The sequence below is a fragment of the Galendromus occidentalis genome, unplaced genomic scaffold (assembly GCF_000255335.2).
Source record: "Galendromus occidentalis unplaced genomic scaffold, Mocc_1.1 scf7180000077494, whole genome shotgun sequence".
Classification (NCBI taxonomy): Eukaryota; Metazoa; Arthropoda; class Arachnida; order Mesostigmata; family Phytoseiidae; genus Galendromus; species Galendromus occidentalis.
In genome coordinates this window covers 1-65,439 of record NW_003805482.1, presented here as the reverse complement: position 1 = coordinate 65,439, position 65,439 = coordinate 1, and the positions used below count along the sequence as shown (strand labels likewise).

Genomic DNA, 65,439 nt, shown 5'->3' with positions numbered 1-65,439 from the left:
GTAGGTCCGGGCCGTCAGGGTTTGTCAATTCCAAGGGAAGGTTCCGAAACGGATCGACTTCATCTGCCACGGTTGCCGGATTTGAGCTGCGAATGGTCCTTTTAGGGGAAAAAGAAGGGAGAGTAGGTAGGAGCCGCGGGAGCCGCGTTGGCACTGGGTATCCTGGGAGCCGCGGGAGCCGCGTGGGCACTGGGTATCCTGGGAGCCGCGGGGGAATTCTGGGTTCGCTAGGGAGCCGCGGAGCCAAAAAGGTTGGGAACCGCTGTTATAGACTGAGGCCGCAGTCTCCGGGGGGCGGCAGTTTTCGGGGGGCGGCGGAATCCTGGTTGGAGCTTCTGTGATCCTAAACAAGCCACTCAGTGAAATCATTCGAGACCGAGACGAGGACGTCGACTCTGTCCATGATTTCGAAGCTGCCAGATTTACGGCGGGGAGTCGTCTCAGAAATGAACAGCGTGACATAATTCCTTGAATACCCGATCAACTATTTTGGAAAGGAACACTTCTTTTTCCTCTACTGGGGTCGACTGAATAAGTGTAGACTATTCCCAAGAGTTCGGATAAGCGCGCAAAGTGTGCGACCAGCTATGGTTAGAGCGGGATTTGAAGGCGGTGACCGCTCGAATGCGAGTATGCTATCCAACCATTTCCCGGGCGAGGATACGATCACGTTCAGACTCCGCGTCAATCGCTTGAGAGTTAGTCGAACAAACAAAATCCCAGCAATGAGTAGGACGAATGAATATGTGTACCCCCCTAAGCCATCGGACTTGCCGGACAAAGATGCCATAACTAAAAGAGTGATCTCCCCGCGAGCCCCTTCCATGCAGATCCGTCGCCTTCGTCGAGAGGGTTCTCATGGTGTCATTGGCCAGGTGATAAATGTGCCCGTGGAAGTTGACACTATGGAGCGATTCTTGCCGCGTGGTTTAGATTTCGACTCCGCATTCAATGTCAAGACGAAGAAAAAAATCATTCATAAATCATCATCATCATACATCAGCGGGTTTGTGAAAAAATCACCAGTGCGAAGATGGCTACAACAATTGGTCGAGCGAACACTCTACAAGCTTTACAATATCGAGGTGGATTGGTCTGTCTTCAAGGATTCCCTCATTGGAGCTTATTCCATGGATGATGACGCCATAGAACACCTGGATCTTAGCGATGCGCTAGAGTCCGAATCGATTAATTGACGGCAACATAATATGACGTAGACTGAAGAGCACAGCCTGAATAATTCTCGCTCCCTGTTCGATCATACTCTCCTGAATACCTCCATACACCCTTCAAAAGAGGTCAGGAAGACGCTTTCACGCCTCCATTACGGTAGTGTCCATGAGACAACTACTGTGACTTCTTTCGTATCGCATAGGATGCGACTCCTTTGAGCTCGTCGTTCAGCCATGTTCGAGGGATTTTCCCGAGCATCCGATCCGCTTCGCATCAGCACGAATCGACAGGCAGACAAGAAGTTTTTTGTGAACGGTAGCATCCCACTTTGAGGTTCACGAGCCTAGGAATCATAGCCGACGCCAACGTCCTTGCGATCTCCCCACGCAGAGACCACGACGATCCGTCCGGACCCTTTCCATAATGATCGATTGGCAAGACGATGACCTATACGATGATTGAGCAGAATGGTTTCCCGGGACCCGCAGTGATGAATCCAATGAGTGGAACCATTCACTTGAATGATCGCGCCGGTCATCCGTTTCTCGTTGACTATGAATGATCTTAACTATAATGCTTAGTAGAGCGAGGAAGAATTTGCATAGCGCCGTATCCGCTTCATGGGCCGGCTGCCGCTGCGTCGCGTAGAGTAGAGAATACTCCGAAGCGCCGGGCTACAGAGTACCACTATCGTCTGGCGGTGTCTGTCGATGTTCTCAAGCAAAAAAGGAATCGACCCCATATTCAGCTCTTCTGGAGGAATCTCGTCCGAGAAAGCATCGGACACCTTCGAACATTTCGGATGACTAATAAGATGATTTTCCGCTACCTTGCGCTACAACGATCGATGGCATGGTCACTGAGGCGGTTGTTGCCAATGTTCCTGTTTCGTGGAAACCTTTCAGGTCCTGCCCCCATACGTGGGACCCCGCGTGAGACCGTCGTAAACCGTCGCGAATCGCTTAGCGGGGCACCCCGCAAAATCGTCGCTGGTACTTCACACGGTTCCCCACGAATCCGAGCGCGGAACCCCGAGGAGTTGTTGATTGAATCCTAGGGTCCCATGAAACCCATTATGGGAACCACTACACCAAGGCATCAGAGCTGAGCAAATGTTCAAATTGTCGTTTCGAGCGACGAAGATATTAGTCCTCTTTTTATAAAAGCAGCCTTTCCGCGTCGTTGAGTTCGGAAGCGACCGCGATCGGAAGCTTGGTAAAGATCCCCGAGCAAAAACATTGCATGCGAAGCTTACGAAAGGGACTATTATGAGAGTTAGAGCTTGTGCCTCCGGAAGATGCCCGATCTTAATCCCATATGCTCGAGACACCTCACTGCGTAAACATCGCCTACAGCGAGCATTGTAAGAACGATGCTTTTACAGCTGCCAATGTGCTTTACAGATCATCGCGACTTTATGAGGGAGGAGGCTAATACCGTGTATCAAGTCAGCAAGTTCTCTCAAGACGGATCTGCATGAATAAGAAATCCTTTCCCCTTCCTCCCAACAGTGCGACGTATATTTTCCTCGAATTCCGATTACCGTAAAATACCCAATAAAAGCCCACTACCTATTAGTAGCCCCTCTCCAATACAAGCCCCACCCCTCCGACGATTCAAAAATATAGAAGCCCCTTTCCAATACAAGCCCTCTTCCCAATACAAGCCCCCCGAAATCGGAGTATGCGAAACGCAGATGATACTGAGAGCGATTAGTCGATCGCATGGAACGATGAAACCATTACATTCCGAATAAAGGGGATGCGTTTCGCGCTCAAGAAATCTGCGCGTCGATTCCGCTGTTGTGCCCGGAGGTTGCACTAAATTCGTTCAAGCCCCGGACGTCAATTGGAACAAACCTTTCGAACAGAAAATCGAAGAAGAGTACGAAGACTGGTTGCTCTAGGGAGAAAAATCGTACACTCCCAAAGGTAATATGCGAGCTCCACCGATGGACGTGTGCCTAAAATGGATCGTCGACTCCTGGTCGCGACTGACTCCAGAGATCATCGAGAAAGCCTTCAAGGCTTGCGGGATATCGAACGCTATCGACGGTACCGAGGACCCCCTTATACACGTATTCAAGCCTGATGCAGCTTGTCCAAATGGTCTGGCCGAGCTGATCGAATGCACGAGGAATTTGAAAGTCCGCGAAGAGTCCGATTCCAGCCTCGAAAGAGAAGAGGAAGAAGAGCCGATTCTCCTGACAGACAACTTACTTCTCCCCGAACCCGAAGAAACACACGAGAGCGAAAGTGATAAATCGATTTGTGAGATATGACGTACCTTTGTGATATTGTAAATACCTAAGAGTTTTTAGACCATAATCTATGGGATAAAATAAATGTCTTCACATGGGAAAATGCAGTTAAGCAGTTCTCCCACCTTTTGTTTTGATCATCGGCGTTCCTCAGTCGAAAACTAGGGTATTAGAAGCCCCTCTCCAATAGAAGCCCCCCTCCAATATAAGCCCTCCCCAAGAGGCTCTCGAAAAAAATAGACGCCCGGGCTTGTATTGGGTCTTTTACGGTATCTCTCCGAATCCCCAGCTCGAAGAACCCGGATTAGTCCATATCCGAGAGACGACTGGGAGCCCAGCGGAGAATCATCAGATCACTGAAGATGGCTACGGAAATGTTTTCCGCGAGTATACTGCACTGGAGGATACGCCGCGCCTGGCCGGCTCCTCCGGGCGGCCTTTTTTGACGTATTTCGGAGTGCTTCCAGCAAGATCAACGCGTCCCTCCCAGAATTGAATTGCGATACGTACCGACCTGACATGACACAGGCGCGCACTAGCGACATCTCGCAAGAGAGCTGGCATGCTTCGTCACACTTTATTCATCAACTTTCTCGGCGCGATGTCTGATCACTGCTTTTTTCCGACCATGGAAAGATTCTGTCGGTCCTGGAAAACATTTCGATGCTCCGCAAAATCTGAACTCTGAACCATCCAAAAGGATGGAGAAGAAATCTTCGGAGCTCGACACGAGTTCACCGCAATCGAAGCACCATCGGATGATTCTCATCCCACCGTTGCGTGATGATGGAACGAGGTGCTTGGAAACGCGATTCGAACCCACTCCTGATTCCGCGATGGGCTCTGAGCCGCAAAGATCTGGGAGAAGTCTAGTCCACTCGCCAGAAATGCTTTCTGAAGGTGACCCAAGATCACGATTCCCACGGATTTCTCTATCCCGTCCAGACATTGAAATTCACGTGAGAGAAACCGGAAATGGAAACTAACGCGGAGTGGCCGGCGACGGTCCTCTGTGTCAACGCGGGGAAACTGCACCAGGAGGATTTTGGCGGTCGCTTCCGAAAACATCGTTCCTAACGAAGAAACGTGGGCAATCCCAGCAACGAGCGACAGAGGCAAAAATGTGAGCAGTTTTTTTCTATGAAGGAAAGCGTGCGCTGCCTCATTTTTCAATGCGGAAGCTCGTTCGTGGGACATCGCGCAACCCCGACCGCGACCACGACTCGCCGTCTCCTGTCATCAGATGACCCTCCGTTGACATCTCTGGGAGAAGGTCCGCAGTGATATTAGATAATTAGTAAATCACGCTTCCTGTGCCGTGTGCCCGATCCGAGCCTGACTTTCCGAGAAAAACGAACCGTAGCTCGGCTCTCGATGAGCGCGATATGAATTGATGCACACGTTCCGATAAAATTCACACAAGAACCCGCACGACTTCGTCGCTATTCGCGAGAGCACAAACCACACTCCCAGGCGAAATTGACGAGATCAAAATTTGCCATGTGTCTCTCAGTCGCAATTCTCCAATCGCACCCGACCGAGCGCCTAATACGAAGTGTTGAGTTTGCGATGGCTTGGCTATTATAGCATAGCAGAGTTGCAGTCTCAGTAGCTCGAGCGACGACGACGTCGGAACTTTCTATTACATGCCGCAGGTGGGCATGCTCGGTCGCTCGTTCTGATTTCCCGGAAGGCAGTCAGGGGTGGAACTTCGCTTGTCGTTGACAAGGTGAGTCTTCAGCTCGCTGGGGGAAAGCTTCGATCGACCGCTTAGTCGGTCCAATGACACCAGAGGCGGGCTCGGAAGAATGTTTTCTGTTCGCCCACCGACCCAACAGGTTCGTGTCTAGCCATCGATTCGTTTGCTCGTTCGTTCGGAGCAACTGTTCAACTACAACGAGGAATCTAGGTTAGCCCATGGGCGGGTCGAGCTCCCAGTCAAAGCGGCGGAAGAGGCACGTCCTAGGCAACGCGACGCTCGACTTTCGGATGGAACGGTCACTTGGGAAAATCCGGATGTCGCCGCCATGGACAGTTCCTGAGCAGTACGGCTTCCTTGATTCAGCCTGGCTCTGGAATATACCTGTCCGTTCTTGATTTTCTGAATATCGACGTTCATTCTATAGGGCACGCGGCCACAAAATGAGCGGCGTACCGGTGATCGAGATAATCGCCTCACCTAGCGGTTTCGGAGCTGGGTTTTCGATTTTCCTCCAAATTGGTTCATGCATCATTTCGGTCGCTTTTCATGGAAATCTGCAGTCGCGGTAGATGAATGGGAGACGCTGCCGATCGCGAGTCGGAACATTGTTCGATTCGCCGCATTCATACGTAGCTGCGGCGCTATATCGGAACTTGGAGCTCGCTCATTGAAAAAGTCATTATCAGGACAACCCGATGTGAGCTGAGCTTTGAGGAGCGGATTACTTCTGCTCCCTTGCTTTGTCTCTACTTCGAGTGGGAGCGACGCGCTACTTTCGAAGCTTCGCCGAAAGATCGTCATCTCAGATGAACGTTGGTCGACCTACAAGAACCTACGATCCGGCTGTAGTAATAACTCTTGACTCAAGCACGGATTACAAGTCCGAGCGATCTTCCATCCGTGGATCTCTCAATCGTTCACTGAATCGTTATTGGAATGTTTTTACCGATGCAAGCAGCAACATCGGGAAACACAGATCTATCGACGAGGAACTCTTTTTTCTTCACGTTACACTGAACATCCAACAGAAGACCTAGCCGTTTATCTGGATTGTGGCATCGCTAAAGAAATCCGAGGAAAAACGTCGATCTGGCCAAACGAGCGCTGTGTCGTTCATAATCCACTGGTTTTCACTGCAACGAAGCAAGTGATCCGGCCGTCCGTCGCTGCCGCACAATCAGCAGCGGCTCTTGCCCGCTTCTGCGCGGGCACATTTTTGTCGGAAACGTTTCCTCCCTTTTTGTGAAAGTTCCCGAAAGCCTTTTGAGACATCTCTTACGAAGGGAATATGGGTAGTAATAGTCCGTCGTAGTGATAATCTTGAACTCTCAAGGAAGAAAAAAAACGAACTGAAGCGAAAGGGCTTTTGCCATTGGTTGCGAAGCCCCGGAGTCGATGGAGCTGAACGAATCGATGACCGAGAATGCTGAGTCGAACCGGGAACTAATTCTTTCGCCGGAATCTGCAAGAATCAATGGAGGAAGTTGTGACTCCTTTCGAAGAGCGTCAGTTTGCCGTGTCGGCAATAAACTATTGGGATATTCAGGAGAATAATGAGACTCGACCCTGCTGGGAACCGGATCCGAAAGAGATATTGCGCGGGGGTTCATTTGCGCTCGGGCGGAGCTCCCGCTCCGATCGGGTCACCGGGGAACAATCGATCGCTTTCAGCTTCACGGTCTTTGGGTATTTTGAGCGCCAATCGTTCAAGCACGATTGATTTGAGCGCAATTAATTAAAATGTTCCGACACAAAATACACCCAGATAATAATTGTTCGCGTGTTTATAGCCGATTGACTAAACTTCAAGGTGGACGCGTGACAGCGCTCGATAGATGGCGATGGAAGAGGCGCCGTTAGCGCCACTCTGGGTGCAGCCCGTGCTTTCGTCCCGTTGAATTCCAACAACGTGAATGGCTCGGATCGATTGTATGGGACCAGAAGCGAAGGAGACAATATGTGCCCCGGGAAGATCGGGATGAACCGTAGGCCTCAATCCTATCTCCAGCGGAGCATTGAAAATTATTCAGTGACGCGGGTCTGTCCAGATGGCCGCTCGTTGAGCCGGAGGCAACTCGAGATACCGAAGAGTACATCGGGACGGGAAATGTGGACCGTGTTTCGCAAAGAAGTCAAAGCGAGGGTGCGGAAACAGCTGGATGACTCATGGCGAGGAGACATGGTCACCGAAACCTCCTTACGTATTAATCGGCAAGCTAAGGACAAAAGGGGTCTTGAGAGGAATATTTACGAAACACGCGAGGCACCCGTGTCTTGGCGCTTGCAAGGGCAGGAATGCTCAACACCAGGAGTCGGCAACACGCCCGAGTCCCTTCGATCGACGAGCGCTGTCCCAAGTGCGGAGCCCCAGAGACGGACACCCACATCGTTCTGGAATGCGAGGAAAGAGGATTCGACTCACGAGAGTTCTCGTACCGACTCGAACTTCACCCTGGTATCAGCGCGAAAGATCTGAGGAGGACGAAGAATATCTCGAGGAAGTGGGCGGATAAATGATCTGTGAATACGGAACAAACTCACCCCTAAAATTAAATAAACTTGCATATGGAAGATCGGAATAAATTAAAACATGAATCTCGCGAGTGAGTCCATTAAATTTCTCCTCGGCGTCTCTCCCGATCCCCATCGGGGTTGTCATCGAGAATTCCGTGCATCAAGAGATCCGGGAATGAACGCTCGTCGGGAGAATCGTGATTTTCCCCGTAAAGACGTCCCTCAATTCGATCGATCGAGGATAGAAACCAGCGATCACAATCAATCGCCCATAGTAGTCCATCGACTTCGTGGCAAGCTGGATGTTCGCCCCTTTCGTGTCGCGTGAATGGCCGTGTCCATGCAGCGCTGATCCGACCATGGTCAAGCGGAAATGAGCACACCAATGAGGGTTTGAGCTACCGACGAACCTGTGAAATTCCGCGGATCGCGCAATATCGATCCGATTGCCATGAGCCAGTCATAGTGGAGAACCGACGCTCCGCGACAATAGATCCTGGAAAGCAGCGGAGTTCGATTGAGCTTCTTAACGAGGATTCTCTGTTTCGATCCCGCTACGGATATCCTCATGTGACCGCCGTCGCAGATGAGTCGACTTCCAGACATCGGAATCCCCGTATAGGTAAATCGGAGCTTCACTTGGAGGAAGCGATGCTCTTATCTTCTGAGGAATGTTCCATAATCCCGCGCCTATCGAAGAAGGACTAGTCAAGGATGAAGACTGAGTATCGAAATCGCGATAAGCTCGAACGCAGAATCTTACCCGAGCCAAGTCTCTTCGAGATTTCTGATTCGAGTAGAATCCGTGTAATGGCACAGAAAATGCGAGGAGATACCCGAGGAGTCGACTTAGCTCGGGGTACAGATGTCGAGAACCCGAGATCTCACCTATGTCAGATCCCAATGCCTATGAAAGGGGTCAACGAGGTTGAAGCCGATTTGCCAGCCTCGCAATTTTTCCCACCGGTGTCTCAGATCGCATCCGAGCGCACGCGCCCCTGGCCTTTGGTGGGAACGATGATTGAAAGTTTTCCGCGTGGTAGTGACGCTGGAGCTTTTGAAGGTCGGAGTCCGAGTTCAGAAAGCGCCCCTTCGGTAGCTAGCAGGCGAGCAATTTTCGTCATGATATTTCTCAGACGACGACGAGAATCTGTCAAGGTCAACCGCTCGATACAGCCGCGGCGGCGACGGCGGCGGCTTCGGGATCCATACGTGAGTTCTTTTGGGTGAGAAACAGAGATTGAAGAATCTTAACTTCAGATTTCTGAATCGACGCCCTTGCGCTAGAGCGCTCTAGCGGACCTAGTCGGGCCGTTGGTCCGAACTCTGATTCATGCTGTTAACACATCTCCGGGACAAACGTCGCCAATACAGGTGCTACGCCTTGTGAACATTCACCTAGAATCACCCTTCTTCGCAATTCTCCTTCGCTTCCTTAGTTGTTCGTCAGTCTGCTTGGTCCGCAGTCTAATCTCCCGCCGAAGGAGATCAACGCGTGCATTATGGAACCCCGAGCCTACGCGCTCAGACTCCTTCCGAGAAGATGTATCACGTCTCGACGAGAAAAATGGTGCCACGGAACTCGAGCAGGAAGCCAATATGTCGCTCCTGGACCCGCTGGGCCTCTCACTAGGATCGGAACAGACATCCGGACGGACGAAAACACGGGTGTGCGCAAGACTTCGAGTGAGTCAGATTCTTGGTTGAAAGCCGCTGATCACGCGGCAGCCATTCGGACAAGATAATTGACCATCCTCCAGCCGATCGCGTGAAGCCCAGAATCCTTGCATTCCATCAAGGGAAAGACTTCTGAAGCGAATGACTTCTCTCGATGCAATTTCAAACGATATATCATATTGATCATTAGGTTTCGCACTCCATGCTGCGCGAGTTGAAACATTACATCATTGACAGCCATCGACGAACTGCACTCTCCGTATTCTCCCGTCGAGCAACTGTTCGGCTTTCAAGGGTTTCCGACTTCACGGCTGATTCTCCAAAAATCTGCGATTCGACGCTGGACTCTTCGCTATGTATGTACCCATGCATCGAATGTAGTTTGTTGAGCAACATATCGGCTTCTAGCGGATGTGTGGACTGGAGACCTAGCCGTGATATTCTTAAATTCTCGAGAATTCCAGGAATCCGATGATGGCCATGACTTATCGAGAGGACCTGATTCCCGCATAGTGAGGGCGCGCATGAAATCCACAAGGAATGGACTCGACATCTGAACATGGGACGGACTCGATGCGGTCGATAGAGACGAAGTGGGCGACTCCGCCATGAGGGTTTCGATCAAAAGAAGTCGGCGTCAACGCTCATTCGACGTTCTACAACACGCATCGAGAGCAGGTCATAGTGTAGCTGCCATAAAATACCGAGCACGACGTCAGCCGTGCTCCTAGCCGCATGGTGAAGACCGGAATATTTTCCAGGCGAAAAACCATGTTGCACCCGAATGTTGCTTTTCAGTGGTTGACTACGTCTGCGCGCTGTCGAATATCAAACATCCCGAAGAGAGCATCATATATAGACGATCGCCGAGACGGCGTCAGCTATTGTCTTGGGAGAGGACCGGCGGTAGTTTTCCGCTCCAGGGTCCTTCGCCGTATGAGTGAGTCCGATATGACGCGAAGCCTGGCGGACTGGAAGCATAGGATATCGAGCCAGCGGCCTCGATACCAAAGGGATCCGATGATCAATGCGAAAGCAAACATCTTATCGGTCCGTGTGTTGACAGCCTCGCAATCGGTAACACCCTACGGAGATTCCATCGGTAGCGACGGCTGCGGTGTTGTCGGCAACCCCGTCAACAATGCGACTTTTGAAAAGCCGCTCCGTTGCTGTGGGTCAAGGACTGTAGTACACAGAAAAAGGGTTCCGCCGCAGGTGACAGATGATCCAGCGCATCGTTGATCGTCGGTGGACTGAAGTTCGGTGAAAAACTTCAATGCCTGCTCATCGAAGAGCTCAAGGAATTAGACTCAGCTGTGGAGAAAGCCAATTCCACTGTTCATATATGACTGCTGAAATGAGCGGGAAGTTGCGAATTACTTGCTGATTTCCGAGAAGTCCGGAGTGAAGCGCACAGCTGACTAATGACAGATGCACTGGAAGCTGCCCCCGGAATCAGACCCTGATGCAGACTCAAATGCGAGGGGGGTGTAGGGAGATCGTGCCAATTCTGCCGGGAATCAGGATCGAATCCCTCAAATCCGACGAGCTCGTTGAAATTATCACGGGAACTGCGACAGGGAAGCGAGCTCCGCTGGCGGCCTCTTCGGGGTGGAGCAACACACGCTATCAGATGACTCTGAGCAGGAGTAGAGTTACGATACAGGAGAAGCTGTCTCTTTTCGTCGGTTTTGACCGCTTCGTTGAGTGTCCCCGGAAGATGTGCGCTTTTCGAAATATTAGAAGGAGATAGCACCTTTATTGAGAATTGATTTTCCGCGCCGTTTATTCGTTCCTGGCATCGAGGGCACGCACTTGAGCCGAGGGAGGGATCAGAAACTTCCTCCTTAGCGAACCGTCTCTGAACGATTGTTTGTGGATATTGGAGTTCGCTCTGGTGTCGTTGTTGGGAAAGAGTTGCAGAGTTTATTAATTGATACTTTGGAACGGGACACAAGCATGGGAGGAAGCGTCCGCTCCTCGTGCGAACGTCTGTGCGTTGTCCTGCTTTAAGAGGAAGAAGTACTCTCATATCGCAACCCAAGGCGTCGTTGTGCCTCAAATCTCACAGAAATTGCGGGCACCTGCAGCGACTCCTGATTGCTGTCAGGCGGGAGCTGTGATACGGAGAGAGAAAACGGAGTCTTGAGTCGGACAATCCGAGCTTTCATTTTGGATGCATTGGACGCGGCTTCAAGCTCTCCAGGAAGTCTTTCGCAAATGATTGGGCCCATTAGACGTTGGCATGGGACTTGTCGTAAGCGATGTTGTCATATGACTTCATTTTGGGAGTGCTGTAGTGTATTTCGGGTATTTCACGGATTGTTGGGATACAATGATGTCCGCGTGAGTAATTCCAGAACCGTGGGAAGGCAGAGCGAGGGTCGCAAAGTCAAACAAAAGCGTAGGAAGCTCTCTAACACAGTTTTGGATAACGGACCGACAACACCGCTGACCACGGCTTTACGCAATAGTCCTTAGAAGTTTGTTCCTTCGTCCCCCTACCACGTGCACAGGTAGAAGTCCGCTCGGCAGGAATTCAGACGCCGCGCTTCCCAAAAAGTCTGAGACTTCACGAGCGAATCCCGAAACAGATATGGTACCTGATATTCGCGGATATCCGCCTGGCCGAAGAATCGGAAACATGTCGCGCCGGTACCTCGGTCTTCGATCCCACGGTTTTTCGAGGAAGGACAGGATTCTGTCGTTTCCGGAGTTTTTCTCTATGTCTGACGTCTTGTCTCACTCGGGCGCTCCGCAAATGTATACGATTCGATGCGGAGCTTGTGACCGTAAGAACGATATATGTATCACATGATTCCCTCGCTCGGGTGGATGATCAGAATGCGCTTATTAGATGACGTTTCAAACAGCTGTCAATTTTCAGTCTATTAGACAGGGAAAAGAAGCCGACGCCTCCCTGGCTCGGAAAGTATCACGGCGCATGGCTGGTTCCGAGCAGTGCAATGATCCCGAGATACTAATCCTATGCGCACTGTTCCGCTGAGGGCATTGATTTGTCGAGATGGATACTGAAGATCGCAGTATCCAGACTGCTAGCAGAATTTCCCGATCGAAGTCGTTCCGAATCAATATTCCTTATCTCGATGATGACATTCTTCCGCCGAGGCTTCGAAGAGTCCATCTCGTGGAATACTCTCGCGTCACATCTTTCAGGCCTTATCAGCCTGTTGAGTCTCCTGCGTTTGATCGTCGGGCCAATTCCTGATCCGATCCCGTGCAGAGCGAGGAGAGTTCAGATTTGCGCAGGTCGCTCACCAACATCACTGTGCAAGCGCCGACTATTCTTCTCCTCACGCTGTACTCGTCAGCTGATCGGGTTGGCGGCGAGATTATGAGGAACTTAAAGGTCCTGAATTACTGAGCCGAGAATTTCCAAGAACCCTCTTTCTCGTTTCTCGAGAACGCTCCCAGCTCGCCTTTCCGCGAGTTTTCGCGGGCTTTCCCTCCTCTTTTGATATGAAGAGAAAAAAACAGAAGTTCGGGCCTTGGACACATATTATGAAAAAATGCTGGGCTTTGACAATGCCGCTAATTGTGAGATCGAACTGAAGTCTCTCGTTGTTATTGTTGTTGTCCTTGATGGTTGAATGAGCGAATCGCCGACAGAGCGGCCGGTCGACGACGGACCAACAGGCCCGTCAGCTCCGTTTACTTGATCGCCGAAGCGTCGGAGCCACCGCAATAATCTGTTGTTACTGCTATTGCTGCCGCCGCGACTGCAGCAGTTACGCGGAGGAGAATCGCCACCACTACCACCAACACAACTGACGTCTCAGAGTTGAAGGTTGCCCACCGACCGGCTATTGCGTAATACACTCTGAATGATAACATATATCTTTCCCGCAGGGTCTGTAATAATTCTGTTGAGCGATCGACGAGTGGCCGAGAACCCATAGATGACGCCGAAGAAGATGCCCCGAGCCTGGAAGTCAGATGTTGGCGGACGGAAGAATTTCGGACATCTCTCCAGTACGCATTTCAGAAAGCTCCGCACGGGAAGAGATGAAGACCGAGTCGGAGTGAAGCCGGATGACACCGACAGATCGATTGCCGGACACTCCACACCAAAAGACAGGAGCCGCTCACGGGAAATCGGTGCAGAAAAGGAGATTGGCCGAGATGGCAACACTCTATCTCACTGACCCGATCCGACATCGATTCCAATGGCCGAAATAAATCAGAGAAAGCGCAATGTCCACGGAGCTGAGCTTTTGGACTCCAGCCAAAGCGAGAGGGTTTCGATCGATCGGCCGTAGCACATCGGATGACCTTTTCTCTCTCTTCCGTGCTTCGAGGAAAAAACAACTTCTATTCAGCTCTGTCATTCATCCTTCAGGTCTTCTGTTCCGATATACTCCAGAGCCGAACGAAGGGAGAACTTGAAGACAAGTCTTTCGCTTCCACAGCGATATTTTGTTGGGGTACATTGCACGTCTTGATTCCGCCGTCGACTGTCGATGAGACAAGCGCGCCCTGTTGGGCGGCATCTTAAAATAGTCCATCGAATAAATAGAATAGCCAACAGCGTAGGAATACTATAATCTTTGAGAGCTCTTCTGACTTGCGGTCAGCGTGGGCCGCGCCGCTGGTCTTCGATTTGCGACTCTCATTGACGCATCCGGAGCGCAACGACGACATCTATCTAGACGGAAGGGATTCGCCGGATAGGGAAAAAAAGCGGTAGCGTCGTGTTTTGCTACCTTCGACGGCTAACCGAGGATGAGCGAAACCCGAGAGGTGTCCGTAGCTTTGTCTGGTCGCAAGGACCGGTGTATGAGATACGCAGTTCATTCAAGAGCGCTCCGCATGGACCATCACAAAAACTACGAGGACGAATGAGTGAGTAAGAGATTAAGGTTTGTCGGTTTCATTTCAAAATGAGACTTGCCCTTAATATGGGAAGCCTCACCAGGTCATAGAAACGGAAACTATCTCGACTGTCTAAGCTCGGGCGGGCAGACGGCGGAACGAAGGAAAGGTAGATGAAAGAGCGACGAGAGAACTGTAGGGATGACGGATACTATCTTCGGGCCTGTGTCACTCTCAATGCTCGCCGGCTCTCTGCCACTCACTTTTTGTGACATCCGCGAATATAGTGAGCGGAAGTCGTCGAAGCGAGCCAAAGGATCTCGTACTTATCGGCGTCGATGAGCCACGATGCTCCGTCAGCTTGGAAGTGGAAGGAAACTTATTTTGGGGTAATAATAGAGCAATATCAATTGGAAGAGAATTCGAAGCGCACCTTACACTTCTGGGCAGATGCGAAAGAGGAGCACAACCGCCAGATCTAGCTGATTATGCTGCAATGATCTGTTTTATCACAATTGTTATTAGCGCCATCATAACCAACATGCTTGTCCCACAGAATTCGGCAGTCCAGGAAACTAAGGCTCGTTATTATGGGTTTAGTCTCTCAGGGAGCCTGAAAATCCATTCGTGGGATTATCTGGAAATCAAGAAGCAGCACTGTGTCTTGGAGCGTTCAGTCGACGGTGGATCTGTTTGATGCTGCTTCCATTGCTCGATGAAAAACTGCGATCCCTGCCTCTACGCTGCGCAGCCAGAAGGACAGAAGATGCCAAGCAGCGGAGACGCTTCGGAATTTGACCGAAATCTCACGTAGGCATGCGAGTAAGCGAGCCAAGTAACGAAAGTCACCGTCGACGTTCTTGTCGATTCTCTTTTTTTATTTATTTTGGAAGGCGTAAGAAGCTCTGTGCCGAATGACATCGCTTTTCACTCTTAGTATGGGCACATTCGTTTCCCATGGTAATCCTTTGCCGTTTCCTCTTCTTCTACTTCCTGATTGTACTCTCTGAATTTCAAATTTTCTGACATATCACGAGATCGCTGACGAAACTATCCAATGGGACACTTCAGAGGAATTATTGTTGACGCTCACCTGATCTCATCGCGGTGTGCGAAAAGACTACTGAGAAAAATGGAATGGAATCTTTGAAAACTCTCGAGCGACCGCTTGCTCTGGGCCGCGCAGGGCTGGGAAGTAGTTTCTTTCTTGGCAGCATCGAGCATCTGTCTCTGACGGCTTGCAGACAACACATTTCGGCTGTAACATCGGATCCCACGCTATTATGGCATCGAGAACATGTTTCAATAGGATCTGATTGATGCTAAGTGAGTGTGAATTGATGGATTGCTGACACACTGCACAGGCGAGGAACCACTGGGAGATGACGACAATCTTTTTATTGATCTTGGCATGCGACGTTGGACGAACATCCTTCTCGCGAATTATCTTTATTATATCAGAGCCGTCATTGTCTGACTATTCAGACTCGGGACTTTTTCGTCTTGATCTACGGAAAGTATCCCGCCCGGATTCCGAATGGTCCGCGATTCGTCGCACATCGCTCTCCGCATTCTATCCGTGGCCCCATCCATTGGCTGCGGTGAGCAGCTTTTTTTTGTCCGAACTGAACTGAAATCTCTCCTCGACGGCACTCGAGTCATCTTCATCGACCGGCAGCACACCCTTCGGACTGGCAGTTGAACTTTGAATTTGATCATACCTCGGTAGAATATGGTGCGGTCAGATCAAGTTCCCAGAGACCACGTCCATCTGGGGAGAGCTTCGGGGAGAGATGCTGATGTGGAGGAATAGAATTATGCTCTTAAAGAAAACGGGATCTCATGCGGTAGTGAGAACGATTCGCAGAAAATACATTCGTTTTTATTGGCTCTTATATGCATCTAGGATTCTTTTCCAGGATTGGCTCCACCACATCGCGAGCGCTCCATCTCCTGCGGGCTTTCTCCCGCTCTCAACTTTTCCTATCTACACCTTTTTACAAAATTCTTCGATTCCGTGTAAAGTTCAACATCGAAGAAATTGCTACATCATCCACTATATACAAGAGCCTCGATTTGTGCGACTGACCGGCTGAGCCTAGAGAACACGTTTGCGTGAATGGAACACTTGCTATCTCGATGCGGGGCTCAATCAATTTCTGTGTTGCGCTGCGTATCGGATGTTCAGGAGAATGACATAGCCTCATTTTTGTTACGCAGCGCTTATCGACACCCCGGCTATTCTATACACCGTCAACACAAATTCATGAGCTGCCGAAGTTACAGAACGCTCAAGAAAATTCAGTCTCGTCCTCGTTGCACCGAATGGAGAAAATGATAACAGAATGAGCACGGGTGGACAGATGGCTAGATGAGCAGACGTTTCTAGTCATTCTCCGGAAGAACGTCGGAACATCGTCTAGCGGGCTCGGCGGCATCTTTCCAAGAACAAAATGAGTCACCTTTTGCGTCTCTACAGGTCTGTCTTAGCAACATCCCGGCTGTGGAAAAAAAGAACGACGATGATTCGAAGTGACAAGAAAGTTATTTCGTCCATCGATGCCAATTTCAGTCACGAACTCTCTTCACCGATCATTCACTCATTCTCCATTCAACTCGTACAGCTGGGACCTTATGAGCGAGTTCCAGCGCACGGTATCAACCGAGCCCACACTTTGTCCAAAATCGAGCGTTCTCGCTCAGCTGATTTCTCACTGAGGCGTCCATCCACGGGCGATGCATTGATCAGGGTGAGCCTCGCTCATCGAGACCTCAGCGTCACCACGTTGAGGACCAACGCAAGGGTCTTAGGAACTCCATACGCCTAGGAATACCACTGATGGTTGCCGAAGGCAGCAGCGAGGACCGCTGCGGAACTTCTTTCACAATAGTCAGTCGTCCATCTCGTACCCATTGTTTGAAAGATGCGATGCTAGTCTCCGTTTATGCGGCTGGAATTCTGGCTCGTCATGCTTGCTTGCCCGTCTGCCTGCCCGCTTGCCTACCCCTCTGTCTGACCGTTTTTCGTCTGCCTGTGCGCGGTCTGTATGTTTCGTTTTCTCTTTCGCCACCAGCGACGCAAACGATGAGATCGCATCACTTTTCCATGGTTATATGTCTGTACCTCCTGAGTACATATCCCCCCGATCCCACCGTTGGGATGGCTCTCTTCTGCCCAGAGGGACCCATTTGAGATCCGCAACCCTCTCACCCCTGCTAATTGGACACCGATTGAGCGACGCGATTCGGAATTCACTTAATTGCTGCCTGGATGTTGTCAACAGCGTCGGTCGGAGACGTTCGGAGAGGGAAAGCAATTTTGCATATCCATTCTTCCGACTAACGAGCTGATAGAGGGAGTGAGGGAAGGCAAATATCCTCGGCCAAGCAGAGGAGAGGTAGGAGTAACAGAAGAAGGTTTCTCGAGCAAGCAAAACCCTCCCAGGATAGGTCAAGGAACCGGATGTCCATATTCGAAATCAAGGTGCCGCAACTTATTGGTGCCCTGCATGATTTGGCAAATTTCATATCGGCCAAACACTGTCCGGAAATGCGGAACACAATAAATTTCCAGAGCGGGTTGGGTTCATTGGAATTCTTCCGACTCCTCCTCCCGACTAGCCCAGGATCGAGCTAGGCAAGGAGATCATTCCAAAGGGAACGTGAAAAACAAATCCCGCAGCCTCCGCTTCACGACCACACGACAGCGGCTGCTGTGAAAGTAGCGGAGAATCTCGCTCGAGCCATCGTCACCACGAAGGTGCCTCGCACGGAGGAGCGCAACTTTTAGCGACGACTTGCTGAAAAGCGACGTATTGCATCACCGTGTGAAGCTGGGCATATCTGTTTCATGTTCTCCTCCCAGCGAATGTCACGAATAAATCAGTCGCATACGTCAGTTCCGCAGGCAGCGGCCGCGACACGAGTGCGCGGCGAAGCGCTGCTTTTTCGACCTTGCTGAATAGTCTCGCGAGAGACCTGCATGCGGGGGCGCCTGACACGGGAGGCTTCGACATGAGCCCATGTGGACAATTCAAGCGGCAGAGATGGGACGATGCTCCACGGAAAACGATTGAGCAGGCTCGAGCGTTCGATGCCTGGGAGCCCCGACGGGATTGGGATCGATTGCACGGAGGTCACGAAGCTCTTGCGTACCATTGCTCTGTTGCAAGGGCAGCAAGCGACGTGATTCCCACGTCGATCGAGGGCCGCCGCCAGGACTTCGACGCCCGGCGTATTCGTTCCTCGGCGTGCGTAGATGCGTATGATATTGCCAAGATTAAAGTAGGGAACGTCCAGCGAGTAAAATCCGATACCGTGAAAACATGGCAGCTCGGTAATGGCGGGAGCCAACGCTCACTGCCCGCAATTCGGCGGATGCCACCGCTCGTCGGAAAGCTAGAATGGACGTGGTCGGAGAAAGTGTCCTTGACTCGACATCGCCCCGATCGTCCCATATCGTAGATTAGCTCGCGCGAGCAAATTTCAGGAGGCGTCTTCTTCGACGGACCTAATTCCTGAAGTTCCGACGAAGGAGGATCAGGCTCGTACGGAGGGAGAATTCACGGATATAGTCGAATCTACGGAACTCACTGCGACGGTGGTAGCGACCGTGCTCGAATAAAATCATAACTTCCCATAATGCCCTAGATTTCCGTCTTAGAGGATGTGTCCGAGACCGACGAGACCGTTCCCAGACGAGTTCTCATCGAGGCCCTCGTGAATTATTTGTAGAGTGATAGAAATTGGAGGAAGTCGCTAGAGTTCCATATGAAACTTTGAGCGGTAGTGACGTCGTTCAATTACGGCGTACCCGGCGTCTGGAGCTGCCCCCCCCCCTCCCCCCACCCTCAGCATACATTTTCCTCCCGATGGAGAAGTCGTTTTCCATCGTGGTCGTCGATTCTATGTATCTACATTTGGCCCCGGGGCAGATGTGATGAAGTTCAGAACGTGCGAACGGAATGAATCAGCTCAGAGGAGAAGCGTCCGGGGAGAAGTTCTCGACGGATGATCGACATTTCCTCTTTCATGAGCTTTCTGAGATCGGAGCTCTTAATCTCTTTCCTGCATCGATGCTTGCATCAGAGATCAGAACGAAAGCAAGACGACACGATGAACGAAGTCATCAGATGCTCACCGAGGCGTAGCCACTTTCCTGGGAAACGTTGTCGTTGTCGTCTTCTGGTGTGGCTTCGATCGTTTCTTCGATCGAATCCAGTTTGAGGACGCGTGGTCTCCGGTAATTCGACGTTCCCGTAGACAGCATCTGCCTGCGTGCGTTCGTGTGACCGGTCAATAGACGAGCTCTCTGCGCGGCGATTTTCTCCCGACGGAACTCTTGCAGAGCCTCGCACAGTCTCTGCTGCAATTGGTCCTCCATCTGCGAGGCTTTCGAGCAGAGAACGGCGTGACAGCGGAGTTCTTGCTTGAGGTTCCGGGTGGTTTCGTGTCGGTACACCCAACAGAACATGCTTGGCTGTTGCGGTGACACGGCACAGAAGGTTATGCGTGACGCCCAGTACTCAGTGAGTCCGTGTTGCTCGGTCCAGGCTTTGATTCCCTGTCGAGTCAGGCTGACTTTCATCTGAGTGCTAACCTGCCGTCGGACGTGGTTGTTCCAGAGAGTATTGGCGGCGGATTCGATGTTTTTCGCCCAAGGCGTGATCACGTTTCCTAGGTAGATGCATTTGTACGATGGGTCGGCTTCGTTTATCGTCACCGACTTACTCCGGCCGAAAATCAGGTTCAGCATGCCGAAAGAAAGCTTCGGCAGGGCCACGTCGTCGTTTTGTGCGAGTAACATCTGAGAATGTGATCCGATCAAATTCGAAGGGAGCTTGTCACAAGACGCCTCGGTCTCTCACTCACTGAATTCCTCAGACGCTTCGGGTCTGTCTTCGCACCACAAAACTTCCCCCGAACGAAATCCGGGGCCGTTACGGGGGGTTGAAAATTATACCAGGGAATAGTAAGTTGGGTCGATATTGTCGCTGCTAAACTTGGGTATCCGGGAAATAATGTATTGGGAAGCCTTCGGAGTCCCTCTCGCGATGCTTCGGGAATAACGAGCTTCTGAGCTAATTCAAGCTCGGACTCCTTGACTCTCGTGTCCGTAGAATCCTTCCGTAGGTTCAAGTGTGTTGCGCTCCCTATTCCTCTCGGAAGTCTCGTCGGTTCTCTCGACGAACAAAGACTTTGACAACGAACTGTCACGCGCGCCTCATCGCAAACAAGCCACTCTGAAGCACTGACAATGTATTATGTGATCGTCGGCAGCAGGTAGACGGCATTCACATCTCGAGCTGTCGAGGGCACGCACGTACTAGTTTTTGCACTTGTCGCAGTATTCCGTGGACGCGGTGTTTAAGGCATTGAACGGTATCGATAAGAAACTGTCGCGTTCCTCAATTGGAGTATCTGAGTGGGACTTTCTTTTCAATCCTCAACATGGGTTTCGAGTTGTCTTCAACCTGCTGTCAGCAGATATCCTTGGGTCTGTCGTGATTTTGTCTCTGTCTCTCCTGAGCCTCCGATATCCTTTCGTCTGGGAAGTCTCTCGAATTGATTGCACACAGAATCAGATCGAGAAACATTCGATTCGATCGAAGAACGCAACGGCAGGTAAGCACACAACAATAACACCACCGAACGACGGCAGCAGCAGCGACTACACCACCACCACCACCAAGCAGCAGCATCGGCAACACTGGCACAGTCGGAGCAACGAGGTCCAGCTCAACCTCCTCTCCAGCTTCATGGCTTGGCGGCGGCTGCGGCGACGATCACTGCGGCGACGGCGCTTGTGGTAGCGGAGGGAGAGCGAGCGAGCATTTCTTGAGAGAAAGACTCCATGGATCTATCCGAGCAATCCCGCCGGCCGGCCGGCCAACCAGCAAGCGAGAGAAAGCGCAGAAGCCAACAAAATAAAGAGAAGAAGGTATCGTCGATCGCTGCGACCGCGTCATTTGATCGCGAAGCAACACGACTGCCGGTTCGCTCGCTGCATCAACGCCTTGACTGTGGCGATTTAGTCAATGATGACATTGATCCGCTCTGGCAGTGTCAAACGACGAATCTGGCATCGGGCGTTTCTTGGGCTCTTCTCTGATCTCCGACTGAGAGTCTGACCGGTCCAGGACAACTGGGCGAAGACCAAGTGGGCAAATCTGCCAATTTGGCAATCCGACCATCTGGGCGAACGCCAACTGGCCAAATCGACCATCTGGGCAAGAATATCGACCGGAGATTGAGGAGACGGAGGGTAGTCCTGAACTTCCTAGGTGCCATCTGGGCTAGGAGCTCGATTTCCTTAGCTTGCTGTTTGAAACTTCGAGGCACTTCCCACCGCATCAAACGGGACGTGTCGTCCGATATCTATCGTGGTCAAACTTAGAGCACTTGGCTTTCGACCCATCTGCTCTCTGTGATGATCGCCGTTCTTTGACTTCTGGGCCATGACTTCTTGCTTGACTTATCTTCGCGCGACCTATCGTCATTAATTACGGAAGGGATGTGATGCGAGTGACATGTGTGTTTGAGGACTCTCGTTGGTATCGCATTTCTCCGTTTTCGAGACGCTGGGTTAGAAGTTCACAGATGATCACGCGTCCATGAGGGAGTTATGAGCGATGCCTCGAAGATACTCGACATGCGTCAAGTGAGCAGCGTATCGAACGACTTCGAGAAGCTTTCCATCAGCCCTGACGTCTTCACTCGGTTTGTTCGGAGCCTCCTTATCCGCGATGAAGGACTCGACTTGGGAGCCACGATCTGTCTGGACTCTTTTCGATCGGTCAACAATTTTCCAGATCGTATGTGCTGCACCCCTGATCCGGTTTGCATTCGGTCGGCGGTGGGCTGCTTCCGCAGACTCGTTTGTGCGAGCTTCCCCGTCGAGCTCCCTCCGATACACCGACCACATCCCGATCGGAAACTGCGGACTCCTCCGGACCAGAGTTCCATCTGGCCGAATTCCGTTGAGGTGTCCGATATACACGTCTCCGAGTAATTCAGGACAGGGATCAGATGGGCGGGCAGCACGGGTGCGACTTCAGAGACCACGTTATCGATTCCAGTTGGCACGACGAAGGCTAAGGCGGGGATCATTCGGGCCTTCAGCGAGAAAGAGTCGTCGCTCGTGTACCGGCTCCATCATCCTTCTCGGGCCTCGCGGAGCTTGACGTTTTTCACTAGGAGAAAAAAACCCCACAATCATCTCCCCGAATACGGGGGCCTCAGTCACATGGTTCGAAACTCGGAACTCGAGGGAGAAATGGCTCACTCGTATACGTAATAACTAGAGTTCCCATTTACCCGGACATTTATCCGGGAAAAACCGGACATTTTTCGGACGGACATCGAGGCCTGAACCGGACAAAAAACCGGACGCTTGAAGTTTGACGACCAGAACGGAATCAGGAGCGTTAGATAATTGAAGAAATCCAACTCGTCACTTTATTCATCTAGGAGGATATCGCAGTTGAATTGAACGGAAAGATGCCTTCTCAGATTTATGGGCGTTAATCTATGGCGACGATCCGAGAGAAGATTCTTGTACATGGAGAAAGATCGCTCAACATCAGCATTCGAAACAACAGCATATTTGAAAACATCTGCATCTTCTCCTGACAATCTGGATAGATACTCGAAATTCGGATCTCTTCTGGATAGATACTCGAAATTCGGATCTCTTCCGAAAATTCCGCCTAATTGGTAAGCGGATTTTCTTGCCGGAATCACGGACAGCATTGAGCGCTTCGACCTCTCCGGTACTCTCGAAACCAGAGCGAGGTTGAACCATTCAACCTCGTTGACGAGCTGGCGGACGACGACAGCCGATACTTACAACACGGGAGAAGATTCGTGCGTGTCGGAAGCGACACGCGTCCAGAGCTGACGTCTGTGCTTCGAGTATACGTGCGGGGTTGGAGAAAACTCGAGAAAGAGAGTATAGAGCATAATCGATACATAGAGTCGCTTTAACGGATATCGATTGCAAGACCAGTAAACTGCCCCTAGAAGTGGAAATCGTTTCAATGGGGCCTGCGCTCGCCCCCGAGCGAATCCGCATATCTCAGTGAGACTTCGTTTCCGTGAGAAGGAGCAAACGCTCAGGAAAAGCCTTGACCTAGGGGAATCAGGGAGCGTTCAGCACGGATCAATTGAGACCGGGATTCCAAGACTAGCCCCTCCGGAATCGGCGATTACCAAAAACCGGACAAAGATGCGGAAAACCGGACTAGAAGACGGACAAGGACATGTCCGGGTAAGTGGGAACTCTAGTAATAACCCACGAGGGTCAACGACGGGAGAGATTATTGCTGAAAGGGGTCACGACTCGCGATACACAGTTGACGGAGTCTTGTGCTGGATGAGTTGTGAAATAAGGAGTTTCTGCGCAGCTTTCTGTTTGTTCCTCCGTGGCGTCATTGGGGTGGGCTTTCCGGCCGACGACAGGTTCGTCGACGACGACTACAACAACAACAACGAGTTGGCGGTTTCGCTCGCTGGCTGTAAGTTGTACGCGTTCCCTTCCGAGTACCGTTCCACGTCGACGTACGACGATATCGAGGCCAGAGTCCCGTAGAAAATCTGTGTTTCGTTCTCGTGGAGCTCCTGACTGCTGTGCATCAAGGTGCCGTTCCGAGGACCTTGCTCCTTCACTAGCTGGGAGAGATTCTCGAGCGTGTGAAGCATTCGATACCAAGATTGTTCAAGACTGTCGGGAGAGAACGTGTGAAAACAAGAAACACAATCAATACATTATTGATTAATTAGAGTGAATATAAGATCATGTGTTTGAAAGTTTCGCATTTTTTCGGCGACGTGGATGAGGTGATCGCGAACTGACCGTTGATGTGCGAACCTCTCTGCCCAGCTTCGAGGTTAGAGGGGTCCGCACTCAGTCATCCGAACGCTGGTGGAGAGAAAATCGCCTTACTGGAATCTATTCGTTGTAAGTACCCACCGATTTTCAATCGAGGGTATTCACTGTCAAGGATTCGAGGGCAGAGCTTGACGGTCATGATCAATTGAATTTTCCGCCATTGCTCGATCAGAATCTGTCGATGCCTCCTCGATAGAGAGAGGTCTTGCAAGGTTTTCCAAAAACGACGGAGACCGGAAGCTCGAACGATGACGGGCCATCAAGCTTGCTCAAAATAAGACTTCCAGGAGAGGTTCACAAGAATGCGCCTCGTTGTCCGCGTCTGTCAAGAATGCGAGAGTCAGAATCCGAGATACTCTCTCATTCACACGACCGAATATTGGACTTCAGTTGATTTCACACGGGATTCCGTTCATCTAGAATTCCGCGCTCTCTGCGAGAAGGCATTGCCAACGCTTCAAAAATTATCCGAGTCGAGGAACCATCCTATTCAGATATCATTATTGATTGATCTAGCTTCCCACTGTCGATCCGAGAACATAACATCATTGATCGCAAGGAGAAACGAAATAATTCCCTGCCAGGTTTCCTTCTCGAGAGTCGGACATCTGGTGGCAATGAATTTCAACCCCCGGAGCACTCGGTGACATAGAAGCGCTTGTCGAGACGCGAAATCCCACGTCGCCCGTTCCTGGCTTCCCGGCGAAAATAGGTTGTTAAGACGCCAGAGAATTCTCCGTGAATTCTAGTTCGCTCCCGAAATGTCGGGTCGTGGTACACAAAGCTCAGAATGGATGATACTAATTACATATCTCCATAAGGAGGTGATTCTCTGCTCAATTTGTCTATCGGTAGATCGTATCCCGATGTACTCGGACGCATTAACAGTTCCGCAATTCCAATGAAATCAGGGACGAAAATCATTCAGTAGTACCTTCGCTCCTTCGGGTTTGAACGCTTACAGTATACATAAACACGGTTTTTTATTGCTTCATGCTCTTTTTCCTTCAACGGAAAATTCCGTATCACCGGAAGACCGTATCACCTCCATACACCAGTTGACTTCGACATCTGAAACGAGTGAGCCCAGCTCCTGATTTCGGTCCGAAATCGACGTCTCCCTAGGACGAGTTTCGCCTCTTGCTGTACCGGAAAGAGATCACTTGCTGATTATGTCCCAGCGGTGTGGAGGTTGCTAAGTCCGGAGCGCCCGAACTCAAACCCAAGGAATGCGCCACTGACTGAACCACGGCCTCGACCACGGCTCCGACGGAGGCACCGGGGAACTCCGCCAGATTAGACGATGATCTGCATCGAGCCCCTTCGGCGACCTGGATCTCGCTCCATTCCGGATAACTGTTTTCAGGGAGCCCACGCTGAACGAGGGAGAGACACTTTCACCTCATCTCTACGATCTATCGTTTAAAATATTCAAAGCTCGTAATGATGTGTACAGGACTCCCTAGCCGACCCCGCAAGGTACTGCTTTCAAGCTTTTAGGATGAGGTAAAAAGTTGGCGAGAAACCCAAAACTAAAGCTTGCTCCGAAGGTCACTACCATTTCCCATCCCTGCGAAATCGCGGTGCTGCTCACGGAGTTTTCTATACACCGATGGACCTGAGTGTTCTCCGCGAGCGATCGGGCTTCTAGAACCGACGCCCCTGTCCTCCACCAAATGACGACCACTGCATGCGGCCTCCATTCAAAGTATAAATGTCTCGATAGTAACAGTTACAATTTTCAATGAAAATAATCATGGAAATAATAGAGAATATAGCCCGATTATCATCTCCGAAAGAAAGTATAATAGTTTCAGGTTTTGAGCTTATTGAGCCTGCCGATGCGCAATTTCCGCGGATTCCGCAAGGCCGACATGGCCTTCAAGGCAGCCTCGGCATCCCACTCAGCTCTTGAAGACCTGAATTAAAGACAGGTGACAGCCGCGGGTTCCGAATTTTTCGATACTCTGACTGAGTCTGCCCGATGTCGGGACAGCGTTAGAGTCAAATCTGGAAGCTTGAGCTGTCCCGTGACCCAATCTCCTCCCGCAGGCTCGCAGCTCAGAATCCGCAGCTGATTCAAAGCCCGCTACAAGGATGGAGTATGTCGGCGAGAGATTGTTGACAATGATACTCATTATCTTTACTGTCGCTTCGATCGGGCTATCCCTCCTTCTGATTCCAGATTTTCATTCCCGTCATCGAACGGGATCAAAAAATCTGGCGAGAGACCACGCTTAGTTACACCTTCTAAGGAGAGAGACGAACCCTCGTTGTTGAGCTCGGAGACTGGCTGTGCGCTCCCGTGCTGTAATGGATGACGCAGACCCCCGCTCTATAGGGGTCCGTGAATTCCGAGAGAGGAATCACCCTTGCTCCGCGATATTCTCTCAAGAAGAGATCGTACACCTCCGTTCAGGTCCTCACCCCTCTTTTTGTGAGTATAAAACGTTCCGGGGGTCGCGGCATCGAGAAAACAACGCCCAGTGAGGGATTCCCAAGATAGCCGCCATCTTTAGTCGACACTGGTTTCGATTTCCTTTTGGTTCTGCAATCGTGTGCCTCGCACGCCGTCAGACTCGTAAGCGTTTTTTTGCTAAATCCTGATTAAAAATCTCCTGTGCTGTGAATTTATCTCGTCCCGGAGGGAGCTCTCGGATCTATAGGAAAAATTGTGCGTGATATCGTTCGGGTTACTCAGCCCCGAGCGGATGAAACCGACGAAATCCACTTCGGTGTAAATGATTTCGCTGATGCTTCCGTGGTTTTTGAGTTTTTCGCGAAATTGTGTGTTTTTGGATGCGTCGGCTTGCTCTCGGAATCGACGACTCGCGGCGGGCCCGTGTTCCGTGGTTCGAAACGCGGTTTCGAGAACATTCGAACTTTGTTGACAATCGCCAGCTCGGCAGTCTGTTCGAATTGCGACGGTGGCTTTGATCCGTGTCGGGTTAGCTGAGCGGAATCTACGTGCGAGATCGCGACAGCCCTTGAATTTTCGCCGACGTATTCCGGGATTCGGAGGCTTGTTTTCGTCGTTGCGCTGGGCTCGCTCACAGATTGCGTTTTTCGGCTGCGGAGCCGGTGTTCGAGCCACGTGTTTCGGCCGGAATAGCATTCGACCACGGAGAACTATCCCTTGGGCGAGCTCAGAGAATCCTCCTATTGATGCGATTTCTTGTTTTCAGCGCAATGCAAATCTTCGTACAGTGTCAGGAACTTCACGCTTTCACCGTTGAGGGTACCGAAACCGTTTCGGACCTCAAGGGTTTTGTGCAGGCTCGCGAAGGTGTTGCCGCCAATGAGCTGACTCTGGCAACCCGTGCCGGACGGAGCCTGGAAGATGAGCAACTCTTGAAGGATGTCATTGTTGAAGGATCATACATTGACGCTACCGTAGGACTTCTCGGAGGTTCGTTGATATGCAAATATTGTCAAATACCTTGCCCAGCTCACAAGTGGTCGGTCGGTTGCTCGATCTAAATAATAACTCATTGCAGGAAAGGTCCACGGATCTCTGGCTCGTGCCGGAAAGGTCAAGGGACAAACCCCGAAAGTCGAGAAGCAGGAGAAAAAGAAGAAGAAGACCGGCCGCGCAAAGAGGCGGATGCAGTACAACCGCCGATTCGTTAACGTTGTCGCCACATTCGGAAGGAAACGCGGACCGAACGCCAACCACCTAGCTGCTTGAATAAAAAATCGCGGCGATATGCCTTAAAAAAGAGCTCGTTATAGTTTTGAGTTTCCTCATTCGTCGCTGAAAATATCAACCCCGCCCAGATCCCGCAGAAAGTCGTCTCCATCCAGTAGCAGGGTAGCAGAGGCGGCAGACGTAGATTCCCGGTTGTTCAACGGTTCCCTCACCGGTTGATGGTAGACACTCCTGAACATCTATATTATCGATTCCGGCCACGCCAAGAGAATTTTCATACACCCCGTATCTTTGATCTCGATGTTTGCATGAATAGCCGCGAATTCCTTGAGCTTCGAGACGCCCAGTCCCCCCTCTTCATAAGCTGTCAAGGAGCTCAGAAAGACCGCTTCTCGCGCGAGATTCAGACCCTATCGATCGCCAACGACATCTTATGGTTGGCGCTTCCCCGCTGTATCTCTCACGCTGTCGCACTGACAGCAGTGGTTCCAGATCTGCCTTTGGTTTCGCACGGATTCTTAGTGGGCCTCCGGTCCAGGGAACTCACCCAAGTACTGCGCATATCGACTTTATTCGCTCCAAGTCTAGCCTGGGGAGCATTCATTATCTTAACAGGAACATTCAGAAACAAGGCTCGGAACCTCTTCGCGCGATTTCCCGAAATCGACTCAGCGACGGCGGATAGATATTCTAAACGCGCGGGACGGGTTGTCGCGGGTTGATCCACGGAGCCGGCGAGGTAAATCGCAGGCTCCTTCTCACATTCAGAGGGACCGTCCCAGATACAGATGCATATCGGATCATTATAACATTTAAAACGTTGTTCAATCGAGTCCTCCTGCCTCATCAGCGTTGCTGTCTAAGCATCCCAATCACTATCGTCCTTGTCTTTATCGGTATCGTCCGAATCCGACCCAACAAGATCTTTTGATTTCACCTGTTCCAACATTTTTTCGAAAACGTTCTTTGGCTGGGGAGGAGGTGGTACGATTTCAGCAGGCCTCGGGCGAGATCCCGCAGAAATCTCCCCGATGCGTTGTAAGCGCTGTTTCAGCGCCTCCATATGATCCATCTTCGGTGCCTGGACGGTTTTCTTCGGAGGTATCTTCTTGGTCGATTTCTTCGCCTGTTGAAACAAAACGAGCGATCCAATTTCTCTAGATAATTCGTTCTATGAGCGACCGGAGGAAGATATCGAATTGAAATTCGGACTCACGGATCTCAAGCCGCTCAATCCTCCGTGATTCCTGATGGATTCTAGGAGCGATCCACGATCCCCAGTCGGTGCAGACTTCGGCGGTGATGGAGCCACAGGTCCGCTCTGAGGTGTCGGTGGAGCAGGCGGGGCGGGAGCGGCAGGTGGAGGTGGGGGAGCCGCGACCGGCATGGGGGGTGGGGGAGGCGGAGAAAACTGTGGAAGCTGAGAAGTCGCAGACACGGCGGTTGGCGTCTGAGCAGGCGGAGGTGAAGACGGGAGAATCTAGGGGACAAAAATATTCATAAATTCATCTCCCGCAATAAGGGGAAGGAACGGTTTGGAATACGATCATCCGACGGGCCCCTGTTCCACTGAGAAAACATGAGCACCTCACCTGAGGGAGCGCCAACTCCGAGTCGACGTCCGGGCTCGGTAGTCTGGGTAGATTGTCCACATCGCTCGAAATTGGTCGTTCTTGGAAAGAATCGTTCGAAGACGACGGGGAGAAGATGGAGGGAGTTGCGAACGTGAATTGACTCGATCCGCTAGCCACAAGATCTGCAAGAGAGAGTGTCGACTCGAATCATGTGATGATGGAGAAGGGAGTGCGTCCCCGGAGATTTTTTTTAGGAGGTCGGAGACATACCTGGTAGATCCGTGACGAATTCTTCTCCAAGCACCAGGTTCGCAGGGAGCTCGAGAGCTGGAGTCGTCCGCTTGCCAGGATCGTACAGGAAGCCATCGACGTTCTCTTCCGTGACATTCGATGAAAAAGAGAGGGGAGATCCGAGGGTCGATGGAGGCAGAGTGGCGACCTCGACAGGGAGTGGAGTTCGTTGCGGGGTCGGCGGCTCTTCTGAGTACCTGAGGAGTTTGAGACAGCTCTCGAGAATTCCAGTGATTCGGAGTTCCTTGACGCCAGAACTCGAGGGCTCGTTCATGGATCATGTCATGATCAACTCACGGATTTATGGCGGTGTTGAAGAGGAGTATGTCAGCCACATTCCGTATTCCTCTTTTATGGAAGCTACCAAGACCCTTCGGCGGGAGTTTGTAGATATTTTCATCTTCGCTCGATGTTGGCGGTTTGACATGGAGGAATCTGAGACCTTCACCCAAGGAAGAGGCTGGAGAACGAAATGCACCCTGAATCACCGAGACGACGAGAACGAATCTCTCGGCGAAATCCCTCCGTCGCAACGAGAACTTGAAGGAAATACTCACAAACAATTGGAGGTCTATGAGTTTCCCCGAGCTCCTTCGCAGGTTCCAGGGGACTCAATGGGAATAGACGCTTGAATTTCTCTTCCTGCTTGTCGCGAGGAACCGGATAACTCCCGGCAGAATATATCTGTGAGAGGACAAAGACGAACTCAGGGAGGGAAGTTCCAATAGATCTGGAGTTTCAGCTCCCAATCGGAAGCGTCGGTGTTTTCCAGAGGGAACTTCATGATTGGCTCAGCTCACCACTATGCCTTCTCTCGATTTGGCAATTTTCTCGATTTTCCTCCTCGCGACTTGCAGTCTTTTCCTGAGATCGTCCAAACGAGCTCTGTACTCGTGCACTCTCGAATGAACGGAAGAGGAGATGATCGCCCCCGCTTTGTCGAGTTGTTCGAGTTGAGCATCAATAGCTGCCACGAGATGCGCCTGTGGCACATCGTAATAGAGAGGATTCACCTCCAACATCACGCATTCTTAGGGAAAATTGAGCCGGTTAGAAGCCGAGTTATCACGAGAAGGGGTGACAGATCTTGCCGGAGGTCTGCCTCCGAGCATCGCAACGAACAGGTGGGTCGTCGCTCAAATGGCTGGCATTACATATGGACACTGGGTAGGGACAGTATCAGTTGAACTCAACATGCTCGATCTTACCGAATAGCTCACTGTGCCGGTGATCTGCTGTCGGTGCTCGTGAAATCTCGCGAGTATTACGGACACCTTCCAAATCAGCTGACTGGATCTACTGCTGACAGGGGAGTATTCGAGCACACGCGCGATCCCGAATCCCGCACTCGAATGACCACGGAGCGCGGCATCCACTTGAGGAAGCTCGAAGAAACTTTATTGGGAACACGCTTCTTCGACGTCACATCGGAGAAAAGGGAGATGTTAGAGAATCAGCTCGGATATCCCGAGTCTCCCTTATCGTGCTCCGTCCGTCGCTTGACTTTGTCCGTCCCACACACGAGCGAAACGCAGGATCTGTGTCTGAGCGCTTCTCTTTGAACCAAGGGAGCGGGAGCCCGCACCGCATCTCTGCTATTCTAAGTTTTGTTCAACCGCTCACAACAGACATCAGGAGCTTGCGAGCAACTTCGTTGAGAACGTTGCGAGCGCAATGCAATGCAGTTCGTTCTCCGTATTTTATCTCGTGGGATGACCGATCTGGCTAGTTCTGCCACAAATGAGGATTCCATGTGACATACCCGATTCCATACGCCATAGACGTTTCGAGATTGGTTGGTCTGATGGCGAGCGATCGGAGTCGGGCCTTCGCCCGCGGCCAAAAGTAGAGTTCATGCAAACGATTTCGCCTCCTGTTAGGTTCTTGGCCTAACCTATCAATTGAAAGAATACGCCGCGGATTCTCGACCAGTCACCAGCGAGTCGTGGACGTACTGACATGACATTTATTGTAGAGTGTCGCATTGGATGGACATAGCATTAGTCGGATATTGAAGCGCGCTATCGCGCTGACTATTAGTTCTCACTATCGATTCCGTTGGGTTCAGACACCTAACAACTCTCCCTCCCTATAGGTTTTCCATTATACACACAATACGGGACATCGACGTCATTTCAATGTTGAAATCTAGCCGGCGGAGCGCCTCTGGTGCTCCGCTGGGATCTACGCACTTCCACTGGCGCAGTGGGTACTTTATCAGGGGAAACGGCAATATTCTCGGCATCGGCATAATCGTCTGAAGTATCGGAGTCGGTTGTTGGACCATCTGTGACGCAGTGCTCTCGAATAGTCGGGCTTCCTTCGCTGGTCCCAATCGATTTAGATCGTTCTGGTTGCTCTCCTAGTGGAGCTGTCGAACTCGGTCGTTGACTATCCTGCTGTTCGGGAACTGAAAGCACTGCGGCGAGAATTGAGCTTTGCTCTGCAGTTACCGGTTGGTCATGATCGGATCTGGGGCGGATCTGCTCAAAATGACGATTCCATATACCATGGGGAACCCTCACCCGACATATCCTTGTCCCATGATTCTTCACGACCTTGCCCGCGATCCATTTCGGCTTCCGAGATCTATAGTCGCGGACGATGACCGGATCACCAACCCTGAACTTCGCCTTCTCGTCGGCCCTGTCGGAAATTCGGGGAACCTCCTGTAACAAGTCCAATCTGGAGCGCAACTCCCTTCCGATCATGCGCGATGAAGGGCTCTCTCCGGTGGAGCTGGACACCATCCTTTGTCGAAACAAAAACCGACACAAATTAGTATGGATATCTCCTCCCTCCGTCGAGAGTTTCTTCAAGGCGTTTTTTAAGGTTGCGACGAATCGTTCTGCTTGTCCATTCGAAGCAGGATGATAAGCAGGTGAATGCATGAGTCGAATTCCGTTATTTTCACAGAAGTTCCTCATGAGATCGGAGGCAAATGTTGGGTCGTTGTCGGTTACCATTACTTTAGGTAAGCCGAACCGGGAAACCGTCTCGCGAATGTGCCTCAACGTTTCTTTACTCGTTTTCCCTTGCGTAATGAACGCTTCGAGCCACTTGCTGTAAGCGTCTACGATGAGCAGGACGTATTTTCCGTCGATTGGTCCCGCGTAATCCAAATGTATGCGCTCGAAAGGGGTTTGGCATGGGTGCCATGCATGTAAAATCTCCTTAGGTGGATTCCTAGCGTGTTCAAGGCATGCATTACAAGACAGAACGACGTTCTTGATATCTTTATCGATGTCCGGCCACCAAACATATCGTCGTGCGAGCTCCTTCATCTTACGTTCGCCGTAGTGTCCTTCGTGTAGCTCAACGAGGATGTTTTTTCGGCAAGTTTTCGGGACTACCACCCGATGACCTCGGAGGATGATTGCGTCCTCATATAGCGAAAACTCGCAAGAGTCGATTCCAAAATATCGGGGCGACATGTAACTATTCACCTGCCGCCTTAGATCACTGAAGAGCGGACGAAGTTCTTTGCATCTTCCGCTCTCCTTTGCAATCGCCTTGAAATTCAAGGGAACCTCTTGAAGTTGATTCACTAGAAAACTTTCGATGCCGTCCTCTGTGTGAAAGTCTTTGCTGTTCGCCGGTAGTCTTGATAATGCATCAGCATTTTGATGCTTGTCGGTGCGGCGGTAGATTATGTCGAACGTAAAGCCCATCAAGTAGATCGCATAATGCTGCATCCGAGTTGCCGAAAGCGGTGGAAGCGATCTTTGGGGTGAGAAAATCTGCACCAGAGGTCGAGAGTCGGATATGAGAGTGAATTTTCGACCGAAGACATAGTAGAAGAATTTCTCGACTCCCGTTCTGATTCCCAATGCTTCCTTGTCGGATTTGGGAGTACTTCCTTTCCGTGTCGGTCAATGCTCTTGAGTAGTATGCAATGGGCCGTTCCGACCCGTCAGGGAAACGATGCGACAAAACAGCTGATATCCCAGTCGGAGATGCGTCCGTTGCCAGGAGCACGGGCTTTTTCGGATCGAAAGGAACGATAACCCTGTCCGAACATAACTCTCGCTTCACGGCTGCGAAGGACTCGGACATTTCCTTCGACCAAATGAAGCTGGCATCGGCTTTCAGCAGTCGATACATGGGGTTTGCCAAGTCTGCAAGTCGAGGTGCGAAACCGGCGTAGAACTGAATAAGTCCCAGGAAGGCCTTCAACTCACCGACTGTTTTCGGCGAAGGGGCTTCTTTTATTGCTTGAACTTTGTCATCGCATTTGTGGATTTGCTGATGCTTCAGGACGAACCCACAATAGGTTACCGATTCCTGGAAGAACTGGCATTTCTCGACGTTCAGACGTATGTCCTGATCGTTCAGTCGAGAAAGAACCTCTTCCAAACGTTCGAGATGCTCCTGATCTGTCTTGCCTGTGACGATGATGTCGTCCATCACGCACTCAACTCAATTTATGCCTGCGAGTACCCCTTCCGATGAACCTTTGCCAGATGGCCGGCGCGCTACAGAGTCCATTGGACATTCGGTTAAATTGATATAGTCCTCGATGAGTATTCACTACGAGATACTTGCGATCCGATTCTCTTACTGGCATGTGGAGGAAGGCGGACAGGATGTCGAGCTTCGAAAACTTCACTCCGTTACCGATGTTATCCAAGGCATGACGGATATTCTTGAGAGGATGTTCGTCGGTCTTGATGAAACGATTAATGCCGCTCTTGAAATCCCCACACAATCGGACTTTCTTTCCTTTCGCGCGAGGTACGACGACAAGCGGATGCGCCCACTCGCTTGCATTTAGCTTCTCGATGACTCCATTCTCTTCCAGGAACTCGAGCTCTTTCTCGGTCATATCGGTAATTGCGTGAGCGATTGGGCGTGCACGTACGAAGATCGGCTTCGGGTTATCTGACATTAATTCAAGTTTCGCCTCGGTGCTCGGTATGCATCCGAGGCCCGGCTTCGTTAGATTCTTGTACTTCTGCAGCAAATTTTTCGCTGCATTCTCCATATTCTGTTCCTTGATATGATGCACTTTCTTACTTGCCATATGGTGCGAAGGCGAACCCGAACTCTCTGAGCCGCTGAGATTCCACCCATTCGAGTTGAATAGCTCGTGCCACCGCACAGGAAGAGCTGCCAGCCATTCGCGTCCAACGAGCGACGGAAAATGCTGACGATCTATTACATAGAGACGAAGCTTCTTCCCTACGTTCTCGTACTTCACATCGAGCTCTGCGTAACCGATGGGCTCGATAGAATCACCGTCAGCAGGTCGGAGGCGGACATCGTTCGGGAGAAGTCGACTGCTCTTGAAGAGTTTGTTGAAATTATTCAGCGATATCGTAGACAGAGCGGTGCCGGTGTCGACTTCCATGGTAACCGGGTATCCCTCGATCTGCAACGTGATGTTCACCGGCGCTCTACCCGAACGAGAGTCGATCGCATGGAACGTCTCCTCTCTTAAGAAATTGATTTTCTTCGGCGTGCCCCTACAGGCGACTCGCAAATGGCCTATCTTGTTGCAGAGCGAGCAGCGCGAGTTCCTATGATGGCACTCGGGAGCGAGATGGGATGAGTTCCCACACCTGTAGCACGTTGGCTTTTTGGCTTCCGGAGCTCTGAAGTGCTGTTTTCCATTCAGGTTCCCATGAAAGGGTTTCCGTCTTTGAAAACTTCTCACGGATTGGTTGCTCACTTTATGAATATTCGACGATGATATCGGCTCTTGACGAATCGAATATAAGATTTGGGCTTCAACTGCGACCTCAGTCAAATTCCGGAGGGTTGCACATTTCACTAGAACAGCCTCGCGCAGTTTCTTGTCACTCATGCCATTTAGAAACTGTTCGATGAGGTTAAGCTGCAGCGTCTCTGCGGTCCACTCACAGTCAGTTGCGGCGCGTCGAAGCCTACGCTCGAAGTCATTCAATGAATCAGCAGTCTGCTGCACGATTTCACGAAACTTGAACCGAGCCGTCCAGACATTCTGAGCGGGCTCGTATGCTGTCTTCAGCGTCTTCACTATTTCCTCATATGAGAGATCATTCGGCGATTTATCCGGACAGATCTTCTCCTCGAGGAGCGTGTAGGCCGCGCCACCGCAAAACGAAAGAATCGCGTTCCTCTTGACCCTGTTTTCCGTCACTTTCTGCATTTCGAAGTAGTTTTCGAGTCTTTTCGTCCAAGCTGTCCATTTTTGAGCTTCTGGGTCGAACTTCTCGAACATGGGCAGGCGCTGAGGCATGGTTGCATCGGCCGCGTTGGGCTCCGAGCTTCCGTTGTTGGGCATTTTCTTGTTTCCTCGCTTTGTGCTGGGCAGCAGGATCTGCTCTCCAGGTACTCTGTGGTCGTCCGCAGTGGGTTTCGAAATCCTCGTCGCCACTTTGTTAGGTTCTTGGCCTAACCTATCAATTGAAAGAATACGCCGCGGATTCTCGACCAGTCACCAGCGAGTCGTGGACGTACTGACATGACATTTATTGTAGAGTGTCGCATTGGATGGACATAGCATTAGTCGGATATTGAAGCGCGCTATCGCGCTGACTATTAGTTCTCACTATCGATTCCGTTGGGTTCAGACACCTAACACCTCCTATCGAAGGAACTACCGCCAATTCGACGAGAATAGCTCGGAAGCGCCAGGAGAGCATTCCGCTCAGGATCGGAGGAGCGTCATCGTGAAATTATCCGCGCCCATCTTTGCTCAACGAGATTGTTCTGGATTCACGTGCCCTCCGACTTCCGATTCAGATTTCCTTGTGTGAGGATAAAATATTCATCTTCATTTTCAGGTCCAGGGAACAAATTTATTATAATTTACGGATCACCATCTGGATACGATCAATATTCGACTTTGATTGCCACCATGATCTTCAAAAATTAAAGATTTCTTAAAAAGGATATTCTAGCAGCGGCTAACTGGCAGCTGTCACCGCGAGCTTCTTGAGATGCTCCATAAACACTTGTAGCGAGACGTCGTCCGTCAACACTGGCGCACTGTTGGCCTCACCCTGACCGTTCCAGGAATACGCATTGTTGTGCGTCACGGAAGGATTGACCTTCGAGAGAAGGAAACGAGCCTGGGACCCGCCCTGGTCGCAATCGATGTATCGGGGCATCGGGAATCGACTCTGCAGGATATCTTGAGCGTCATCTTCCGGCGCTTGCAACAGCTGCCGGAAGCTTTCGTATTCGGGTGATTTGTGGTAATTAGCTCTCCGCCATTGCGCGATGGTCTCGCCGTGGAATATGACGATTTGGAAGAACGTGTCCATCAGCAATATTCTATCGGGCTGAATCGACGACGTATCCAGCAGCACGGGTTCCGGGGGTCCTTGGAAAGAGTATGCGTAGAGAATAGGCTGGATCATGATCAACGATTGCGTGAGGTCCTCGGTCATCAACATGTGACGGTAGAATGACGTCTCGTCGGGTGAATTGTTGAAGACCTGCAGAAACTGCGATCGACGGAGGTGGAACATGAATTGAGGGTACAACGAGAAGTTATCGGGGAATCGAAAGCTTTCAGGGCTGTCCTTCTGGAAGTCCCCGAACTTCTGACATAGCCGGATGAGGGTCCGATCGATGAAACGCACAACGTCGGGACCCTCCTCGGTCTCGTCGGCTTTGAAGCAAGCGATACGGGACATGAGTACGGCGCTCGCTTCTTGATCGAAGCCAGCTGTGACATGCTGGATGTTGGTGGTCGCATCGGCCCAGTTACGGGCGATCGTGGTCACTCGCACCCGCTTCTGACCCGAGGGATGTTGGTACTGCGTGATGAACTGGATGCAGCCTCTTCCACCCTGTGGTATCCCGCTATTGTGTTGATTTGCGACATCGAAGAACACGGCTAGCGTACTGCTCGGCGATAGGGAGCAGATCTTCCACTGACAGGTTCCGCCGAGACCGGTGGTGGTGTCGGACACGTTGGAGTTTTTCAATTTCATCGAAATGCAGTTTCCGATAGCGCCAGAGATCTTGAGCTCCTTCGAGGTCTTGACTTCGACGACGGCGTTCAGGCCCATTTTGAGTTCTCCTTTCGAGTCTCTGGTGAAAACTCTCTGGAACGACTGTTTGAAGAGACTCGAGTTGAAAGAGTCCCCCAGAACCATGTGTCCTCCAGTCAAATTCGCGCACGTCTTCATTTCATGCAGACCTGTCTGATCGAGGGCGCACGAATAAATGTCGATGGCGTGCCCGTTGGCGGAAGCCCTCTGCGCCAAAGCCTCGTAGTGTTTCTGAGCTTTCCGCATGTATTTCGCGTTGTCTTTCTGAATATCGTGATGGGACCGGATGGTCATCTTCAGTTCCTCGGAAACGATCATGCCCGGACCTTGGGTGCACGCTCCCCCAGTGAAGAGCATGATACGGGCACCGGTATTCGGGTACGCCGCCTCGAGCAGACCTACGGCAATCGAGAGGGCGACTCCAGTGGCTCGGAGAGGTCTCTTGCCTTGCGTCACGGGCCAGGGATCTTTCTTTATAGAGTCCAGAAGGTCCGTCAGGACCATGTCGCAGCTCTGGACTGGCTGAAGGAATCGACTTGCGGGCGGTGCGGCCGGTTGCTGCTGTGCCTGTTGTTGGGGATGTCCCATCGGTGGGGGAGCACCCGGAGGCCGGACCTGGGGCTGTGATTGAGGGCCTTGCTGGGCCATCGGTTTGTTGATGGCGAGCATGTCCTGGATCTGCTTCGCAGCGATATCCTTCGTCCCTCGGAACACGTAACTCCTGGCGACACAGTTCGCCGGCAGCTCATGAACATGAACCATCTTGTCGTATGTTATCAGGCCGACGAGCGCGTTCGGAGGCATAAGTGACAGCGACATCTGCAGCGATTCTTTGAGGGCTGTCAGCTCGTCGTCATCGACACAGGTGTCGACGACCATTATGAAAATCGGAGGTAGCGTCTGTGCACGACTTATCGTATACTCTAGCGTCGAGAACTGCGGGATGAGTTCCGCCGGCTGATGTTGTTCGGATATGGCCGCGTATTGCGGAGGGAACTGGTTCCTCTGGAAACAGAAATTGCACACCCATAATTTCGCCCGGTAATCCACCTGGCAGAGCGGATTGAGGATGGCTCGACATTTCTGATTTGTACACAGCACGGGGTCGTATTGGATCGCCGGCAAATCTGTTCGTTCCTTCAGAGGAGTGAACAGAGCTCCAACCGGAACCACTAGTCGAGTTGCATCGATTTTCGACGAGGGCCACACGTTCCACGAAAGGCGTACACCGTCCCGATCTTCCTGCTGTTGAATGAAGTCCGCGTACGTTTGGTACTGCGCCATTTCGACGGAGTTCCTCACTTCCTGCACCGCCAATGAAGCAGTTCTAGTCGTTCACTCGATCAACTTCCACGTCAGTGTCATCAGCCGACAACTGCTGGACGTTCTGAAAACGAACGTGGCACAGCTTCGAATAACGAATATCTTGGTCATCTGCTCTTTGCTCGGTGGTGGTGGCGAGAGGCTGCCGGCTGCTGCTCTCATCGCAGCTGATAAGAGGTCCCGATTTCATCCGATCGTATACGAATCTCCCCAATGTAGAGCTCTGTCTCGGATTCGAGGCCAGTTCCGAGTTCACAGAGAGCGGAGGGCGCTTGCAGGATCGACTTATCGCGCTGAGCCGGGGGGAACTCCGTAGGTCCAAGGGCGATTTCCGGGTGCAGCATGAGGCGAATGAGAGAGAGAAGCCATTCGTCCCCACTACTGCTGAAGAAGTAGTGCCGTGCTATACTCTCTCAGAAACGACAGTGATAGGAAAACACTCCGAGACAGAGAAGGGTACAAGTTCCACCCTCGCCCGCGCGCTGTGCATAGTCCGGAGACATCTTCTGCCTTTGGTTTCTCTCGATGATCTGCTTCTGATAACCGTAAGCTTTGGTGTTCTGACTGCAATGCTAATAAACCGCATACGCTGTAGGAACCGCGAGCTTGAGTTCACTCCGCATCTGTGACCTCGTGAGATGAAACTCTATCCTTACCTCTCGAATCGAGAGTCAGAGAAACAGAGTTCTGTTTGGACCGAGGAAGGGTTCGTCATACCGCGTCTGTTGACGGGGACCTTTCATTTATCTCCAGCTCTCACCGTAGAATTCGAGGGTCAGGATGACTCGGGGTCGATTCCTCCGGGTTCTCGGCCGAGTATTGTTGGACTCTAGTCGGCCGCTGTCCTCACAAGTTGTAAGCTATCATGTCAGTCATACAGAGAAAGACGCCGGAATTTCCACGGAAAGGTTCGATGAAACCTCTATCGTCATTCTTCCTACAGAAAGAAGCTCCGAGCGCTCCTGCATCGGACACCGTGAAGAAGAATGAGCGAGATTTCTCCAAACTGAGAGACCAATGGTGGATTCCTAGAGGCGAATTCGAGGTGATATTACTTTTCTGGGAATCTTCCGACGCGCAAGACTGAGCAGCGTAAGGCAATTCAAACCACGCTGAGGGAATCGTTCCAAAGTCTGAGGGATTTTTCTTTTCTAGGTCCTCTCTCGCATGAATGAGCTCCGAGTACCGCTCATCACAGACAAACTTCGAGGTCACAGAAAGTTAGAAGACCCTGCGAGTACTCTGAAAGGTTTCTCCATAATCGATGTGGGCTGTGGCGGAGGTCTGCTGTCAGAGGTATTCCCCTTGTCATTCGGTTCGTCCATAATCTAGCGGACGGATCCTTGAGCTAGTTGTGTGATTGGAATTTCTGTCGGATCTCCAGCCTCTCGCTCGTTTGGGAGCCAATGTGACCGGTCTGGACATCGTTCCGTCGAACATCGCTGCTGCTAAGGATCATGCAAGCCGAGACCCGTCAATCAGAGATCGAATCAATTATATCTGCGGGGATATTAAAGACGTAAGAAGCATTCGAGTGTCCATTCACGATATCGACGTGTGAAGTCTCGATCTTTCCGATTTCGTCTGTCGATCGGCGAGGGAGCCGTATCGAAACATTCGGCTAGAATCAGGTCGAGGTTTCCCCCTTTCTATGAGCATACCGCTAAAACGTTGAGTTTTCATCAGATCGGGGAGCAGTACGATGCCCTTGTAGCTTCCGAAGTCGTCGAACATGTGGAGGATCTTGATGAGTTCATCCGAAACTGTTCACGAGTCGTCAAGGTAGATCGATTGTCTTTTTTTCCTTCGATCGGAATTCTCGGTTCCTGCTTCTGGGTATGAGAAGCTCCGGAACTCCCGACTGAGGCCAGAACGCTTTTCAGCCACATGGTCATTTGTTCTTTACCACGATAAACCGAACACTTCTATCGCTACTCGTGGCGAAGATAGGCGCTGAGTACATCGTACACCTAGTCCCTCGCGGACTGCACGACTGGCAAATGTTCGTGACGCCCGAAGAGCTACAGTTGAAGCTCGCAAAACATGGCTGCGCCGTCTCAGAGGTCAAAGGTGGGCAGAGTCTTCTAATTCCAGCCTGTTGATTCGGGAAGCATCCGAGAAATCTCACACATGCAATCGACTTACAGGAATGATGTACCATCCGATTGGAGGCTACTGGACGTGGTTCGGAATGGATTGCATAAATTATGCACTACACGCAGTGAAAATTGGAGATCCATGCCAGAAAGGCGAGCAAGATCACGTCCCTAAATGAAACATCCCCGAAGGACGGTAGTTTGACATGAAGTTTAGCTAGTTGCCCGGTCTCGTTTTCATTTAAGAAAGGTATTTCTGTAATAAAATAAAATGTTGTGTTATTGAGTCAGAGAAGCCCATTGGTCTCCCCTTGGCTCCACGGCAATACGGTACTCAATCAATCGCGGTCTCCCAAGATGGATCGTTTCGATGCACGCAATGCGTCTCGCAAGTCGCAAGTATCGCTTCCTTCGATACCGTGTGAGGACTCGACCCGAGGCTCGATCAATGATTCATCTCGAGTAATCCTCACGAGCCCAAACTGATCCGAGTCCGAGCTCCGAAACGATATCGGTTGCCGCGGAACGCGCTCAGATCGGCACGTGACAGCCCAAAAGACGAGGACACTCGCCGTCAACCGGATCCTGCGAAGTTCATACTTCTCTGCTTTGAAATCCTTGCCGAATCTCGCGCGCAGGGTCCTCGTCTCGGAGCGTGCGAGACGAGAGCCCCCATCGATCATTTGTCAGGGCGCGACTAAACATTCAGATGTTCTCCTTGAGTCGAAGTTGCGGCTCCTGGTTTAGGAATGGCGAATCACTCGCTCGAGGATATCGTCGAGGTTCTACGCGATAGGGATTCTAATGCTCGGGGCTTGGAGAGTCTCGTGGTCAGAAGAGGACCATGATTGCCGCGCAGAGCCCCTCCTAACATTTTGGAGGGATACAACGGTTCTTTCGTGTTCTAAATGAAGTCCCGGGTATGCGACCCCACGCGTCTATTCATTGATACGACCCCGACGACTGACTCAGTCCGCTCCCGCTCACGGATCGAACTTACAAACTTCGGATGTGGCTCAGTCAGTTTTCGCGATGATCGATTCCCATGATCCTCCGCTTGCGCGAAAAAATCGCCCGGCTGTACGGCTCGCGCCCGAAAGGATCATTGTCATCATTCCTGCATGAACACACGGCGCACATGGCCAGAGAGAGAAAGGGGGATACTGAAAGTATTCGAAAATCGAAGGAACATCGGAACCTCGTGAAATCCTTCAGTGTGCTCATATTGGTGGCTTTCGAACGTGACGAGTGATTACTTTGGAATCACTTCGAGTTGCCTCAACGGTGGAGACACGCTCCAATCAGCTCTTACTGTGGCCGGGAGTTCTGATCTCATGTTACTGAACCTGGAGTGTCTTCGAAGAGAAGTGTCAGCATGAAGTTCCGGAAAAGCTCTCGCAAGGACCACAAGCAGCTTAAGAAACAGAAGAAGCATGCGCAATCTGTTAAATATCTGCAGTGGCAGAATTCTGCTCGGGGTGAACCCAGCGGGAAGATTCAAAAGCACCGAACGAACATGAGTGGAATCAATGGACAGATGAATAGAATTTTCTCCAAGCTCGATATATTCAAGGATTCTGAGCAGCCCCGAGCCTCGGCGAGCCAGAGTAAACACCAAAACTCCGAGGAGGTCGATTCTAGCGACGAAGATCTTGGCGATAGGCTGGTAAGTACTTCCAAAATTTCCAAACTCGCAATGGACAATTTTTCTTTACAGAATCCGATCCGGAGCAGGGAAATTCCTGAAACTGAGATATCCTCCGAACCTTTCAGGAGAGGGCTTACAGTGGCAAGGAAGAAAACATTCAGGAAGAACTCAAGGAGTCATTCGAAGACCGAGTTGCTCGTCTGAAGCGGGAGAATGAGGAGGAGGACAAGGAGATCAGCCGTCTCGAAAAGATGCTCTATCTAAACAAACGGAAAAACAATAACATGCCGAAATCGTTCGTGGAGGAAGGACTCGATTTCATCCTCGAAGTAGTCGATAAGAAATACAAAAAACAATACAACGACGATATGGAACTGCTGGAGGGAGCCGAGGGGGAGCTCAAGAACGCTTTCATGAAGCAAAAGACCAGGGAAAATCCTGGGAGCGATGAAGACAGTACTCGAGATTCTGACGACTTCACCCAGGAGAACGAGCGTAGGAGGAAGATCAGGTTTGCCGAGCAGCCGAAAGAGGATGAAGATGAAGAAATGAGTGACGAAGCGGAGGACGCCAGTGACTTTGACGGGGAGTTCGATGAAGAAATGGATCAAGATGAGGATATTGATGAGGATACCGAGGATGGCAGCGATGACGATGAAGCGGAATCAATGGACCTGAACGTTGATGAGCAGGATTCCGAAAATGAGGAAATTGAAAGTTCCGAGCGCGAAGACGAAAGCGCAGCGAGCGTCATGGCTGAACTAAAAGCATTGAAAAGGGTCGGGGGCAATCCCGCCAAGCGGCCCGCATCGAGAGACGAATCCACAACCAGGAACACCGATTTCGCGGAGGAAGACGACGATCATGAGCAGGACTCTGATGTCGAGGCTGACGAAGGCGACGAGGAACAAGAGGATGGTGAGGGTGGCGAGAGCGACGAAGATTCGGCGGTTCACGGGGAAGATATTCCCCAAGAGGAAGAAGCTGACGATTTCATTCGGAAGAGGAATAAAATAGGAGCCGACGGGAGTTACGAGGATATCTATGGACGAAAACGCAATGCAGGTGGGGAGGTCGTTTCGACCGAAGCTCAAAAATATGTCCCACCAGCGAGGCGACTCGAACTCTCTAATGACCTGCAATTGGAGAAACTTCAGAAGCAAGTGAAAGGTATTCTCCGATAAGAGAATCGGCGATTTCACCTCATATCTTTGAAATTCATCATGCCGTTGTAATTTATTTTATTTGTACGCTTCATCTACAGGGCTACTGAATCGATTGAGTGAAACGAATTTGAGGCTTATCTCTCAGCAAATGGTTGAACTGTACTCGAAGCATTCGAAGAACAACGTCACTTCGACGCTGAGTGTCGCTATAGGCGACGCCGTTTTCGGCCTTAGTGCTACTCCGGAGCGACTTATACTGGAACCGGCCCTCCTCTGTTCTCTCCTGCACGGAAACATCGGTCAGGAAGTGGGTGCTCAAATACTCGAAGATGTCATCGACAGGTGAGCCCAGATCGGAGGTTTACCGTTTCGGAAGCACGCTCACTCACGTGTCTTCCGCGCTTGAGCCGGTGAGTGAATTTCGAAATCGAAAGGGTTGTTCGGAGAAAATTCTAAGCTACGGTAATCCTCCCCAGGTTCAAGTCTTTGCTGGAATCGCAAAGCACCGGGAAACAAATGGAGAACATCCTTAAATTCCTCTGCTATCTCTTCCTCTTCAAAGTTGTCACTCACGGGATCATCTACGATATTGTGAAGAAGTTCGACCCAGTCGACGAGCGCGATGTGGACTACATAATGGTGAGGCTCTCTCAGACTATCGCGCAGTCATCCTGTACCTGAGATTCTTCCGCTTCATTTCGATTCCTCTTCGATCTACAGACGATATTGAAAACGTGTGGATTCGCACTCCGAAGATGTGATCCGTTGGCTCTCAAGGAGTTGATTGTCTCAATACAAGCAAAATGCAAGGGCTCGTCGTCCAATCGTCATCGCTTCATGCTGGATACCCTTATGGCTTTGAAGAACAACAATATCTCGAAAATTTCCAATTGCGATCCCTCCACGAGCGACCGGGCATTCAAGTCTCTGAAAGCGTGCTTGAACAAGGGCGCGGTGATTCACGAGCTGAATGTGTCGCTCGAGGATCTGTACAACGCAAGGATCCGCGGAAAATGGTGGCTGGTTGGGTCGGCTTGGGCGGACGAGGATGATTCACGTCCGAAGGCTGAGGTCTCGAAGGATACATCACGTCCGGCGGGAGAAGAAGTCAGCTCTAGAATTCTGGAGCTGGCTGCCAAAGCTGGGATGAACACGGATATCCGGCGTTCGATTTTCTGCATTATTATGTCGGCTCAGGACTATATCGACGCGAGCGAGCGGATACTGCGCCTGAACTTGACACCGATCCAACAACGGGAGTTCTGTTACGTACTCTTACTTTGTACGGCGAAGGAAAAGCAGTTCAACCCCTTCTACGCTCACCTGGCCTTATTTTTCTGCAAGAAGAATAGGAAGGTGAGGTTCGAATAGTTGCTGGGACAGACGGGGCGATTCGTACAGATTACAGACGTTGCTGAAGGAACCTCAAAATCTTTCTCGCAGGTGTTCTCGATGACCCTCCAGTGTGCCATCTGGGACTTCATCAAGTCAATCGATTCCTACACGGTAGCGAAAGTGAGGTTCCTCGCTCTTTTCACTTCGATGCTCGTGTGCAAGAAGGGTCTTCCGCTCACGGTCCTCAAGAACATCGAGTTTGTCGATTTGTCTAATGATAAAGTGATCGCCTTCTTGAGGTTAGTACTTCTTATCCAACTAGGTCGAAGAAAAATTCATTCTTCTCTCGAGCAGCGGAAGATGTTCCCCTTCGGTTTGAGTGTAGACGAGTCGGAATCCCGGCAGGTGTTTTCTCCTGGATGTCCTGGGAACGCTAGACGACGAAGAGATCACGAGCATTTTTTCGAAAGTTGCTCTCGCTGGACCGAAGCTCGAGCTCTTGAGAGATGGATTGTTGGTATTCTTCAAGAAGTTCCTCTTGAAAAATCCGAAATTTCTGCTCGATGTGGATCCTGTGGAAATCAAGATGAAGTTGAAGGCGGCGGAGAATGCGCTGAGCGTACAACACCACCAAGGTGACGCCGACTTATTCGACTGAAGGATCAATCTCCATCTGTTTGGAATTGTTATTTGTGAAAACCTGTACAAATAAAAAGAGTGTCTACCTTATCCCCTCCCGAAGCCCCCTATACGCTTCGGGGCGTCTCATTTCTCGTTCAGCATCCTGCAGCCAAGATTTCATGGAGCATACGACCGAAATATAATGTTGATCCGGAAAGACTTCGGAAGATCTCAAGTCTTAGTGTCGGTCGTGAATCAACTCACATCAGCTCGATATTTGCGTGTGGCAATGGCAGCTAACATCGAAATCAGAGGATATCAATAAGCCGTGGCAAGTATGGTACGAACGGGGCTCTGGGGGAGAGAGCTCGATCTCCATTCGTAGCTGAGTCGTTCTAGGGAATCGTCTAAGGAAATATAATGCACGGTGACCCGTTCGAGATATCAGCGAGGTATTCTCCACAACCCCCCCCCCCACTCCAATCGCGATGAACTTCCATAAAGCGAAGAGAGTAGTCGCCTAATAGGGGAGATCGAGCACAAAACTTGTGATTCCATATTCTTTAGGGGGCCTGTATAGCAGGAACACGTGGAACCCTGTCTGAGAATGGAATCCACGCGACCTTTTCGACAGGGCTCTGCAGAGTACTCCAACGACAACGAAAATGAATCTCACCAGTGAGAGTGAGGTTTGTTTCCGGGAGGAGGGCGAAAAGGAGGAGACGTCGAAGCAGCAGAATGAGATGGATTCTTCTGGTGACTCACACTTTGTCGAGACTGAGTCGACCGGGAGCCTCCCATACGATCGAGAGACTTTCCGATTTACACTACTCAAGGTTTGGTTTCAGAACTTTCTAGCGAGTCCTTCAGCATTCATCCGCGGATTCCCAAGAAGCATGATGCGCACAAGAAGGTTGAAAGGACACCGAGAGGTGGGGAACGCAAGGGATCATGGACTCTTCCCTGCCCTCCATGGGCATCATCAACGACGGGACTCGAGTTACCTAAAGCGCTACCCCCGTTGGAGCTGAAGGGATTGGAATCGACAAATCAGCTCTCGTCATCAGGCTTCCAGGAAGCCGCTCGAAGACTCCTTCAGGGAATGGAGGATCATGGAATGCTGGAGAATTCAGAAGATTGGCGAGAGATCCTGGAGCATCAGAGCAGGAAGCTCGCTGCTGCAGCGAAAACTGCCCCCCAGCCGCAGGAATGCCGCGGAACATCACGGAGAGTCGATCGCTCTCTTAAAATTTTCTCTACGACAAAGAGACGAAGCGCAGGATCCTCGAACGAGACGTCGGGCTCGAGAGAGGATCAGATAAAATCAGCCTCCCAGAATGGGCGACTTCTGCCGCCCGTCGAGCGTTTCTTGAGGGAGCAAGCGGCGTCAAACAGAGCCAGAACTCTGCCGTCGTTGGTCGATGAGACCGCAGCAGCCGGTGGGACAACATCCCACCGAAGCTCCGGTACGACATAAGCGATTCTATGCGCTGAATTAGGAACACTCCTTGCGCTCAGAACCTCCCTACAACGAATGACTCCAATCCCTCAGGTGTTTCGATCGCTACGGCTTCGCAGACGGATCTGCCGGCTCTCGACTCCGACGATCGAGAAACTGAAAACCGGAGCAAGAGCGTCCTGGGCCCACTAGACAACCTTATGGAGAGAGGTCTGAAATGGTTGAATTCTGTCAGAGAGGAGTGTTCCGCGAAACTGGCCAGAATGAACGTCGAAACCCTGTCCCAGGCTTCAGGGAGCGGCCTTCGTGGAGAGAATCGACTCCAAATGAGAACTTCAAGCATTTGCGCGGAGACACGGATCGCGAGACGCTCCAAGCTGAAAGAAAGGGGATCTTCGCGATCAGACGAACTCATACAGAAATTGTATGACCTAATAATGACCCCCTCTCGGCTGGCTGCCTCTCGAGCCGAAAACGATCGCGCTGAAGGGGACGACAAGCCGAGCGCCGCGGCCGTCGAGAACTTCGCCTCGGAAAATGCAGTGGTCCGACTGAGTCTCCAACAACCCCCGATTGAAGATCTCTCATTACCGAGCACCTTCAAGAGCTCGTCCCAACAGTTGCTTGGCCCCGGGTCACAACCGCTGGGGCGCTTCAGCAGAGCCCCGTTGCCTCGCGGCTCTTCTCTCGCAAGAAGCTGCTTGGACCCCTCCGAGATAGCTGCGTCGCAGGAACTTTCTCTCGCGCCGGAACAAGATCCTACTCAAAGACCGGAAACGACAGAGAAGACTCCTCAGAAAACGGCAGATGAGCGGAGACAAGACTTCTTGGAAGCCATCAACTATAGACCGCGGGTGCCCAGTGCCGCCGAGGTGGGAATTAATGCTGCTTTTGATTTTATGATTTTTTCTCAATTCCTGCGCTACCTCTCATGCTCCGAATCTTCCTGAACGCAGGTATCCAGACCCCTATGGCCTCATTTCCCGGGATTCGATCATAGATACAACCTTCTGATGAGATTATCCCCGATTGCTCGAAAGAGGCGTATACCGACGTCGTATCGAGGCTGGTGCCCAAGATCGAAAAGAGTATAGACGGGAATACTGCAGTATTACACTTATGCAGCGAATCATTTCGCGATGGGGGAAAATCCAATCCTCTGATCTCCCGCTACTTCGCGTGATTCACCTGACTGAGGGCTCAACAAGGGGCCATCGAGAAGCGTGAACCAAGAAGGAAAGAGAAACGGGAAAAAGAACAAAAAAGATCAATCAGATGAAACACGAAGCAACACGGAGGATTCAGCGGGATAAACCCGTCAATTTTTCGTCACTTTGATCTGTTCGTTGAGGAGGCGATGACTTCGATTATGTACCATGCCGAATCCACAAGCATGTGAATTTGAGTCCGTGCGACCATGAAGAAACAAAAAATCTCGATTGTACGGCTGAAGTCGGAGACCCTCTCGTCGAGGCATCCAGAACCGCCGATCAGTCGATTCTCTATAAGTCTGACAAGATCCTCCGTTCACTATCTTTGACAATGTATCGCAACATTGTTTCCCAGAGTAGTTGCCACTCGAAATCGAATTCTCGCGCCATGAAGGATCGTCGACGACCGCCTGGCAGCCGCTGCTGGCGCTGTAATCGCAGGATCCCTATGGCTGTGTGCGTTAGGCCTCGGCCAAGTCTTTTCATCCGACAATGCCAGGTTTCACCGAGGCGGTAAGGAATTTCACCGAATTCAGTGCTTTCTCCCGGAGTTCACTGTCCGTGTCCATCTGGAATGTAGTAGGCCCACCCAGCGGAGAGTTGTGTGAATCTACTCGTGCTAAAAAAGCCTCCGGTTCAGTGAAAATTGCATTATTTGTTCCCAACATGTGCTCAGCGTGCTCACGTGGACGATTCGTTTTTTGGCGTTCTCCGATCGGTTTCGATCTCGAATAGAGATATCCCCTGGGTGGGATCCCCACGAGGGTCCGAAAAAACTTGCCGAAGAAGCCAGATGGACGCTGCGATATGAAGTTGCGCCCGTTTCACCCGAGCCGGTAGCCGCAAGCGGCATACACGTGGAGCAGGCCCGACTAATAATCGATTTTTGTCTTTCCGAATAGCCCGTGGTGATCGACGGCAAGGGTCACCTCCTTGGCCGTCTCGCGTCCTTGGTGGCGAAAACCCTGCTCACCGGTAAGTTACCAGCGTTGAAATCGAAGCCTCCGATCTCATGACATGCATCCGTCGAATAGTGGATAGCTTTCCATCCGACTTCCGATATAGCGTTGTCAGTGCTCGGTTGATAACGACATCAGTGATATCGTCGGGGGAACTTCCCCCAGCAAGTTATCTTGGGACTGCACGAATCACTATGCTGGACCTCTAGGACCTTGCAATAGCAGAACCCGCTCCTCACTGGAGTCATTCGACCGCCGGCTTTGCCTGAAGGGTCGTTTGCATGTGAAAGCGTGGACAATCATCTCGATATCCCCTCCGGTCGATGCCGATGCACCAGCTTCGATCTAAAGCGAGTCTCCTCCGTTTTCAGGCCAAAAAGTCGTCGTGGTTCGTTGCGAGAGCCTTGTCATCTCGGGCGGCCTGTTCAGAAACAAACTCAAGTATCTGTCTTTCTTGAAGAAGCGATGCAATGTTAACCCGACGAGAGGACCGTTCCACTTCCGTGCTCCGTCTCGAATCTTCTGGCGGACCGTTCGTGGTATGCTGCCGCACAAGACCGCGCGAGGTCAGAAAGCTCTCAGCTTTTTGAAGTGCTTTGAGGGAATTCCCCCCAAGTACGATGTCAAGAAGAGGATGGTCGTCCCCGCCGCCCTCAAGGTTGTCCGGTCGAACCCTCGCAGAAAGATCTGCCAGTTGGGTCGGCTGAGCTCCGAAGTCGGTTGGAAGTACTCGGACGTTGTTGAGAGCCTCGAAGCCAAGCGTAAGGTCAAGGGATATCTCCGATACAAATTGATCAAGCTCGAGAAGGTGAGTCACTCTGCGCATCCCCCTTCCTGCTCGCACCATTTTGATCCATGCTCTGCGATACGTCGTATTTTGTGGAATTTACGGGTGCAAAACGACTCTTGGGCGGTGTACAAGTTCCGTTATCGTTAACGATTACTACATTAAGCGCTCGACAATCCCTAGTAATATTCATTTCCCATCTGCTCGTATCCTATCAAACTTCTTCTTCATCGTGCCCGATGAGAGGGTCTGATGCAGCCGACTTTTCCGCTTGCAGAAAACGAAGAAACAGGCAAAACAACAGCTATCGAAAGAGATCGCGCCCCTCCAGGCTGAATTGGCTAAGCTCGGATACGTCGTTTGAAAGGTTGGACGACTTTGAATAAAGGAGTTCAAACTGGAATCAGCTGCGTCCTCTTCTCTAGATAGCTATGTATACGATCCGGCGGGGAGCCTGCTCGTTGAAATGGTCTTCGATGGCGCTGTGTTGGCAGGTCACACAACGGCGTTTTCCTCCTCTGAGGGGAACTCCTATTGCGACATCTGCGAAATTTAAAGATTCACTAATATGCTTGATTGGTGTATCTTATCAAGTTATACCATGGATCGACAAGATCATCACCAATCATTATAATGAGCGATAGATCTTCTTAGCAAGGTGCACTCTGTGACAAGTCCTGAACCATAACTTGTGCCAATTTAATGCCTTGCAAAATCAATTCCAACCGTAGCATTTGGCGAGCCACTCTTGACTAGTGCTCGCCGCTGCGGTGGAGTACATTCCCATATACAACGAGATCGAATCTCTGAGCTTGGAAAGCGAGGCGAAAAAGTACGGCATTCCGTGATGGAATTCGTATTTCAATACTTCGCGATACCAATGAAGGCCTAGCAGATCTCGATTATAGCCTTCGTTTTCGAGATTTACCGGCTTTCGAACAGGATGCCGCAGAAGAGTTGGCGCTCCTTCGTTCCTCTATGAACCCTGAAAATAGGTTCCCCGAGGTCCATAGGAGCGCTATACAAACCAACCGACATCATCGCATACTGATCTGTTCAGTCTGTGTCTTATTCAGTTGGACACTACCCAGCAATGAATCTGATGAGAATTATCCGCGAGCTGTCGTCCCGCGAGACTAGCATTCTACATTCCCGAGCAGTCACCCGACAGATGCTGAGCGGCATATGAGAATGCGAAACGGTAGCGAGGTTAAGCAGATATCGTGACGTCTGCGAATCGGTCACGGTTCTTACCAAATCTCGGACAGTCATCGATGGATATAAATACATATCATCCACTCTTGATGAATCTGCGTGTATGGCTCTTTCAGCGACGGGTTAATAGCATATGCTCCCATTCACTTCTCTGGTTGCGTATATCAATGGACCCGTGAAATCAGAACTGGACCAGAAAATCGTTTTTCCTCTGCACGGCGAACGATCACTTCAATCCAGTGACACACACAATTGTCCTTGAGTTTGCGTGCGTGATGAGATGCTGGTTCGGTCTCCTTTTGTTCAGAGCCTCAGTTCTCGGATATCGCTAGAGCGACGCTCGATAGCAGATCCCTTATGATATATTTGTTGTACGGGTCTTTGAAACTTGCGACAAAACCTCGCGGTCCCACGAGACTGAATAATCTGTAGTACGCACTGGTACTCATTCCCACGTCGACTCATTCTGATCGTCGTGGATTAAAACGTGCAAAATGAAAACGGCCGATTGCACAGTGCGCTGACTTCTGTTCGTCTTACGTTCTGACTTAATCAGCCCACAAGAATCTTTGGCGTCTGTGGTTCATCTCTGAAATTGCGCCCCTCATTCCCGAATTAAAGCGATGCAGCTCTTCTGCGGTAATACGGGGTGCTATAAAACTCTCCTCCTTGATGATCTGAAGTGAAAATAAATCACGCTAGATTTACCGGGGGAGGACATCGCATCCTTTCCATGAGGACAGAATTTTTTTGCCACGTCTCCGCATCGCAGATTTTTCAGAAGCGTTCTTGCTCACTGAACGCCGCTCTACGAGGTCTGCTAGAGCAAGAAGGCTCATAATTTTTCCCTTTTCGATCCTGATCTCGCTCTGGGATATACGCTGAGCCAATATCGGAACGTTCCGAGCTCTAAGCAATCGAACGATCGCAGCGAACACTTATCATATTGATATTCGATTCGCTCCGTTTCGAGCATTCTCCTTTCCCGACCAGCATGCATGTGTACATCTGGTAGGTGCATTTAGGGTGCGAGATGAAATTGGGGTTAGCGAAATATTCGATCTTTTCCACAGATTGTGATAGCTGCTGACCTCATACAGAAATCTGATCGTATCTCTCGCAATGGTTCGCGTACGATCCGGGCCTCGGTACGATCCGACTATATCACTTGATCACAAACTTTATTTCATCGTCAAATAAAAACAAGTTCCCCACACAAATTTCGACTGCTCTTTTCACGATCATCGGAAATGCGTCCCAAGGAACTCAATTCATCGTGAGGAATTCTAGCTCTCGACAAGAAATATCATGGGATCATTATGCTCGTCCACACACCGCACACCCGACAGATACGCACGGATTCGACATCGCGCCCACTCAGTATAAATTCATCATCGTAGCTTGGTGCCAGAGATTCAGAATTAGCATGGGAGCGATGAGCGAACCCGAATGAGATAGCAGGTCAGGAGATGCAAGGGCTCCGTTCTGAAGATATACGATACATGAAGTCTGTCTGGGAGCTGATTGGAATTCTCCATCGAAGTTGTCGGACAGATGGTCATTAAAAATCGGATAGACAGACTTTAGAGTCTAAAGTTTAGACTGAGTGAAACCCCGATAGCTCGTGAGAGAAGCGAGTAAGAAAATTCGGCGACACCAGGGACTAGAATCACAAGACCTATCGGCGCGGAGCCTCCATTCTGACATTGTCATTCGCATCGTCGAGGATCAATTCAGCTGATCTCATGCTTCGCGCACAAAGTCATCGGAGTAATGCTGGGAAGTTTTTCTCGACAGAATCGCTGTTAACGAACGACGTCATACCGTCACCGAAATTGGGGAATTTCTTCGGAGAAATATCTCTGCGAGCTCGCAAATGGTGTCTAATAGATGCAAATATACTCCACCACCTACATTGATCCGATACGTTCATTCACTCATTACGACATTACCGACAACGGGTAGATTCGGCAGAAGGAGAGTGTAGTGAAATCCATCCAACGCATGAACCGGGCAGCGGCGAACTTTCCTTTAATGTCTTCGATACATGGTGGGCCTGCGTATGCTCCAGGTCGCACGCCTAGTGCGAGCGAATGAAATGCCCCTCTGAGGGGGATCTCATTCTCACCAGAGTCTGCAGAATCATCATGAGCACCATGGGGATTTCGTAGTGGCGGAAGTAGTAAGCGGAGAAATTCCGCCAGCCGAAGTGGGTCTCACGCGTGTGGGGACCCTTCTTGTATGATTATCTTGAGGACCCGCTCGAAGGCGGAGTCATCTACGCACAGAAGTTCTCCGAGTATGGTTTTCAGACAGAGTCGAAGTTGTATGTCCTCTGATAATCGTTTCGCGCGTATCATTGAGAGAACTAAGCAAGAATATGGATTCCGGATGGCAACATACGACGACACTTATCCTTTCACGACATTTCCGACGATCACCGAGTCTTCGTCAGAGCTCGAGTCACCGATTTTCATTGCGTTCATGTAAATCAGGACGGGTGTTGGAACCGAATTTCTCGGCGAGGTCGGCGGTCTCTAGCAAAGCGGACGAGTCGGATCAGACCATCCCGGGTCTGATCGATCAGAGTGCGCTATCACTGTGGTGTGAAGCACAGATCGCGATCTCGTAGTCGCATTCCGCATTTGAAAAGAAATCCAGAACTGAAACAATTAGCGGGGGGATGCAGGGGTAGCCTCTAGCAAGGTGTCCCGTCACCGACGCGCGATACACGCCTCCGGACGACAGAGAAACGAAGCTCGGCCTCGTCAGTCCAATGATAAACGAGCTCGAGACCGAACATTTGATACCGATCACCGATGCGGTTCATTGCTCTTCCGGGACTGCCATTCGAAGCTTAATTGTATTGATGGCGGAAGAGCCAATCGGAGGAGGCTCGAATAGCTAGGTGATGCTCCCACGTCCCGGACGGCCATCTATCGAGAACAGCCAAGGGAGCTGGACCCGAGTTTTCCGCGTGAACTTTTATCCGCCGTCTGGATAAGAGCGACCCGGAAAAACACGGGGCAGTTTTTCTCCCCTCCCCCCTCGAACTACAGATTCGTACTGACTCCAGTACCGGCTGTTATCCGAAGCGATCAGCCGTGTGGACCTCCATGTCGTTTGTCGAGATGAATCATAATCTCGCCCGTTCGCCGTATTGTGATCTCGTTTGCGTGACGCTGCCTTCCCGTTGGTCGCCCAGACACGTCGTGGAATACTGTGTCGGCGTGAAGCTCCGCTTGCGCGTCACGTCCTAGTCTCGAACTCCATACTCTTTATCGGAGACGAGAGAATTCCGACAAATTCTGACTTCATTCAATACAAGATCAATGGTGCGGATGCCGCGGGCGCACAGGACTCCGGAAGTCGCTCGAGCTTCTGGACGTCTCCGCTATGCAGATGCTCGAGGCGATTGGGACCGCCACCCTGTTGGTGGTCAGCTCCCTCGTGCTTCTGGCCTCACGTCTTAGGAGCAGGAAGAGTCCTCGCAATCCCCGCAGCTACGGCTTCTTCCAGAGACGCTTGTAGGAGATGTCACTATACGCGGAGTTTACTCTGGGGAATACCGGATGCAGAAGGACGATTCCACATGAACATATCACTACCGGCGCGATTCGAATACCTCAGGAGCCGGTCGTATCCAGGGGTCGTATGCCGTATGATCAGATTCCTTTCAAAGTCGGATGCTTGATATTCCCGAAATTGATGTAGAGTCCCGAAGTGTGCACTGACACTGTCTACCGACCATGATATTTCTCCAAGTTCAAGATAGCAGAACTTCCACTCTTGCGCTCGAGAGTGTGTCCTAGATTATCGTGGGATTGGAAGCCGTTTGCGAGTAACTTTTCATCCCCCGCCCTCGTTCTAGTCGACATCAAGGAGGGTCACGCTTTCACCTTGCCAATGTATAAGATTCTGGGTGTGTTTAACTCGATTCGGAGAATGTCTCGACAAGCGTATTGTTCCCCAGGTGGCTGCACGACGATTCTTCACGTATGATACCCGACTATATCGACAGACACGCCATGCTCGGTGCAATCTCGCACAAGCGGAGCGGATATCGGGTCGATACTGGCACAGAGCCCCGTCCACACGCAGGACAAGATTCCCGATTTCAGATCTCCTCCAAATTCACGCAATCAGGAATGATTGATTGGACAACAGAAGATCTCGACATCCTCGGCAGCGTATGTGATGAAACAGAAGAGATTCGAGAATAAAGGGAAAACCCGGGTACTGGATAGTAACTCGTGGAGGCCAATGAACCCGTTCCGCGGCTTTCGAGGCTCATCATATTGAACAACGATTCAGCTAATATGTGAGATGAGGATTGTTCCTTAAGCGAACGCAACTCCGAGACATACCGCGACGGGTCTCGAGCACTGAATTAAGTCTTGTATTGCCTCCATTGATTGCGACAGACTGTCGCGCGTCTGCATCGAATTTACCGAGACTAAGAAGAAAGAGGGAGAGATCCAGCTGAATGGTCTACGAATCAGAATATCTCTCAATGAAACTACATGCGTCGACTTCGCGACAGACCCCTGCGAGTTTTGATGTTCGGTTTGTACAGCGCATTCGGGGAGGATACATGCTGCGGAATGTTCATCGTCTCTTCGATCCACGAGGTATTTCGAAATCGCATTGCGATCCGTTCTCGCTGGGGTCTGATTACGGAGAGAGACCTCTCGTGAGTCGCGGAGGGGGCCACCCAATTGAAAAATCATTGGCTGAGGAATCCACCTTCGTAGAAAGTCATTAACTCTTTCCGGAATGTGGGGCTCCGCGTTCTATGAGCGAGTGATTTCGAAAAGCCTGATAGTGAACCCGAGAGAGGGAGAGGGCGTTTGCGGGGTGCTTCATGGTCATGGCTATATAGGTTCGCAGCAGAACCAGTAACAAATCTGTTCAACAAGATAATGGTGGAAAGAAGAATCCCCGAGACCTGGCATCAACCGTCCATCACACTGCTCTTCAAAGGGAAACCTACGGATCCTAAAAACAACATGGATTTGTATAGAGGGATAGCAAGCGAAAATACCTTGAAAAAAATCTTTTTCAAGGGAGTAATTCGGCGCATAGAATGTGCCTTAGATGCGTTCCTACCACCACAACAATTTGGCTTCCGGAGGGGGGTAGGAACACAAGACGCTTTACACGTTGTCATGTCAGAAATTGAACGCAGTTTGGCCAGTCGAGAACAGCAAACATATGCGATCTTCATCGACTGCCAGAAAGCGTTTGATCTTGCCCCGCGTCAAAAAATGACTAGACAAGTTTAGACAAGCAGGGGTGAATGGTCAGCTACTGAGTGTCATAGCAAGCTTCTTCAAGCAAGATGAACTCAAAGTGAACATTGGCGGGGAAATGTGTGTCAACATCAAGCAAAACAGAGGGACACCGCAAGGAAACCCGCTCAGCTGTTCAGCTTTCTCCTTGCTACTCGCAGGATTGCCGAAGAAGATCTTGGAAGAATTCAGAACGGGGACTATCGTCATGTTCGCGGATGACATCATCATAATGCATAAACACCGACAGCAATTACAAAAGATGCTCGATATGGTTGGCGAATACCTAGAGATGCAAGAACTTCGACTGAACCCTTCAAAGACGATGGTGCTCAAAATAAGAAAAGGTGGCCCTCTAGGTCGACACGACAGAATCAAGTGGAAAGGAAGGCCTCTGGAGTTCGTGTCTACGGCCAAATACCTCGGAATCCGCCTACAAACCACAGGAACATGCTTCACTGATCATGTAGAAGAAACCTGTTGTAAGACAATCGCGGTTATGTATGCAGAAATAGGCGATCCCTACCACCTATCGGTCGAAACAGCCCTGAAACTGTTCTTAATCAAAGCACTTCCAAAGCTGAGTTACGGAATGAAGCGAGTTTGGCACCACTTGAGTGAACGAAACTATGAAATGTTCGAGAAATGCTTCTGTACATATCTAAAGAGAGTTTTCAGAGTTCCAAAAAACGCCCGTAACAGATACTTGTACATTCTGGCTGATATAGAGGCACCGATAGTTGAAACGATGAGAGTCAGGTTAAACTCAGAGACAACGCCAGAATTACAGAAATTCTTCGACAAGTGGAAGTACAAACACAGTGAGGCAAAGAAACTACTCGAAGATGATCCCATTCTGCAACAGAGGGACACCTGGTCATGTTCGAGGAACACAAGGCGGCACATCTACGCAAGATATCTGGTCCATGGCTACCATCACCTACTATGCAGCACTGAGGGACAACATGAGCCGGTAGACACTTGCATATGTAGATTATGTGGAGAATGTTGCCAACGATATCATGCCTTGACATGTAATTATAGTCCGGGATTAACACAACTCGGAGGAACGTAGTTCCTAATGTGTACAGAACACGCAATAAATGTCATTATATATATATATAGGAGCGCATCCATACAGATTAAGATACTCGGCAGTGAGTTTCGTGCCTCAGAAGCTAGCTCCATCCCGAAAAATTGCTTCGAGTGTCGAAAATTTCTTCAAGAAGACTGACTGCACAGGAACAAATCCCCTTCACTTTCCAATAAGAGCGCTTCGTGGCACTGACACGGGAGATAAGTGCTGCCGCATCCCCAGCTCAATCGGTATGAAAACCTTTAAATACATTCTGATGGAAGTTATTATTGTCGCTCTCCCGGAAACTCACAGTCGCGGAATAGATCGCACGTCGCACGATGGGTGCGATGTGCGAACAAGCTGAGCGCGCGCGACGGATCACAGTGGATTTGTATACAGAAAGCGATTGAGCGAGGGTCTGGGAGACGGCGCCATCGAAAACAAAAGTGGGATCAGAATTCTATGGGCCGGTTTCAATTCCGCTATATTGCGAATCGTGCCCAGGTATCCGGGCTGAGAACACTCATCCGCTCAAAGTTATCGTTGCGAGTCTGAATTCCCGAAGCCCAACGGCAATGTCTCCGGCTGAAACATTTGCGGGACATGTCTAGACGATTTCGTGCATTTGTTGACGATCGGGAGTAACGCTTCGATCCGTTCTGAAAAAGTGAATAGAGAACTCAGTCCTTCGGACATATACAGTACCGCCAAGAAGTTTCAACGCACCCTCGAATTTAGTTGAGAATAGAGTTTTAGACCAAATGAATCAGTATCGAGCGACAGGTAGATGAAGACGAAAGCGACGTGGTCCGTTGCCGCGGCCAACTTCTTTGTCGGCAGCACTTCCTCTACGCTGATCTCGGAAAATGGATTCGCACGGGGAGGCGATTCCTCCGGGGATGGCCACAGGGTCTCCGTGAAAGAGCAGTCCCCATCAGCAGACTGAGTTCTCAGCCGATGTGCTGGCCGATATCTCCGATCGATATCGAGAAAAATGAATCAGGATTCAGCACATTTTTATTCTCGCGAAGAACGCTCTAGATCTTGTCTTCTTCGAAGAACCCGCCCTTAGCCTTAATCACTGCAGCGCGAATACTAGGCACCCTCCAGGGGAGTGCAGAACATGATCATGGCCGATCGAGCTGAAATTTTGGTCATAGGATCCTCTACCCGAGAGTATTTCAAAACTGAAATATTAGCTGCGTATGGTCACTTTGAGGCCTCCAAAAAAATCGTCAAAAATGGGACTCTTCAGCATTGAGCCTATGGAAGCTTCAATGAAATTCTCAATGGATATGATAATAATCAACGAAGAAACATTTGACACAGACAGTCTTGCCTCCTTGGAACGCAAATAATTCTTGCACAAATGGGACGTGTGTTTTGGATCATTATCCTGCTGGAATACGAAGCCGCGACCGATGAGACGATTCCCAGAAGGGACGGCGTTTCGCACCAAAATTCGATGATAGTCTGTCGCCTTCATTCGTCCGTCGACCTTTACGAGATCGCCGGCTCCAAAAGATCCCCAAACAATTACCGAGCCGCCCCCGTGCTTGACGGTAGGCTTGAGACAAGCAGGGAGCATGCTTTCCCCGACTGTACGGCGAACGGATACGCGTCTCTTTGTGCTGAATAATTCGAATTTGGACTCGTCGGTAAAAAGGACCCTTGACCAATCTGAGTGTCTCCATCCCGCGTGTTCTCTAGCCCAAGCGGGTCTCTTCTTCTGATTTATAGGGCGGAGAAGAGGCTTGCAGCTTGCAATACGGCCAGCTAATCCTGCTGATCTTAGACGGCTCTTGATCGTGTTCACTGAGACGTTTTGTTGTCCCGCCTGCAGGAGTTCACAACGAATATCTCGAGGTGACATTCGTCTATTGCGAAGGCTCATTCTCACGATCAGTCGATCCTCTCTCGCAGTAGTTTTTCGAGGCGCTCCGCTCCCTGGTCGATCTGCATAACCGCCCGTTTCTCCAAACCGTTTCGCTGTATACCGTACCCCGGATTCAGAAACACTCTCCATGCGAGCAATCTCTCGGTATTTGAATCCCGCTCTGTGCAAGGCAATTATTGCGGATCTCTTTTCCGTGGAAAGTTGAGCTCGGGGTGCCATTGCAAGACACCGCGCAACGCAGACGCCGTCGTAGTTGCGGTCGACGGTCAACTTCTTCACTATCAACGATCGAATACAATCGAGAGCGACGAGCTTTCATATTGACTCTACGGGCTTGGCGTTGCTTGAATAGGAGACTCCTTGGTAGGAGACCACCCGACGGGAAAAAACGGCCGGCCCCGAGGGAGCTGAACCTCAGATCTCCACGAAGATGGCAGGTTGCATCGGTAGCGTTGATCACTCGGCCACCACGCGAGCCTTAAATCAGAAATATTTTCGTCATTGACGTGTCAGGAACGCGATATCATTGACGTAGGATTTCTACACGCGCTCGGTTGTGCAATGTAACGGAAATTAGTCCGCGATTAGGCCCAGAGTTCCTGGAGGCGCGCCAAAATTTGAAGAACTCTCGGATGAGGTCGGTGCGGACTGCGTTTAATTTTTTTTTAGGGGTTAGAGTGGGAATATCGAAATGAAATTCGACTGGAAGCTCCCTCTATCGATGGGGAATACCCCCTGCAAATATTGAGGCCCTCCCATCTTCCCTTCGAAACTCGATTTTCAGCCCATATAGTGACTGCGTCGACGTCGAAACTTCTTGGCGGTACTGTACCTCTTCGTTATTGTCGAGACACATGGCTGTCTGATTGACACGAGTCGCTCAAGTCATGATTAAGATGATGAGTAGGTTTCCGAGATCTGTTGTCCGATCTTGAGAGGAAGACCCGAGTTGTTCGCAGTTGTCATTCCGATCAAGTAGTTTGTCCGGATCTTGAACGTAGAGAGCCAATTCGGAGGTCGCATATCCGTGCCAGGTTACGCGAAATGAGAGCTGTTCAGTCACTGCGCACTATAACGCGATTGAATTCATTCTCATGGTATCGAGCTTTCGCTTACAGATCCGAGGATTCTGAGCTAACCGGTGATCCACGCCAACGATAAGAACGGGCGAGATGAGCAATTTCTTTGAAAGTGAGGCTGAGGTGAGCTCGGAGGAGGAGGAGCAGACTCAAGACGACGGCGCGTCCTCGAGCAAGAAAACGTCGAGGAAGAAAGCAACGATCGAAAGTGACTCCGACGAAGAGGAGGAGGAAGATGATGACGATAGAATCAAGGAGGAGATGAAAGATCTCATTAACGATGATGAAGAGGAGGTCGAAGGCTCCCCTGGCTCGTCGAGCTCTGGCGAGGAGAGCGCAACTGAGGACAAAGATGGAGATAAGGCGAACAGCCAGCGAGAATCGAAGAAACGTCGACATCATGACTTCGACGATAACCTCGAAGACGAGGACTACGACCTTATCGAAGAGAATCTCGGCTGTAAAGTTGAACGGAAACGCAAGCTCAAACGCGTGAAGGTCCTGGATGATGACGAAGAAGAGGATAAGGAGAAGGACAAAGATGCTGTGGCTCAGGAATTGTTTGAAGATGGAGAGGAAGGACAAGCGGAGCCGGTCGCCGAGGCCTTGGAGGAGGAAGACCTCGGATCGGAATCCGCGTCGGATGACGATGTAAATGATTTCATCGTCGATGACGAGGGCCGGCCAATCGCCAAGCCAAAAAAGAAGCGACATGTGAAATTTTCGGACAGTGCTTTGCAAGAGGCTCAAGATATTTTCGGAGGAGATTTTGGTATGTCCAGATCCGTAGTCCTGATTCGAATTACAGCATTCGAGCGTATCTGAGCGGTCTTCGGATTGACTAGCCCCCTTCACGAATCAATTTCCCCCGTAGACTTCGACGATGTTCGTGCTTACGAAGATGAGTACGAGGAGTCCAAAGAAGAAGAAGACAATGAAGATGAGGAGGAAGGAGACCAAGTCAGGGTGAAGAGCGACGTCACAAGAAAGAAAGCCCCGGCGAAAAAATCCATCTTTGACGTATTCGAGCCCATCGAATTGGAACGCGGTCATTTCACTGATCGGTGAGGGGACGCTCTCAACTTCGATATGCCAGCAGCTGGATAATACTCATAGGCGCGAAACTTAACTCAGAGATACCTCAAATTTAAGCGATCAAGAGATCCGGGCAACAGACGAACCGGAGAGATTCCAATTGCGAAGCGTCAAAGTAACACCGGCGGACGAGATCGAAATCGCGGAGGAAGCCGAGTGGATCTACAGACAATGTTTCCAAAAGTCCACCATATCCGTACAGAAACCGTCAGGGAGCCAGGAGTCGTCCTCCCCCTCATCGTCCGGAGATCGGAACAGCGGACACCAACCGCTCGGAGGACGGAAGAACCGCAGTGCAGTCCCGAAGATCGCTGAAGCTCTGCGATTCATGAGAAATTCGCACTTCGAGGTGCCATTCATTGCGTTCTATCGCAAAGAATACGTCCAGCCCGATCTGACCATCAATGATCTGTGGATCATATACAAGTGAGTAGGCTACGCGTCGGAGGGCAGTCTGTTCTCCACCGCGGCGGGAGAGAAGAAACTATTTTCCCCCAAAACGATCAGATGCGTGACGTTGGAAACCTTCATTGCAGATGGGACGAGCGATGGTGTCAACTCCGCCAGCAGAAACAGAATATGGAGAAGCTGTTCAAGAAAATGCAAGAGTACATCTGTGAGCAAATTCTGAACGATGATGGAGCGGCTGAGCATCTCAGACAGGTAAGCCATCGCTCCCGATGGGTCCATCTTGGCATTTGCTTCCGTCTGTTCCCTTCCCGAGGCTCATTTGAACGATAATCTAACATCGGACCTTTCGTCACAGATCGAAGAGAACGATTTTGAACGTCTCCGAGACGCTCAGTCGCCCGACGGAGCTGAAAGACGTCTACCTTCACTTTCTCCTGTACTACGCCCAGGATCTGCCGGCGATGCAGGAAGCTAATCTACAGAAACGGAAGAAAAAGCGCGAGGAAGAACGCGTGAAAAGACTCGAGAGGCAGCGAGCTGCGAGAGAAGCCGGCGGCGACGGTGGGCTTGACGAAGAAGAGGAGATGGACGAAGGCGAGGAGGAGCTATTCCTGAAGAAATCGAGACGCAAGGACGGCTTCGCCGTTTGTCGCGAGATGGGATTGAGCGCACTCGCTAAGAAATTCGGGTTGACGCCGCAGCAATTCGGAGAGAATCTCAGAGACAATTACCAGCGGCATGAGGTCGTCCAGTTCCCCGTGCAGCCTTTGGAAGCTGCGGCTGAGTACGTCAACGAGCGACTCAAGACCCCTCTCGAAGTCCTGAATGGCGCCCGGTACATGGTAGCATGTGAGATCGCTCGCGATCCGACGGTCAGACGGTGCGTACGAGAAACATTCTTCGAGCGAGCGAAACTTTGTGTCGCTCCGACGAAAAAGGGATCGAAAGAGATCGACGAGTCGCATGCCTGCTACACGTTCAAGTACCTCAAAAACAAGCCGGTCAGATCCCTTCAAGCGGATCAGTACCTCAAGCTCAGCATGGCCGAAGAAGAGAAACTGCTCAAGATATCCATCCGTATGGATGGCGATGGATGCGCCGGTGAGTGAACGAAGACTTCGCGACTTTATCGGAGACTCTCCTAGCGCCCTGCTCACGACAGCCCCACGGAAATTTCGATCGCGACTCCCTGTGTTCGAATTGCTTCTAACGATCTCTATCCACCAACAGAAAACGGCACTTACGCCAGTGAGGTGCGTCAACTGTATCACCGAGACGAGTTCTCGAAGAACGTCCAGGAATGGAACTCTCAACGAGAGGAAGCTCTCAATCACGCTTTGACGAAGATGTTGTATCCGACTTTTGAGAAAGAACTCAAACTGCGATTGCTGAGAGAAGCTTACGATAATGTGCTCCGTTCGGTGTCGAAGAAGTTCTACAACTGGCTTAAAGGTGAGTTACGCTCAGAAGATTTTCGCCATATTGAGTTCTCATACCTCAAAACCATTTCGCCTAGTCCCTGGTATGAGACAAACGTACTACTTTCCTCTGTCTTTCCGATTCTCCAGTGGCCCCATACAATCCTCCGGACTGGATCCAGGAGGAGGAAGATTTTGACACGCGAGAGGGAGTCCGTATCTTCGCTATCGCATACCAGAACGACTGGAATGTCCCAGCTTTCGGAGCTCTCATCAATGGAGATGGTGAAGTGACAGATTACCTTCGCCTCGAAAATATACTCAAACGCAAGAACGCGTGGCGCGAGTCGGAGAGAGCGGCGAAGATCAGCGACCTGGCAAAACTGAAGAAATTCATCGCCGAGAAGAAACCGCACTGCGTCGTCATATCTGCGGAAAGCCGAGAAGCTCTGTCCATCAAAGAGGATGTGGAGCAGGTCATCAAAGAACTCGGAGACGACGACCAATTCCCCGCGGTACAGGTCATGCTTCTCGATTGCGGACTAGCTCTCGTTTACGCGAATTCGAAACGTGCCGAGCAAGAGTTTCGCGAATATCCACCTCTGCTGAAGCAAGCGGTCTCGCTTGCTCGCCGAATGCAGGATCCTTTGATAGAATTCAGTCAGCTGTGCGGTCCGGACGAAGAAATCCTCTGTCTGAAGTACCATCCACTCCAAGACAATGTTCCTAAAGAGGAGTTCCAATGGGCTCTGGCCCTCGAGCTCATCAATCGCACAAACGAGGTCGGGGTCGACATCAATCGGTGCATGGAGCAGTCACACACTTCGGAACTTCTGCAGTTCGTATCGGGCTTGGGTCCGAGAAAAGCGCACGCCATGATCAAAACCCTCAAACAGAGTCATTCGAAGTTGGACAGTCGAACGAGTCTGGTCACAACGTTGAAACTCGGCCCGAAAGTGTTCCTAAACTGTGCGGGTTTCATCCGCATCGAGAGCGGGTCCTTCCTCGACAACAACACGAGTGCCTACGCCGAGGTAATTGAGCGACGGAGGCGCATCGAATATCAGTGCCGAGCTTCCTGAAGTGGAGTTGACTCACGGATTTTCGCTTTTCAGATGCTTGACGGATCGCGCGTTCATCCAGAGATGTACGAATGGGCTCGGAAAATGGCGACGGATGCGCTCGAGTACGATGACAATGAGGACGCGAATTTGAATCCAGCCGACGCCCTCGAAGAGATTCTCGAGAATCCCGACAAACTCAAAGATCTCGATCTCGACGCTTTCGCCGTCGAACTCGAACGGCAAGGCTACGGAAACAAAAGCATCACCTTGTACGACATCCGTGCCGAGCTGAACAACCGATACAAAGATCTTCGTGTCGAATACGTACCACCCGAGCGAGAAATCCTATTCAACCTCCTCACGAAGGAGACTCCGGAAACGTTTTTCGTAGGCAAGCTCGTCACGTGCCAAGTTTCGGGCATAGCCCGGAAGAAGCCTCAGGGCGAACAACTCGACCAGGCGAATCCAATCAGGAACGATGAGTCTGGCTTATGGCAGTGTCCGTTTTGCCTAAAGAACGATTTCCCTGAGCTCTCCGAAGTGTGGAATCATTTCGATGCGGGTAAATGCCCTGGTCAGGCCATGGGCGTGAAAGTACGTTTCGACAACGGCTTAAATGGCTTCATTCCGACAAAGAACCTGTCGGATAAACGAGTTTCCAACCCGGAAGAACGAGTGAAGATCGGACAGATCGCGCAAGGCAGGATCACCAAAATCGATATATCTCGATTTTCTGTCG

General features: G+C 50.8%; 8 protein-coding genes and 1 pseudogene across 10 annotated transcripts; 5 read left to right on the top strand and 4 right to left on the bottom strand.

The window, feature by feature from the left end:
• Window positions 1–19,287: 19,287 nt before the first annotated feature.
• LOC100907038 (protein FAM43A) lies at window positions 19,288–19,965 on the bottom strand. The gene has a single exon (XM_003746267.1). It carries the CDS (start codon window positions 19,963–19,965, stop codon window positions 19,288–19,290), a length of 678 nt encoding a protein of 225 aa, XP_003746315.1.
• A 6,515-nt stretch (window positions 19,966–26,480) lies between these two features.
• Window positions 26,481–27,769, top strand: RpS30 (ribosomal protein S30). 3 transcript variants are annotated; one of them, XM_003746257.1, is made up of 3 exons: window positions 26,481–26,629; window positions 27,234–27,457; window positions 27,546–27,769. In XM_003746257.1, the coding sequence occupies exons 2-3, from the start codon at window positions 27,238–27,240 to the stop codon at window positions 27,734–27,736; spliced, it is 411 nt and encodes a 136-aa protein (XP_003746305.1). In that variant the 5' UTR covers window positions 26,481–26,629; window positions 27,234–27,237; the 3' UTR covers window positions 27,737–27,769. The 3 variants fall into 3 exon arrangements, with proteins under 3 accessions (XP_003746305.1, XP_003746307.1, XP_018496148.1); XM_003746259.1 differs by having other exon boundaries at window positions 26,620–26,722; XM_018640632.1 differs by lacking the exon at window positions 26,481–26,629 and having other exon boundaries at window positions 27,066–27,457.
• Window positions 27,770–28,540: 771 nt separating this feature from the next.
• On the bottom strand, window positions 28,541–30,584 carry LOC108864612 (WASH complex subunit 1). Its single transcript, XM_029112314.1, has 7 exons — window positions 30,363–30,584; window positions 30,124–30,246; window positions 29,860–30,041; window positions 29,542–29,759; window positions 29,290–29,453; window positions 28,914–29,177; window positions 28,541–28,823 (listed from the first exon to the last, which is right to left on the bottom strand). Exons 1-7 carry the CDS (start codon window positions 30,582–30,584, stop codon window positions 28,557–28,559), a joined length of 1,440 nt encoding a protein of 479 aa, XP_028968147.1. The 3' UTR covers window positions 28,541–28,556.
• Window positions 30,585–31,924: 1,340 nt separating this feature from the next.
• On the bottom strand, window positions 31,925–35,827 carry LOC108864611 (uncharacterized protein K02A2.6-like; annotated as a pseudogene).
• Window positions 35,828–36,322: 495 nt separating this feature from the next.
• On the bottom strand, window positions 36,323–38,930 carry Sec23 (transport protein Sec23). The gene has a single exon (XM_018640634.1). It carries the CDS (start codon window positions 38,829–38,831, stop codon window positions 36,453–36,455), a length of 2,379 nt encoding a protein of 792 aa, XP_018496150.1. The 5' UTR covers window positions 38,832–38,930; the 3' UTR covers window positions 36,323–36,452.
• A 308-nt stretch (window positions 38,931–39,238) lies between these two features.
• On the top strand, window positions 39,239–41,242 carry Coq3 (ubiquinone biosynthesis protein COQ3, mitochondrial). Its single transcript, XM_003746256.1, has 8 exons — window positions 39,239–39,415; window positions 39,624–39,725; window positions 39,814–39,915; window positions 40,026–40,166; window positions 40,255–40,389; window positions 40,557–40,652; window positions 40,754–40,940; window positions 41,018–41,242. The coding sequence occupies exons 2-8, from the start codon at window positions 39,651–39,653 to the stop codon at window positions 41,143–41,145; spliced, it is 864 nt and encodes a 287-aa protein (XP_003746304.1). The 5' UTR covers window positions 39,239–39,415; window positions 39,624–39,650; the 3' UTR covers window positions 41,146–41,242.
• A 1,099-nt stretch (window positions 41,243–42,341) lies between these two features.
• LOC100906458 (nucleolar MIF4G domain-containing protein 1) lies at window positions 42,342–45,773 on the top strand. The gene is made up of 7 exons (XM_018640621.2): window positions 42,342–42,632; window positions 42,740–43,784; window positions 43,879–44,122; window positions 44,257–44,419; window positions 44,501–45,136; window positions 45,224–45,414; window positions 45,521–45,773. Exons 1-7 carry the CDS (start codon window positions 42,342–42,344, stop codon window positions 45,771–45,773), a joined length of 2,823 nt encoding a protein of 940 aa, XP_018496137.2.
• A 3,058-nt stretch (window positions 45,774–48,831) lies between these two features.
• On the top strand, window positions 48,832–50,555 carry RpL13A (ribosomal protein L13A). The gene is made up of 4 exons (XM_003746255.1): window positions 48,832–48,919; window positions 49,309–49,381; window positions 49,737–50,173; window positions 50,430–50,555. Exons 1-4 carry the CDS (start codon window positions 48,899–48,901, stop codon window positions 50,514–50,516), a joined length of 618 nt encoding a protein of 205 aa, XP_003746303.1. The 5' UTR covers window positions 48,832–48,898; the 3' UTR covers window positions 50,517–50,555.
• A 10,250-nt stretch (window positions 50,556–60,805) lies between these two features.
• Window positions 60,806–65,432, top strand: LOC100904821 (transcription elongation factor SPT6-like; the record flags this gene model as incomplete). The annotated part of the gene is given in 9 exon segments (XM_018640620.1): window positions 60,806–61,484; window positions 61,587–61,776; window positions 61,865–62,233; window positions 62,344–62,470; window positions 62,574–62,621; window positions 62,623–63,319; window positions 63,449–63,670; window positions 63,787–64,670; window positions 64,752–65,432. Coding segments are annotated over 9 exon segments (3,897 nt in total), but the record flags the coding sequence as incomplete, so codon positions are not given.
• Between the last annotated feature and the right edge of the window lie 7 nt (window positions 65,433–65,439).

Excerpts from the sequence above, each read along its gene's own strand:
- LOC100907038 (XM_003746267.1), bottom strand. The coding sequence starts at position 19,965 with ATGTTACTCGCACAAAACGACGACGTGGCCCTGCCGAAGCTTTCTTTC.
- RpS30 (XM_018640632.1), top strand. The coding sequence starts at position 27,214 with ATGCGATTTCTTGTTTTCAGCGCAATGCAAATCTTCGTACAGTGTCAG. Across the intron at positions 27,458-27,545 it reads TACCGTAGGACTTCTCGGAG|GAAAGGTCCACGGATCTCTG; the intron begins GTTCGTTGATAT and ends AACTCATTGCAG.
- LOC108864612 (XM_029112314.1), bottom strand. The coding sequence starts at position 30,584 with ATGTTGGAGGTGAATCCTCTCTATTACGATGTGCCACAGGCGCATCTC. Across the intron at positions 30,247-30,362 it reads AATCGAGAGAAGGCATAGTG|ATATATTCTGCCGGGAGTTA; the intron begins GTGAGCTGAGCC and ends GTCCTCTCACAG. Across the intron at positions 28,824-28,913 it reads GATTGAGCGGCTTGAGATCC|GCGAAGAAATCGACCAAGAA; the intron begins GTGAGTCCGAAT and ends TTGTTTCAACAG.
- Sec23 (XM_018640634.1), bottom strand. The coding sequence starts at position 38,831 with ATGGCGCAGTACCAAACGTACGCGGACTTCATTCAACAGCAGGAAGAT.
- Coq3 (XM_003746256.1), top strand. The coding sequence starts at position 39,651 with ATGACTCGGGGTCGATTCCTCCGGGTTCTCGGCCGAGTATTGTTGGAC. Across the intron at positions 40,167-40,254 it reads GCGGAGGTCTGCTGTCAGAG|CCTCTCGCTCGTTTGGGAGC; the intron begins GTATTCCCCTTG and ends TCGGATCTCCAG. Across the intron at positions 40,390-40,556 it reads TCTGCGGGGATATTAAAGAC|ATCGGGGAGCAGTACGATGC; the intron begins GTAAGAAGCATT and ends AGTTTTCATCAG.
- LOC100906458 (XM_018640621.2), top strand. The coding sequence starts at position 42,342 with ATGAAGTTCCGGAAAAGCTCTCGCAAGGACCACAAGCAGCTTAAGAAA. Across the intron at positions 42,633-42,739 it reads AAGATCTTGGCGATAGGCTG|GAGAGGGCTTACAGTGGCAA; the intron begins GTAAGTACTTCC and ends CGAACCTTTCAG. Across the intron at positions 44,420-44,500 it reads GCGATGTGGACTACATAATG|ACGATATTGAAAACGTGTGG; the intron begins GTGAGGCTCTCT and ends TTCGATCTACAG.
- RpL13A (XM_003746255.1), top strand. The coding sequence starts at position 48,899 with ATGCCAGGTTTCACCGAGGCG. Across the intron at positions 48,920-49,308 it reads TGCCAGGTTTCACCGAGGCG|CCCGTGGTGATCGACGGCAA; the intron begins GTAAGGAATTTC and ends CTTTCCGAATAG. Across the intron at positions 49,382-49,736 it reads GGCGAAAACCCTGCTCACCG|GCCAAAAAGTCGTCGTGGTT; the intron begins GTAAGTTACCAG and ends CTCCGTTTTCAG.